General features: G+C 42.6%; 1 protein-coding gene across 1 annotated transcript; it reads left to right on the plus strand.

Annotated features, from left to right (window-relative positions):
• The first annotated feature begins 11711 nt into the window (after window positions 1–11711).
• Window positions 11712–49335, plus strand: SERTM2 (serine rich and transmembrane domain containing 2). Its single transcript, XM_040404864.1, has 2 exons — window positions 11712–12004; window positions 48178–49335. Exon 2 carries the CDS (start codon window positions 48554–48556, stop codon window positions 48833–48835), a length of 282 nt encoding a protein of 93 aa, XP_040260798.1. The 5' UTR covers window positions 11712–12004; window positions 48178–48553; the 3' UTR covers window positions 48836–49335.
• The last annotated feature ends 22754 nt before the right edge of the window (window positions 49336–72089 follow it).

Below are 72089 nucleotides of genomic sequence, written 5' to 3' on the forward strand. Positions count from 1 at the left end.
CGTGAACAAAAGCTATTGACCAGTCCTGTGGCTAAGCAATGGCATCAACACAAGGCACCACTGTCCTGCGGAGGCCGCACACATCTTTTTCCTGCTGCATTGAGGGAATAGCTCAGAGGCTGTGATTTTATCAGCAGTGAGACCTGCAATCCATCACAAAGTATTGCCTAAAATCCATCCTCACCAATGTCACCCCATATAGCATGCTCAGTGCATAATATATTGAGTCTGTCTGTGAAAGAGTTAAAGATGTAATGAACTATTTGGAAACAGATGGCTGAGAAATAATAAATTCCCAGCATCATCAGACCGTATGCAACCAAGACTCAATGACGTGTCCTCGTACAAAGGGAGCTGACATGCCTGCAGAACTCATTTCTATGGACTTACGATTAGCAGGTGGGGCCCGCATAGATCTGAGGCTGAGAGATAAGCAGGTAATCAAGGGAGAACTCAAACATCATATCATTTGCCTGAGGTGGCATTTCGAAAGCCAATATTTCCTATTTCTGTCATCTCCATTCTGCACTGAAACTAACTGCACCTGCTGCACAACGCAGAGTCAGGCACAATGGCAGAGGCAGCCCCGGTCACACAGAGCCGTTAGAGCAGTACGCAGTGGTATTATATATGAATAATAGTTATAAAATATATTCATCATATACAGGGATGACACCAAATGAACTATGGGGGTCATTTATCAATCGGGAAATATGCCTAAATTAGGCGTATTTTCAGGTGCAGATGGTGGCACAGCGGTTAGTTGCACCGCAATCTGTGACTTCTCCCCGCTCACGCCAGGTCTAAAGTTGTGGGTGTGGCGTGGGCGGAAAAAGGGGACTGGATGGTAGGCCTGTGTCATTTACCATTTTTCTCACCTGTTTTATGCATGGAAAAAGATCTGAATGTAAGACAGCTTGGAAACTCTCTTACATTAGGAATTGGCAGAGGATAGGCCAAAGTTATGAAGAGTCTAAAACGTTAATCTTATTAAATGTACCCCTATTTGTATATGTAAGAGAACTGCGTGTACAGGAAGTCTCCAATGTACTGTGTGCATAGGGAACGTATAAGGGACAGACAGGACTTCTCTTTTTTTCTTTAAAAAAAACTCCTGGCTTTGGCTACCAAAACTGCATCAAGAAACCTTGAGAAATTTATCTCAAGGGCCACACCCTTGAGACAAATTTTCCTTCATATACCGTAAAATCATGGACACATAGATGTAAAGCATAGGGCCATATCAGTCTTTGGGTTGGGTATTACAGACCATTAAGTATGGTACAGTCATCTGCATGGTCCCTAATGGTTCTCCTGATAATGGCTCATGACAGTGGCAAGTACAGCAAACTGCCCAGTATTTCCTTGCACTTCCATCAGCAGAATGCAAGCTGCCATTTATAGCAGTCTACATGGTGAGCCAAAAGTCACAAAAGACACCCTTTTATTTCAGAAACGGAAGGGAAAAGGAAATATCTGAATAACCCAGCAAGTAATGGTTGAGAGGGCCTATGTTTTAGGCTATGTCTGGAAATGGGCCACCATCTTGAAAGCTGCGATAATAGATCTAACTTTTCCATTGGGAAGGGGGTCATATAGCATATCAAAGAACACCAGAATTTTATCAAAAATCAATTGCTGCAATCAAATTTGCAATATCTCTTGGGGTTCAAGAGTTATCAACACAGAAATTTACAACAACAACTGGGAACGTTCCCTGTGATGCACAGCTATTTGACGTGTTCCCCTTCACTCATTACTTGCTATATATTCTGTGTGTACCAAACTATGCTATTGCTTGGAATTTTTATTTCTCCAACGATGCCCTACAATGTTATGTTAAATATATAATCCCTAATTCCGAATGATATTCCATAATAAACATGTAATTCCATTTTAGCTAAAGCTACAATCATCGTACACAAATTATTTATTTATTCCTCACCAACATACTCCACAGGGCTGGACAAAGATTCTCATCACTTGCTGAAGAAGCAGAAGAATTGTGACAATGTTTTACCAATCGAGGATATAGCCAACAATCCATCAAGATAGCTTATAAGAAAGTCATGTACCCGTTTTGGTTTACTGTACTCCCAAAAGGAAAGATTGGAGGATGATAAAGTACAGTTTGTTACCAATTACCACTTTAGATGGCAGGAGATGAGAGCTTGCCTTGAGAAATTTTGTCCTGCTTACAGATCCAGTGGTTGCGAAGTATGCCTAAACTGGACCTTCATTGGTTGCAAGAAGGTCTAAAAATCTGAGAGACCATTTAGTGAAGAGCCTTTATGTCAGACAGACTCCCCCAATTTTTCCTGAGGTTGGTAAACCAAGGTGGGGATTTTTTCCTTGTGGAAAATGCATGGCCTGCACCAATATGGTGAGGGCCATGGAATTTCATGATAGCACTGGCGAGAAAATATTTCGGATCACTCATCGCTTGACTTGTTCTAGCACTGCAGTTGTATATTATGCAAGCTGTCCCTGCTTAAAGATATACGTGGGTCTTACTACGAGAGAATTGAAAGTTCATGTAAGAGAGCATGTCCGTGACATCACATCTGACCTTGATGAGCAAGCTGAATCCCAATTGAAGCCAATTGCCAGGCACTTTAAGCTCCACTGAAATTGTGATTCTTCAGGCCTAAAAGTACGGGCCATTGACTGTATACCAAAGAATATCCGAGGTGGGGATACTTCTAGAAGACTTGCTCAATTAGCTAGACACACTATGTCCAAAGGGCATCAATGAATCTTCTGGTGTCTCGTATTTTCTGTAGATTGTGTCCCGGGTCTGCATACTCCGTGTTTTTCATTTTTTAAATAATTAAAATAATATTTTAATGGTATATATTATATACACTGCTCAAAAAAATAAAGGGAACACTTAAACAACACAATGTTACTCCAAGTCAATCACACTGTGAAATCAAACTGTCCACTTAGGAAGCAACACTGAGTGACAATCAATTTCACATGCTGTTATGCAAATGAGATAAACAACAAATGAAAATGATAGGCAATTAGCAAGACACCCCCAATAAAGGAGTAGTTCTGCAGATGATGACCACAGACCACTTCTCAGTTCCTATGCTTCCTGGCTGATGTTTTGGTCACTTTTGAATGCTGGCGGTGCTTTCACTCTAGTGGTAGCATGAGACGGAGTCTACAACCCACACAAGTGGCTCAGGTAGTGCAGCTTATCCAGGATGGCACATCAATGCGAGCTGTGACAAGAAGCTTTGCTGTGTCTGTCAGCGTAGTGTCCAGAGCATGGAGGCGCTACCAGGAGACAGGCCAGTACATCAGGAGATGTGGAGGAGGCTGTAGGAGGGCAACAACCCAGCAGCAGGACCGCTACCTCCGCCTTTGTGCAAGGAGGAACAGGAGGAGCACTGCCAGAGCCCTGCAAAATGACCTCTAGCAGGCCACTAATGTGCATGTGTCTGCTCAAATGGTCAGAAACAGTCTCCATGAGGGTGATATGAGGGCCCGACGTCCACAGGTGGGGGTTGTGCTTACAGCCCAACACCGTGCAGGATGTTTGGCATTTGCCAGAGAACACCAAGATTGGCAAATTGGCAAATGCCACTGGCGCCCTGTGCTCTTCACAGATGAAAGCAGGTTCACACTGAGCACATGTGACAGACGTGACAGAGTCTTGAGACGCCATGGAGAACGTTCTGCTGCCTGCAACATCCTCCAGCATGACCGGTTTGACATTGGGTCAGTAATGGTGTGGGGTGGCATTTCTTTGGAGGGCCGCACAGCCCTCCATGTGCTCGCCAGAGGTAGCCTGACTGCCATTAGGTACCGAGATGAGATCCTCAGACCCCTTGTGAGACCATATGCTCGTGCGGTTGGCCCTGGGTTCCTCCTAATGCAAGACAATGCTAGACCTCATGTGGCTGGAGTGTGTCAGCAGTTCCTGCAAGACGAAGGCATTGATGCTATGGACTGGCCCGCCCGTTCCCCAGACCTGAATCCAATTGAGCACATCTGGGACATCATGTCTCGCTCTATCCACCAACCACAGACCACAGACTGTCCAGGAGTTGGCAGATGCTTTAGTCCAGGTCTGGGAGGAGATCCCTCAGGAGACCGTCCGCCACCTCATCAGGAGCATGCACAGGCGTTGTAGGGAGGTCATACAGGAACGTGGAGGCCACACACACTACTGAGCCTCATTTTGACTTGTTTTAAGGACATTACATCAAAGTTGGATCAGCCTGTAGTGTGTTTTTCCACTTTAATTTTGAGTGTGACTCCAAATCCAGACCTTCATGGGTTGAAAAATTTGATTTCCATTTTTTTATCTTTGTGTGATTTTGTTGTCAGCACATTCAACTATGTAAAGAACAAAGTATTTCAGAAGAATATTTAATTAATTCAGATCTAGGATGTGTTATCTTTGTGTTCCCTTTATTTTTTGGAGCAGTGTATATGTGGCATTTTTGTATCACATTGGGGTGCAAGTCTCAGTTTGGCCGATCCCAAACATTTTGTTTTCCCTGTCCAGCTACATTTGTATTATTATAAGATATTTTATGCGGATCGAGTGTCAATTGATAGTGCGATAATTTAACTGGGCCTGACTGTCGGATAGTTTTTTTTATGTCAGAGAGATTATGTCCTAGTGCTAAAATACATAATGATATCACAATATATGGTTAGTATTGAATACGCTTCACATACCACTTATTTTTCATTTTTATTGAATCATTATATGGTTGTTTTCTACCAATTGTTTATGTAATTGTCACTTAATATTTTTTCACATATTGTCAAATAAAAATCACTGCAAAAAATGCACCAAAATGATATGCAACTGACAATACTAGCTATTTCCTCAAGCCGATGTTAAAAGCTGAGAACTTTGCCAATATCCTCCAGTCAGGAACATATCGGAGCCCCTCATGCACCACGTCACGATGTCTGAGCACGCATGGGGTCCTACCACTCAACTGCCCGTGGTGTGTGAACAGGGTCTGAAAGAACTCACAGCCAGGTTCTCACACGCCTCCATAGGGGTATCACCAATGCATTGTGAGGTAAAATAAAGCTGTGAGCCGCACCCACAACAGACCATGTGACACAGAAGCTACCAGGTGCAAAAGAATGTTACCAGCAAAATGAAGTGGCACATTCCATACACAAAGACAAAAAACTCCTAAACGGCTGGAAATGCTCCAAACCCAGACACTGTAGCGTGTCTATAACTGGGGGAGCAATTCCTCCGCATGCGGTCCGCAGAACGGCAATCCCCATCAAAAAATGCGTACAATGGAGGATGCCGGGTCGGACCACATGCACCACAAGGACATCTTACACAAAATAATACAATGTGCAGATGAAAAAATATATAAATACAAAAATCACTGCAAAAAATGCACCCCAAATTTTTTTTTTTACATATTGTCACATATTTTTTTTTTATATAGACTTATTTATTTTTAGATATATTATTTTTATATACACTGCTCAAAAAAAATAAAGGGAACACAAAAATAACACATCCTAGATCTGAGTTAATTAAATATTCTTCGGAAATACTTTGTTCTTTACATAGTTGAATGTGCTGACAACAAAATCACACAAAAATTTAAAAATGGAAATCAAATTTTTTAACCCATGGAGGTCTGGATTTGGAGTCACCCTCAAAATTTAAGTGGAAAAACACACTACAGGCTGATCCAACTTTGATGTAATGTCCTTAAAACAAGTCGAAATGAGGCTCAGTAGTGTGTTTGGCCTCCACGTGCCTGTATGACCTCCCTACAACGTCTGTGCATGCTCCTGATGAGGTGGCAGACGGTCTCCTGAGGGATCTCCTCCCAGACCTGGACTAAAGCATCTGCCAACTCCTGGACAGTCTGTGGTGCAACGTGACATTGGTGGATAGAGCGAGACGTGATGTCCCAGATGTGCTCAATTGGATTCAGGTCTGGGGAACGGGCGGGCCAGTCCATAGCATCAATGCCTTCGTCTTGCAGGAACTGCTGACACACTCCAGCCACATGAGGTCTAGCATTGTCTTGCATTAGGAGGAACCCAGGGCCAACCGCACCAGCATATGGTCTCTCAAGGGGTCTGAGGATCTCATCTCGGTACCTAATGGTAGTCAGGCTACCTCTGGCGAGCACATGGAGGGCTGTGCGGCCCTCCAAAGAAATGCCACCCCACACCATTACTGACCCAATGCCAAACCGGTCATGCTGGAGGATGTTGCAGGCAGCAGAACGTTCTCCACCGGCGTCTCCAGACTCTGTCACGTCTGTCACATGTGCTCAGTGTGAACCTGCTTTCATCTGTGAAGAGCACAGGGCGCCAGTGGCGAATTTGCCAATCTTGGTGTTTTCTGGCAAATGCCAAACGTCCTGCACGGTGTTGGGCTGTAAGCACAACCCCCACCTGTGGACGTCGGGCCCGCATATCACCCTCATGGAGTCTGTTTCTGACCGTTTGAGCAGACACATGCACATTTGTGGCCTGCTGGAGGTCATTTTGCAGGGCTCTGGCAGTGCTCCTCCTGTTCCTCCTTGCACAAAGGCGGAGGTAGCGGTCCTGCTGCTGGGTTGTTGCCCTCCTACGGCCTCCTCCACGTCTTCTAATGTACTGGCCTGTCTCCTGGTAGCGCCTCCATGCTCTGGACACTACGCTGACAGACAGAGCAAACCTTCTTGCCACAGCTCGCATTGATGTGCCATCCTGGATAAGCTGCACTACCTGAGCCACTTGTGTGGGTTGTAGACTCCGTCTCATGCTACCACTAGAGTGAAAGCACCGGCAGCATTCAAAAGTGACCAAAACATCAGCCAGGAAGCATAGGAACTGAGAAGTGGTCAGGTCACCACCTGCAGAACCACTTCTTTATTGGGGGTGTCTTGCTAATTGCCTATAATTTCCACCTGTTGTCTATCCCATTTGCACAACAGCATGTGAAATTGATTGTCACTCAGTGTTGCTTCCTAAGTGGACAGTTTGATTTCACAGAAGTGTGATTGACTTGGAGTTACATTGTGTTGTTTAAGTGTTCCCTTTATTTTTTTGAGCAGTGTATATATGTTTCATATACATTTTCACTCATTTAATCATGTGTGCTTATAAATCATGTCTTCACATTTTAATATGTATGTAATAATTCACTTGCACTTACTAACCATTATTCATTTGTTTTTAGGGCTTTCTTTAGTTTCTCTTCCCTCCTGCTCCTTCTCCCGTCCCTCCTCCTTCCTTCCCTCTTTTGCTGTTCTTTCATTATGCATGGGATTGTGTCCCTATAGCGATGTGTTGGGCCGACGCATGCGCTCATTTGTATCGGATATCATCGTTACTCCCCCGATCGAAGTATCGTGGGAGTGCCATGATCATCTGACAGACTATGTGTGGTAACATGATTTTCGTCGCGTGACCCCTCATGTGACTGTACACGTCAGCACCAATGAATCCGCTAATGGCGCCTGGGACACGGGTGTTTTCAATCACGCGGTTACTAGCTGGTGTTCGGGATTGGCCAATGAGGATATATAGTGTGTGCCCCTCCGTGATGACGCCACCCCCAGACGAAGGTTCGCCGAAACGCGCATTGGGACTGGCGCCATCCCAGAGGAAGCGCAGTATGGGTATTGTTTTTTTCTGCCGTAATTGTGATGTATTCTTTGCACTTGCACTTTAAACTGTTCATATATGGGCATTATATGTGGGCATTGTAATTTACACCCATTTCCCCTGTGTCTTCCTCCTGTGGAGGCCGCCTTTCCCTGCACTATTTTCTTTGTATGCTTTATTCTATGTTATTCTATTTATTAATAAAGTGAATTTATCTAGTATGTGGTCTGGTAGTTCTTTATTGGATTGCGTTTAACATTTCACCATAGGCATACCTTTTATACTACATGGTGACTGTATGTACGAGCATTGGTGCTCATAATATATGTAGCTTTGTTGGTTTACATTATTGGGAGTATTTTGTGGAAGCAAGTATATCAAACCCCTTAATCAGTATTTTGTGGAAGCAGGTATTTCGCAGCTCTCAATCAATATTTGGTGGAAACAGGTATATAAAACCCCTTAATCAGTATTTTGTGGAAGCAGGTATCTCGCAGGCCTCAATCAATATTTGGTGGAAACAGGTATATCAAACCCCTTAATCAGTATTTTGTGTAAGCAGGTATATCACACCCCTCAATTTTTTCTTTGGACACAACAGTTATATCACACCACCCCGTTTCTTTGGGGTAACAGGTATATCGCAGCCCTCAATGAGTATTTTGTGTAAGAAGGTATATCACACCCCTCAATCAGTTTTTTGGGAGTGTAGGGAGCCGTTGCATTTAGTTGTTCCAATAGCGTTTGTCCCTCTATATAGCTGCGGTATCACAGCAGAACCGCACACAACTGCTGCACAATACAAATGCACTATCATATACTTTCTATGTTAGAAAGTATATTATAAGTATATCACACCCCTCAGTATATCACACCTATCGATAGCACACCTATACCAGTCCTTAAAAGGACTTTTGTGGCCCTATTAGCTAGCGTTTGGTGTCCCTAACAGTCTGTCCCTGCGCCTCAAAGCAACCTCTCCCTACACTGGCAAAACACAGAATGTAAAATGGCTGCCAGATCGGGTTCATTGATAGGGTGTGGCGGGGTGTCCATGTGCTGATACGTCCACCTGATGGATGTGTCATGGGTCAAAGTTCGGCGCAATGCAAAAGAATATGGCACCGGCGGACATCGCCATATGTTCACATGTTCAGCGAACCGCAAATGTGCAAAGTTTGATGCGAAACGACCGCTGGGCGAACCGCAAGGTCACCTCTACACCTGCGCCTAGACGCAGGTGGCACGTTGACTTCAACGCAAGCACCTGAGAAGACGGGAACTCATCGCTGCTTCACTGACAGTGGTCAGGTATCTTTTGTTTTTTTCCTTGTGTGTTGGGCAACATAGGGTATTATAAGGTACGAGGGCACTATGGGAGGCAGTTATGGACTGGGGACAAAAGGGGGCTGTATAAGGCTGGGGACAGTTCAGGAGGCACTGTAAGGACTGCTGGCACTACAGGGGGCATTATAAGAACTGTGGCCACTACAGAGGGACATTATAAGGACTGTTGGCACTACAGGGGGCAGTTTAAGCTCTATAGGGGTGCCTTATTAATAAGAGGGGTGCTATACAGTTGCCTTATTACTACTGGGTACACTATGTTGGGCATTATTATTTGGCACAATAGAAACACTACAAATTGGCATTTGGGGAGCATAATTATAATTATTGGGGGCACTGTTGCTAATGAGGGCACTCTGGGAGAGAATTATTGTGATTGGTGCGACCTTTATATTACTATAGGGGAACTATCTTTATGGCAGTATAATTTTTGCACTATAGTATTTGGGGTCATTAAGGAGCACAGCAGGTACAGTATTGGGGGTAGCAGCAGGATGACACCATTGTTGCATTAGGGTCGGGAGAATTATGATAGAAATTTAAGGAACCTAAGATGTCTGTATGTGTCAAACTCTGCAGAGACAAGGGCCCCGGATCTTTTGAAACCCTAGCAACGCCCCTTCCTTTTGTGCTCTAGATGTCTATGAGAAATAAGAATATGAAATGCATCTTTTCTCTGACTTTTTTAAAGTATTTTTTATTTCTTCCTTTCCCCGCTTTATGACCTCTTTCACACAAGCAATATAGATTGCGTCTGGATCTGTTCAGGGAAAAACTGATGGTTTTTCAGGCAAGTTCGATTATTTTATCTGCCATTGCGCTCAGATTTTTAATTTTTTTTTATGCTTAACGCGCATGAATGGAAGAATAACAATTTACATTTCTGAATTACATCAGTGAAAAACGTATTGCATTCGGATTCCTTCCGTTTTTCCCACAAGCCACTTCACTTCTATTGAGCCAGAGCTACGTGAAAAACGCACAATATAGAACATGCTGAGATTTTTCCTAAACGCAAAGATGAAGAATAAAAAACATACCCATTGAAATTAATGGGTCAGGATTTGGTCCGGATGCAATGCGTTCGCTACACACATCGCATCTGGATGGAAAACTCACTCATCTAAAATTAGCATTAAGACCCCCTCAACACGTCTGTTGGTAAAAGGTGAATTGCGTTATGGATTTCGTTACCATGGACCATAGCGCAATTCTATGATGGAATGCATAACAGAATGCCTTTAGAGGCATTCCGTTATTCATTCCATCATAATAGAAGTCTATGGGCTGCAAAACGGATCCGTCCCGTTTCTGTTATGCAGGGGAGTCCTGGCAGCCATTTTTCACTGTCATGTAAATATAGCCTTAGGGCTCATGCACACTAACATATTTTTTGTCCTTATCCGTTCCTTTTTTTGCAGGCCCATATGCGGGACCATTTATTTCAATGGGGCCGGAAAAAAAACAACAAATGACTCCCTGTGCATTCTGTGTCCGTATGTCCGCATGTCCGTTCCGCAAAAAAATAGAACATGTCCTATTCTTGTCCGTTTTGCGGACAAGGACAGGCGTTGTTACAATGAATCTGCTAAAAAAAAAAGTTGCAACACGGACGTCACATGGATGTCATCCATTTTTTTTTGCCTATCCATGTTTTGCGGACCACAAAATACATACAGTCGTGTCCACGAGCCCTTATAGGGAAAAACACCTAAAAAAAAATGCAATTTAAACATGTTTTAACTCAAAAAGGGCCACTAAAAATGAGCATTTTTTAAGGGATTTTGTGGTAAAAAAAAATGTCAGAGAAATTTTTTTATGCTCATGTATTTTGCACTGGTGTTTTTAGCAGGAAAAAAAAACACGCCAGAATAACCCCCTTTTTTTTGCACATGCATTTTTTGGGGATTTTTTGTTTTTTAGCAAACCATTTTCTTCATGCGATTTTTTGTATTTTCTACTATGGAGGAGATGATGTGAAAAACCCCTGAAAACAATAAAAAAAAAACACACAATCTAATTAACAATTATGGCAGTAGAAAAAAAACACTTGTGTATCCTGCAATCCATATTCCCATAGACCTTCAGCAAAAAAGCAGGTGCAAAAACGCCACTAAAAGTACAAACGTGCAGAAAACCGTCAGCAATAATCTACGTGTGAAAGCCTGACTGAAGAGATAATGCAGAATCAAACCGGTCACACTAATAGGGTAGTAGCAGCAGATTGTTTTTTTATTGTTCTTATTATTATTAATAGGATTATAATGGATTTATAGAACATATATTTGTGTCCTCAACTGACTTTTTGTCTTCTTATGTTTAAAAATGTGACTCCAACACCAAAACGGTGGTAGGCTGACATCTGAAGAACAATAGCTGACATTCATTAACCTAAAGAATTGCAGTGACCTTCAAGGTCTATAGACCTTAGCTGTCAGATGCTGACTGCAGATTCTCCTGCCTTCCACAAGCTGTCTCATACGTTCAGCAGTGATGGAGACGTGCCTGCAGATACCTGCTGCAGATTATATAAAGGGTTAACTTCAAGCATTTGGGCAGGAAAATGAGACTATGTACGCTTGTTATTTGCAAGATCATTTCTTATTTTTTCTCTCTCTCACTTCTCCTCCTCCATATACTGCCTCCACCTCCTCCTCCCAGTTCTCTCAATGCTCCTGAGCATCCCTGTTCTCCTAATGAGGTGGAGCTAATGCTGGCACATTTCTCTCCTAAGACCAAAGAAAAGTGAACTTATTCGAAGCCATCCCTACTCCAGGAGGCAGGAGTCTGGGTTACACGCATCTCCAATCTCTTGGAAGGAAATACTTGGATCATATCAAGTCATATACAAAGAGACCTGCAAGGCTTGGGAGGTGGCTCCTACAATAAGAGGGAGTGCTGGTATTATTTCATATAGGAAGGATTCATGTCCGGTTATCCTGGAGCAAAAGTTATTTTCCATCATGGGGTTGGCGATCATGACTCTACTGGGCATCTACAAGGATGTAAAGAAGGAGCTCTCGGTGAACACATCATATCCTTAAAGGTAAATATTAACTGCAATTAGGAGCATGAATAATCTAGTCTATGAGCAATGGCATTGCATGTACTGCACCGCAGAATATGTGGCAGCAATACTGGATTTAAAAGTAGCCGGCACAATAGCACAAAAGACCAGAAATGTAGACTAGTTTGGATCATGCATTTTAAGCCAAAAACATATAGCAGATCTCTGATAGGTAGTCTATACAGTGTAGCTACAACCTTTGGAGTACCCATTCATAAAATTGTATGATATTGTATTCCGTGACAGAATATTTCACCATGGTATAGAACTAAGGAACCTCAGATGATATACAGATCTAAGTTGAATGTATTTGCTGTCTAAAACATTTCATGCTGGCAAGCACAGGGTTAACCTGCACATGCTAGCATATGGTTAAGGAGCGATTGCGCCCTAAGGTAGTCATGTTTTAACACTCGCTAATTGGAAGCAGAGCGTAATGATAAACTTCCCATCCTGTGTGATCAGCTACCTGCAATCTGTAATATGAGCTGCACTGTTCTGTATGATGATTGGTCAATTAGCTGGCATTTGTCATATTCGGCTCTGACTCAGGATCCCCTCAAGCATATTTCATATGCCATTCTATGGACTTGGTTAGTGTGTGGTAAGGGACAGGTTCCTTCCCTATCCCATTCTGGATCAGAACCATCACCATCAGGCCAGGAAGACTTCAGTTGAGATGGACATTGACTTCTGTGGGTAGCAGATGTCATAGTGTATACTAATTGCACTAGATATTTATAGTGCTTCGCTATATTTCTGCCACAAAATACCAGATCAAGGATGCCCAATGTGCTAGCCTACAATGTTTGCTGGAAATTGCACCCAATAGGGGTCCAATGCTCTGCTTGAAGGGAATGTTGGTCCTTCTTCCCTGCCCAGAATATAGGGCATTGCAGATACAACACACTAAATGTATGGATACAAATGGATACATTGTTACACATATTGTACTCATAATAAAACATCTAATTATGAATGTATACATAAGAGGGAATGAAAGCTAAGGAACTAACAAGGGGGAGATGTATTAGGGCATCTTCACATGTGGTGGATAGGCTTCCAATCTGCCATAGCGTATTTTCTTGTGGCTAATCCGGTGCATTGTACAGTACCAGCAAAGTGGATGAGACTGTAAGAAATCTTATCTACACATTGACCTGCGGATTTGCAATCTGCAATCTGTCAATTTATGTTGGGGCTCTCCACCGCACAGTTTGCCCTGTCCAATGGAGATGGTGGAATCCATGACCATGAGTAATATATAATGGTTTTGTCGTGGTTTTTCCGTCACATGAGGAGGTACTCTTAAGGTACTTTTATTCAAACCAATAATCAGGCCTATTATTGGGATGAGCCTTTGCATAAATGTTCATTCCCAATAATTGGCCTAATTGATGAATGAAGAAATGCTCGTTCATCGGGTGATCATTCTTTCTGCTGGCGCCAAAAACCATTGTTTCTGTGCAGCAGATGGTGCTGTCTAAACAGGGATCTGCTGTCCAGGAACTGTGATTTTCTATGGGGACTATTGATCGCTGTATCAATCGCTTGTCTCCATACAGCTGAAGTGATTGCTGCATGTAAACGCAGATCCCATTACCGCTGACGATCAGGCAATTATCATGAATCTCTGGTTCATTCCCGATAATTGTCTGACACATCGGTCTATGTAAAAGGACATTTAGTGATAGTGAAACATCCCATATAAGCCGAATACTAGCTTGATGCCAATAGGATGTTACATAGTATGTGCTGGCTTGATACGATGGCAGCTGCTTGATAACTGAACCCTATTTAAAGCTATTGTGTTACGCGCCGGAGAGATCTTGGGTGTTCAATCATCAGCTAAATCTGACAGCGAGAAATTCTAGAGGGCAGAAAGAACAAAGACTCTCATAACTCATAGGTAGCTTGAACAAGTTAACCTGATTTATGGGTGATGGTATATTAAGAAATACAAATGCTGCCTCTGACTATGCCAGGCCTGTCAAACGCTTTATTACATGTCAGCATTTTATTAACTTACCAGAAAACTTCAGAACATTGGTTCAACTAAAGATAGTATGTAATTTTTATATAGTAATCAATTATTATTAAACTGTGTATGTTGGTAAAATGATTTCAATGCAGAATTAAAATCTACATTCCCGTATGGAGGTTGCAGAAAATAGCTATTTTAACACAATAGCATAAAGATTCACTAAAAACAACTGCAATGCAAATAGATGCTAGAAACCACTGACAAGACAGAACACAGAGACGTGTTATTTCCTAATACAACTTTCATAATGGAAATGGTTCAGCCAACAAAATAGCTGCAGAAACTTGTAAATTGCCCAGTAAAATCAGACTGCAGGCTGCCATCTATGGAAGCCTGTAGTCCGATAATGGATTTGTAGATCTCAGATTGATTTTCTGACCTGACAATCATGGAATAGAGGAAAGGGGAAAAAATCACCAAATGGCGCCAAACTGCTACCAGATTATGTCTATAGGGAATATAGACTTGGAAAAAGCTATATATTAGAATATATAAAAAATATATAAAAAATATATAAATATATACAGTAAGGGGCTGTATAAACTTATTGATACAATCTAATGCCAATAGGTACCCCTTACAAATAAATAGTAGAACAATTAATATTCAGTATCCATATGGTTAAACCATCTAACATCCGATTCTGATGTCCGGTGCATAGTATCATAAGGAGAAACAGTGAGAGGTATTTAAAATACGTATAAAACGGGTGATATACACTACACTCACTTCACCAGGGAGGGGTGTTGTGGGATAAAGTTCAAGACACCCACAACAACCACCTCCCTCGCCTGGCTCTCTCGTAGAATTGCTGGAAGATACGGCAGTCCAACACTTTGTACTTCTGGTATAATCCTTTAATTAGATCAGTCAGGTAAGATCAACGCGTTTCGGGGGATAATAAACCCCTTCCTCAGGAGCAAGGTTCAGTGGAGACATTAACAATGTGACATGCACAATTTTTTTTTGCGGGGCAACGGAACGGACATACTGATGCGGACAGCACATGGTGTGCTGTCCGCGTTCTTTGCGGACCCATTGAAATTAATGGGTCCACATCCTATCCGCAAAAAAAACTGAACGGACACGGAAACAAACAACGTTCGTGTGCATGTAGCCAAAGGAGAATGGAATATCCCATATAATGCCTTTATGTAGCCCTGCATGCTCTAAGTCGTCAGTGCTAAAACTGAAGATATGCTCTCACCTATTGCATATTTATGGTTCAATTTCTTTTTATTTTCAAACAATTATGATATTACATGACAATATGCATAGATGATACAGTCAAAAAAGGTTCTTCAAGGAGGGATAACAAGAACAAAACTATTCTATAAACAGGTTAGAACTCAAAAATAAGTCCAACAAGAGGCGAATCGCCAACAGGGAACTATTGAAGGAAAACCCACAGACATAAAGAACCAGATAATGACAAAGGGGAAGACTGGGTATAAGGATGTGGGTGGTGGTAGGGGTATAGTGACCAGCTAAGCCACCTAGTTGGGGCATGTGCCATTGATCAACCAGTTTGTGAAGGCTAAGGATCTACGAAATTGGAACCAGGAGGTCCAAACCGTAGCATATGAATAAGCATGATTGTGGTCTTCCGCCCTGAGCTCTTCCATGAGAACCAGGACGTCTAATGCAGTTACCCATGTTAACCTCTGCCCCTATTGCATTTTTTATTAAATACCCAGTTATTTGTATTTGTAGCTTGTGAGATATAGGCTCACCGGAAGAATGGTGTACACATAGAGCATGTCATGTAAAGCACTTTAGGAAAAGGAACCTTGTGTAACTTCTAAATAAATAAACATAGGTCAGAACTGATACTTCAGTATGTTTCTGAGTAAATTGTAGGCAAGACTGATATATTACATGACCCCCTTTCCATTGAAGAAACCTGAGCTGAAATCAATACTACAGATTTCAAAATGGCAGACTAAAACTTTTTAACAATCAAATAATGCAGCCCTTGTCTCAAATAATATTTTCACATATTTGAAGTAAATTTTCTTCAAATTACACAGCTAAAAGGGCATGTCCAGACTTTTCCTGACTATATATATATATATATATATATATATATATATATATCTGTTAGACAGGCTAGCGGATGCAGTATAGAGGCAATTACAAAGTCTTTAACTTAAACAGTTCTGTGTTTATTCACACATAAGGAAAAACAAAATGACCGTTCACAGTCTTGGTGTTTGTTCACACCATGCATTGTCCATAGAACAAAATCGCCACCTGGTTAGCAGTTTTCCACCCTCAGTCCACAGCAGGCTTTAGGGGCCTGTTTCCCAGCATGCAGCTCTCAGCCCTTTAGCACGGCACAAATTCACAGGTCCCAAAACACAGAGACTCCCCAGCTTCTCTGTCAGATGGAGGATAAACCACACCCAGCTGAGACTGCTGGCTGGGTTTTATAATAGGCTAAAAACACCCGGCCTGGAGCGTGGGGAGCAGCCACCCACCCAGCACTTTGGCTGCTTCCAGTAAGAGCCGGCCCGGATCGGCTTTACAGCCATACTAACAAAAAACAGTGTCAGTCAGCACTAGCTGCCGCTGACACTTAAAACTACCGGCTCTTGCCTCACCGAGGCCAGGAATCTTGGTGACACATACCTTCCATCAATGACGGCCCCTTGCACCTTCCTAAAATATATACACTCACCTAAAGAATTATTAGGAACACCATACTAATACGGTGTTGGACCCCCTTTTGCCTTCAGAACTGCCTTAATTCTACGTGGCTCTTTTCAAGATGGCAGCGCGCATGGATGCAGCAGCCTGGAGCTCTCCATTTAGATGCCAATTTCTTATTTTTTACATAGTTATTACCTTAATTTTAAGCACAACGAGTATTCAGTTTGCTACAGCACACACAGCGTATAGTGTGCAAGAGCTACTGGACATCAGAATGAAAGGTCCTGTTCCACCACCACCACCCCCTAATATCCCGGATGAGATTCTAAGGACATCGGTGCCCGACTGGATGATTATACCGTCAAAGCGACGGCACAGAAGGAGACGGGAAAGGAAGCAGAAGCGGGGCAAGAGGGGCGGCATCAATACTCGATTAAAGAACCCCCCAAACAAGCAAGCACTACCCAGCCTGTTCGTCGCAAATACCCAGTCTATAGTGAACAAGATCGATGAGCTGAGACTGAGGATCTCATCTGATAGGATGAACACTTGCGCCTCATTTTTCACCGAAACCTGGCTAAATACTAACATCCCGGACGAGGCTATTGAACTTGCGGATCGGACTGTCTACCGAATGGATCGAACCGCTGAGTCCGGTAAGAATAAGGGAGGTGGAGTGTGTATTTATGTCCATAAGGCTTGGTGCACCTCCACAGTCATTGCTGAACAATATTGCTCTGCTGATTTAGAACTTATAACACTTAAATGCAGACCATTCTACTTACCGAGGGAATTCACAGTCGCGTATCTCACCGTAGTTTATATTCCTCCACAAGCAAATGTTAAGCTGGCACTGTCCAAATTGCATGATATTACGAACAGTCTGCAAAATATCCATCCAGATGGAGTGTTCATCTTAGCGGGTGATTTTAACCAAGCCAATTTTAAAACTGTGCTCCCCAAATTCTACCAGTTTGTTAAATTCCCAACTAGGGGGAGAAATACATTGGACCGTGTTTATTGCAACATAGCAAATGCTTATACAGCATCACCTGCCCCCCATCTTGGCAGGTCGGATCACATTTCTTTGTTTTTAGCTCCAGCATACAAACCTCTTATCACCATGATTAAGCCTACTTTGCATACAATCAGAGTTTGGCCTGAAGGAGCCACAATGAGACTACAGGATTGTTTTGAGGACACAGATTGGGATTTGTTTAAACAGGCAGCTACAAAGGAAAATCACACAGACTTAAACATATATGCCTCCTCTGTCCTATCCTATATTAAATTTTGCATGGACAATGTCACTGATACCAAAATCATTCGGACCTTCCCAAATAGGAAACCATGGATAAACAGAAATGTCCAAAACCTTTTGAAGGCATGTGTTATTGCTTTCCGAAAGGGAGACCCAGAGGAGTACAAAACAGCCAGGCTCATTTTACAAGCTCTGATTCCCGACGCATGTGGCAGGGTATCAAGTCCATTACGAATTATAAGAGCAACACCTGTTCTATCAACACCGGAAATTCTTTCTCTCCTGATGACCTAAATCATTTTTTTGCACGATTTGACAAAGACAATGAGCTGCCTATCATCAAATTAGCCCAGCAAGAGGCTCCATCATGTTCCCTGATGCTGAGAGCACATGAGGTAGAATGGGCCTTAAACCACATTAATCCCCACAAAGCAGCTGGCCCTGATGAAGTTCATGGAAAAGTCCTAAAAAACTGTGCTAAACAGCTGAAAACAGTGTTTACCAGTATGTTTAACAGCTCACTAGAGCAGGCCATTGTCCCCACTTGCCTGAAGTCCTCCACAATTGTCCCAATTCCAAAACAGGCAGGGGTGAAGACCTTAAGTGATTATCGCCCGGTGGCTCTCACTCCTATTGCTATGAAGTGCTTTGAACAACTTGTCCTCAGATACATGTAGAGCAAGATCTGCACCTCCATGGACCAATACCAGTTTGCTTACAGAGCACATAGGTCTGTCTCACTTACCCTTCACACTGCGCTGTCACACCTGGAGCAGAGAGACAGCTATGTGCGGCTGCTGTTCATTGATTACAGCTCGGCCTTTAACACCATCCCTCCCAACAAGTTGGCAACGAAACTGAACAACTTGGGTCTCAGCTCACACCTGTGCAACTGGATACTGGATTTTCTTACAAAAAGACCACAAGTCGTACGCATGGGCAAGCACTTCTCTTCATCCTTAACACTAAACACTGGGGTACCGCAAGGCTGTGTGTTTAGCCCTCTCCTTTACTCCCTCTTCACAAATGACTGTAAACCTATTCACAACACCAATACCATTATAAAATTTGCAGATGACACGACCGTGATAGGCCTAATCTCCAACAATGATGAAACAGCCTATAGGAAAGAGGTTGAGAACCTAGAGAGATGGAGTAAGAACAACAACCTCATACTCAATACCAAGAAAACAAAGGAGCTAATTCTGGATTTTAGGAAGAAGAAACTAAATGGACACCATCCCATTAGCATTAATGGTGGAAACGTGGAGATAGTTCAAAGTTTCAGATTCTTGGGAGTTCATATTAGTCAGGACCTGTCATGGATAAAAAACACAACAGAAATTACCAAAAAAGGACTTCAGAGGCTTTATTTTCTGAGGAGTCTGAAGAAAGCACAACTCCCAAAACAGCTGCTAGTCAATTTTTACAGGTGCACCATAGAATCTGTTATCACATACTGCATTACAGTGTGGTACTCCGGCTGCTCTTCTGAGGACAAGAAGACCCTCAAGCGCATCATCAGAATGGCTGGCAGAATCACTGGTACTCAGCTACCATCACTGGAGGACATCTTCACTGCTCGCTGCAGCAACAGGGCAAAAATTATCTGCGGGGATCCAACTCACCCCGGCCACAGCCTTTTCATTCCCCTACCCTCTGGTAGGCGTCTTAGAGCCCTACATGCCCGCACCACTAGGCTGAAGAACAGCTTTCACCCCAAAACAATCAGTCTCCTAAATGCTCAGAGACTATTGCCCCTTCCAAGGATAGAAACTACCACAGACTGAAAGTGACTGCTGCATTCATGAACCCATGATGATCTCTTGTCTGTAGTGGTGTCTGATCAGTGTGTATATATACTCATAAGCACTTCCTACCTTGCTCTTGCTATATATATGCTGTGAACTGTGAATAGTAATGCTTTTTAGTGCAATGTTTTGTTTTTTTTCTAGTGTAATACTTTAGTTTAAATGTCAGTTCTTGTTCCTCTGTCCATAGCATCTAGGATTGCTCCAAACAACATTTCATTGTATTGTACATTGTATGACATTGTATTGTACAGTGACAATAAAGGCATCTTATCTTATCATTGATTCAACAAGGTGCTGATAGCATTCTTTAGAAATGTTGGCCCATATTGATAGGATAGCATCTTGCAGTTGATGGAGATTTGAGGGATGCACATCCAGGGCACGAAGCTCCCGTTCCACCACATCCCAAAGATGCTCTATTGGGTTGAGATCTGGTGACTGTGGGGGCCATTTTAGTACAGTGAACTCATTGTCATGTTCAAGAAACCAATTTGAAATGATTCGAGCTTTGTGACATGGTGCATTATCTTGCTGGAAGTAGCCATCAGAGGATGGATATATGTTCTCATTCTGTTTACGCCAAATTCGGACTCTACCATTTGAATGTCTCAACAGAAATCGAGACTCATCAGACCAGGCAACATTTTTCCAGTCTTCAACAGTCCAATTTTGGTGAGCTTGTGCAAATTGTAGCCTCTTTTTCCTATTTGTAGTGGAGATGAGTGGTACCCGGTGGGGTCTTCTGCTGTTGTAGCCCATCCGCCTCAAGGTTGTGCGTGTTGTGGCTTCACAAATGCTTTGCTGCATACCTCGGTTGTAACGAGTGGTTATTTCAGTCAACGTTGCTCTTCTATCAGCTTGAATCAGTCGGCCCATTCTCCTCTGACCTCTAGCATCCACAAGGCATTTTCGCCCACAGGACTGCCGCATACTGGATGTTTTTCCCTTTTCACACCATTCTTTGTAAACCCTAGAAATGGTTGTGCGTGAAAATCCCAGTAACTGAGCAGATTGTGAAATACTCAGACCGGCCCGTCTGGCACCAACAACCATGCCACGCTCAAAATTGCTTAAATCACCTTTCTTTCCCATTCTGACATTCAGTTTGGAGTTCAGGAGATTGTCTTGACCAGGAGCACACCCCTAAATGCATTGAAGAAACTGCCATGTGATTGGTTGACTAGATAATTGCATTAATGAGAAATGGAACAGGTGTTCCTAATAATTCTTTAGGTGAGTGTATATGACTTAAAGGGGTTGTTCCATATCACCGTTTCCACAGTGAGATAGGACTAAGTGCTGGTCCCAGGTGGCCAGGCTTACAGAAACAGCCAAGCAGGCAGGCAGGTGCTCCACTGTTTCTGTAACTCCCATTATAGTGAAAGGGAGCTATGCAAACAGCATAGCAGAACAAGCTGCACTTCTTCCGTAACTTCCGGGGTGTGCCTTTAGTCCCATTTTGCTGTGGAAATAGTGATAGGGTACAACCTTTTTTATTTTATTTTTTTATAAATATTTTTATTGTATTTTGAAGATACAACAAAGGTTTTGCAAAGCATAAGACCCAGAAATTACAGCGTCAATGAAGATTACAAAAATAAACAATAGAACATCTCCCGACAGTAGGGTTTACAATCAAGTCACTTAGGTGTGATATATCACAGTATCTTGGTCAACACAGGCACAAGTATTGGAAATGTAGCTAAGACAAAAGGCAACTATACATTACAGTAGTGGCATTAGATAACTTATGTTTATACTCCATGTGTCTCTCTGTATTCTTTCCATGGGCTCCAAAACTTATCAAATCTGTTGTGCTTCCTAGCTGCCCAGCTAACTAGCTCCTCCATTCTATAAATCTGTCTAATCTTGTCAAACCATTGGTCCATTGTTGGAGGGTCTGTTTTAAGCCAATTAGGAGGAATTAGTAAACGGGCTATTTGCAGGGTACAACCTCTTTAAACTACTTTATTCACTGTGAATGAAAATTTTCCGTAGTTATACTCAAGTATTACATTGCATTTCTACACGTAAGGTCAAGTGGTTGATTTTTTCCAGGCCAGGAATAGTGTCGGTCACATATCAAAAGTTCCTCTTCCCCCAGTGGTGTCAGTAGCCAGGTGAACACACTCCTCCCAGGGTGGGAATAAATTAAATATGACAATTGGAAAACAATATACCGTAGAACATACAAAATACGCCAAAATTCTATCGTAATTTTTGCCAAAGAATGTACTCAATAGCATCTGCCAAATGTTTTACATATTTTAGACACTTTCTCTATCCAAGTCTGACGACTACATTGTGTATGGAGCTGTGCTGTTCCAGAGACTGGATCCAGGGCACTGCAGCTCCTGCAAACAGCAACTCAGTGGTGGGAGCCATAAGTCAGACCCCAGTTGATAAAGTCCAGATGATATCTTGGAGACCTTCTTTAATAATTTTAGTAAAATTCTGGGGGTAAATGTATGGAAGACATGAGATGGCATGAAGAAGATAGGTCTGGCATGCCTAATTGTGCCAACATTATGATTCCACATGTGCCATTCTGATTATTTTGGGGCAATTTAAAGGGGTTATTCAAGATTAATGCAGACCTCCCAGAGTGGCTGACCCACAGTGGTAATCATACTTACGTTCGGTGTCTGTGGCTCCCAGGCCACCTCTTTCTCTCCCTGCTGCTCTGAAAACAACATCTATCGTTGGGGGACACGTGACCGCTGCAGCCAATAAAAGGCCATAGTGGTGACCTGATCCTCTTGTGTCACGACAACTGGTCACATGATGTAAGGGGCCACTCTGGAAGGTCTTTAAGTAATTTCTGCCTTCTATAAGTTGACACAGTATTGACACGTGTCTGCCATTGTCCCATAAGCCGTACATAAATAAGCTACTGTATAAGGCTTTTATACATCTTAACTCTTGAAGTCTCTTTAATGTTCATTAAGCTCATTCATTGGCATCCTGCTGGTATTCTTCAGGGGGGCATTCTGAAATTACTGGAGACTTCCTATGATTACCTCCTACAATCTTATTAATCAGCAATTTGATTTTTTTTATTGATTCTCTGTGAATTATAATATCAGAAGTCTAATGCTTTTCTTTCTCCTTTTGTTCAACAAAAATTTGAAAATGTTCATTACTTGGGTTGTCCAGTTCGGAAAATCCCTTCTTGATAGATTAGTCTCTCAAAAATAAGCTGATCACAGGGGATCCATAGTAATCAAATTTCTGGACTAATCTCCTTCATGAGGGATCGATCTCTTCTCACTTATACTGACAGTCACTGATATTGAGGAGTGTGTGATTTCTCTCCTCTGCAGAGTTTCAGGTGGGCCCTCTGCTTTCTGTCTATACTTGTAAAGAGTCTATGTGTCTTCCCCCCTGCACACTACCTTGTGTATTCTTTCATCCCTTCCTGCAGCCTGTGTGAGCTGCCCTACTTGTATTCTTCCCCTCTCTCCACCCTCTGCTCTGCCACGTCTAACCCCCCCCCCCCTCCCCTTCCTTGCTGCTATCTCTAACACTGAGAGAAGGGAGGAGGAGAGCCGAGAGTTAAGGTGGATTTAAAGAAACCAATAATCGTCCAGATTATCGTGAACGTTCCTGAGAACGCTCATTCCAGATAATCTGGCCATCTAAATGTGCTGCTGATCACCTGATGAATGAGCAAAATGCTCATTCATCGGGAGATCCTGTGATTCATTTCTGGGCAGGAGATCGTGCGGCCTAAACAGTGATCTGCTGCCCAGAAACAATGATTCTGTATGGGGAGGAGCGATCGCTATATCGCTCCTTCGTCCTCATACTGTGAAGGAGATCACTGCATGTAAATACAGCGGTCTCATTCACTGAGCGAGCAGCCCACTGTTGGGAAGGAATACTTCCTTCGCGAAAATCGGCCAATCCATCGACCAGTCTAAACCCGCCTTTAAGCAGGAACAAAGCCCTGAAAGATTTATTTCTCATTCAGCAACACCAGTAGCTAGATGAGGAAGGATTTTTTTAAAATAAAAATTATTTACAAAGCTGCTTAATTATGCATTTAAAAAACAAATTGGCAATGAAAATGTGTTAAACATTTTAGTACAGGACATGTTTGTCTTAGTTATATTAAATATTTGAATAATACTTCAGAGTCTTGTTGATTGTAGATATATGAGATAGATAGATAGATATGAGATAGATATATAGGTATTAGATACATAGATATTAGATAGATACATAGAAAGATAGATAGGTATTAGATAGAAAGATAGATATATAGGTATTAGATAGATAGATAGATAGATAGATAGATAGATAGATAGATAGATAGATAGATATTAGATCAGGAATCAGCCACCTTCGGCACTCCAGCTGCGGGTATAGATGCACCACTGCATGTGGGATTGAGCACTTCCTGCTTTTCATCACCATGCCAATTTGTAGTTTACATATAGAATTGTTTGGAGGTGTAAAAACTCCTAGTCTGAATGTGCTTTTATTTCTATCCACAGGCAACATTCTGGTGCACATGTGAGGCCTGGGCTATATCAGCCAGTCTTGGGTGGGGCTCAGAGCTCTCTCCCTCCTCCCATTGTAAGCATGGCTGCATGCTGGAGGTAACTGGGAGTTTGCTGTGAGTCAGACCTTGCCCTCCTGTAATTTGCCCACTGGCTCCTGGTATTGCCCATACGCAGGGCTTTTTTTCGCAGAGAAAAGGTGGTGGAACTCACCCCTCCCCTCCCTTAGGACCGCCCCCTTAAACCGCCCCTTTAGAGAACAGGGATGCAAGTAAAATTTGGGGGGGGGGCTATAAAAGTAAATGTATGGAATTAAATAATAGATGATTTAAATAGATGATCTGAAAATATAGATGAAAACGAACTAACAACGAAGGTAATGGCTTCGTATATTGTAAAGCACTAAGTTGTCAGGTCATATGAATAAACTAAAGAAGGTTATGTAGTTCTGAGAAATCCTCAGTTCCTGTTCTTCTGGTAACTCCACACAGTAATGCGAGGCTTTCTCCATGGTGTGGAGAAAGCCTCCTGAGGGGGCGAGCAGGAGTGTCAGGACGCCCACTAACACACAGCTCCTTTCTCTATCTGCAAATCTCCATCTCCATCCACACCATGGAGAAAGTCTTGCATTACTGTGTGGAGTTACAGGAAGTGAGGATTTCTCAGAAGAAATAAGGACATTTAAACTGCCAGCCATATGCAGCCTGCACCAGGAGGCTGCCAGTCCATGCTGAGCCTTGTAGTTCTACATTTCAACAACTTGTACAGCAAGTAGATTGTACGCAAAAGAAATATTTACCAGAAGTGGTATGCCACGACACTAAACTGCCGCCCGTGCCTCCAGCAGCCGCCCTGCCTGCTGGGCAGGCCTGTCAGTGAAGCCGGAGGCAGGGGGTTCCCGGGTCTAGGGGCCGCAGACAGCAATAGAGTCGGCCTGGGGGCGGGGTTTGGGGCCACAGAATCGGCGTCTCCTCTCTCACTCTCTCCGCCGCTGTCTGTGGTGGGCGGGAGCTGGGCGGGCCAGTGGAGAGCCGGAGGTGCCGGAGGTGCCGGAGGCTGCAGGGACTGAGCATTGCTGTAAGTAAGCAGCCTAAGCAGCGGGCCGGCTGGGCCCAGTAACTAAAGGGGGGCGGGGTGAGTCGGCAGAAAATAGGTGTCGGAACGCTGTTCCGGGGCGTTCCGCCAGAAAAAAAGGCCTGCCCATGCGGCACAGGTAGGTTTAGCGTTAGGTCCCGGGCTACTTGAGAAACCTTAGCACAGTGCTTGGGCTCAGACATGTCCTCCAAGCAGGATATGTTGGCTAATCTCTCAATTTGACATCAGTATGAGGGTTTAGTAAGATTGCAGAGTGCACCTGTCTTTGTATAGGTTATTGTTATCTTGAGTTGTAGTTTCAGAACAGCTGGTGCCGAAGGTTGCTGATCCCTGTATTAGATAGATAGATAGATAGATAGATAGATAGATAGATAGATAGATAAAGCAACACTTACTTTTACCGCGCTGAATCTCCGATTGAAATGAATAGGAAGCATAAAAAATGCTTCATACATGTTTAAGAGTTTATTTGCGTTTTCTGCGTGGTTTGGTGCGGATCCATGCCAAAAACCGTGAGCTAAAAAAGCAGCTTTGTATTGAAGTAAACACCCACTGATTAAAAAAGTGTTAAAAAACTGCATCAAAAACACACTGAAAACAGACTGAAAAAATACCTGCAGATTTTGGATTTTGTAAGCAGTTTTTCAAAGTCTGTCGTGCGAACATATCCTTATAGAAGGCATCTGCAGTATGCACTTATTTCTTATACCAATGAGTCTTTAAACCATATATCGCTAATACACAGCCCTTTTAAATATACAATGTACCATTTGACTAAGGGTCTATTCACACATCCGCAAGTGTTTTGCGGATCCGCAAAACATGCACACCAGCCATGTGCGTTCCGCATTTTGCGGACCACACATGGCCGGCACTTTAAATAGAAATGCCTTTTCTTGTCCGCGTCTGTGGACAAGAATAGGACATGTTCTATATATTTGTGGAACGGAAGTGCAGATGCGGACAGCACACTGTGTGCTGTCTGCATCTTTTGCGGCCCCATTGAAAATCCGGACCCGGATCCGGACCCATTTTGCGGATGTGTGAATGGACCCTAACTGAGCCTAATAAAGAATCCCCCATCTCTCCCCACCAGCTACCTGCATGTACACATAGCAGCCATCAATCCCTGGGGTCGGAAAGGACATATTTCTTTCTCTGTGGCAGATTGGTCTATGCCACTCATAGGATCAACTGAAACTAATAAAGTAGCTGAAATGCGGAAAAGATTAAATTTCACGGTCTTACTTAAATGGATACATGTGACAGGACTACTAGGAAACATCAAATAATGTAACAGCCGGAATTACAGCCACTTGAACGTTTATCTGTCTTGTATTCTCCTTAGAGTGCACTGTCCTCATATACCGCCATCCGATATATGTAATCAATATCTTAGTTGCTAGGGCTTTATTGTATGTGAAGTAATACAGTTTTCTATTAATATAATCATGAGGGTGGTCAAATACAATTTATCATTTAGACGGGTTCAATAAAAAGCTAGTGTATAGGCAGCAAACAGAATAGTGAGCAGTTTTCGACCATGTAACCCATCCGTCCTGATTCTGTCCTCCATAGCACATACAGAGAACAGGTAATATGGGAAATATAGTTTGCCATGCTAAATTACTATGGCAGGATGTGTCTGTACACGAGTAAAATGCCTTGGAGAACACTATTTACTTTAATGGGTAGAACACTGCCCTTTGCAAAAGGATTTACAATTAGCGTATGCATTCTGTCTGAGGCAAAACTTCATGTAAAGTTCACCCTCAAAGGGAACCTGTCATCAACTTTATGCTGACCTCACTGAGGAGAGAGGAGAGAATTGCCAATCATCAGCAGATGAGCAGGAGATTATGAATATCCAGGACTCTTCTCAGGTAGATTTGACTCTTTTCAAGCCCTGGGCTGCAATGATTATGATACTGGTTCTCGGCAACCACTTACTTTTAGCTGATGTGTGACACACCGCTGAAATCAGCATTTCTTTTACTACTTTATACTGCCCTCAGTGAGGTCAGCATAAAGTTGATGACAGGTTCCCTTTAAAGGGAACCTGTCATCAACGTTATGCTGCCCATACTAATGGCAGCATGAAGTAGAGACAGGCGAGTTGATTTCAGTGGTCTGTCATTTAAAAGTTAAAAATAAGTGGTTGCCGAGAACCAACATCAAAATCATTGCAGGCTGGGCCTGGAAAAGAGTCACGGCCTCCTGAGAAGAGTCATGGTTATCCATGAATTCCTGCTCTCCCTGCCCACCTGCTGATGATTGACAGTCTTCTACCTAGTTTTCTCCCTTTCTCTCCAGGAGAGAACTGCCATTCATCAGCTGATGGGCGGGGAGTGCAGGAGAGTATTGTGACGAAACCACCTTCGTCACTGGGAGTTGGAGAGGCCAGCTTGCCAGCCTCTTGCCCTGTGACTATAGGTCCTGGGACACTATTTGGGCATATTGGATTTCAAAGGCTCGGTTTCTGCCCCGTGGACTTTTTACTGGAACTATTTGGGGCATGTGACCATGTGCACGGTGGGGCAAAAATAAGACTTCCAGGAAGTTCCTGAACCCCTGAACCAATCTGGGTGATTTTTGGATAGGTTGTTCACCCAGATCGAGGCTATCAGGAGATGTGACTTTTATGGGGATATGTGGTGTTTTGGGGTGTTTTCTGTGGTTGGGAAAAATGTGTATTTTATACCTGTGAGTAATTAAGTCCATTGTGTTTGTTAAGTATATCACAGGCAGAGTCCATTGTGTTTGTTAATTATGTCACAGACAATGCCTATTCTGTTATTGATTGCGTCACAGGCAATGCCATTGTGTTTGTTGAATGTATAGTTTTTGTGTTTAAACTGTAAAACTGTAAATGATTGGCTGCTATGTTATGTCCTCAGTTCCCAACCAGGTCCACGGGGGTGGTACCCTTGTTGGAAAATGTGTATAAAAGGCAATGCTTGTGTGGTCAATAAAGAGTTCCTGTTTTACATTCAACGTAGAGCCTCGTCTCATGTGTGTGGGGATTGCTATACGCTGTATACTCCCCTGGCTATAACCCCTAGCTCTTGTAAGAGCTGTTCCTTGTTCCTGTGGTGGTTACGGTGTCGAGCGGAGTGCTTGGGGCCTTCGGGAAGCACTAGGAGCATCCATCAACAGAGGTACCCAGTCAGGGTGCCAGGAGATCCGTTACAAGTATGAATAACCATGACTCTTCTCAAGTAGATTTGACTCTTTTCAAGGCCTGGGCTGCAATGATTATGATGTTGGTTCTCGGCAACCACTTACTTTTAGCTCATGAGTGACTCACCGCTGAAATCAGCATTTCTGTCACTATTTTATGCTGCCCTCAGTGAGATCAGCAGAAAGTTGATAACAGGTTATCTTTAAAGGCTATGAGCACCTTAGGGGGCAATTCATTTTTTTCATTGCATTTTATTCAGTTGGTCTGTTTAACAGTTTTTGTTCTACAGCCTTCACTTCAAGTATATCTGCCGACTAATTCTTTCTCTTTTACACTGAATCTGTCAGGAAGCTGCTCTTATGTCTTGACGTGTAGCTCTTATTACTGAACTTCTGACAGCTCATAAACACTCATTATAGTCATTTCTTAACAGACGGATAAGCATACAGCTTCAATGAGTGTTTATGAGCTGTCAGGAGTTCAGAGATAAGGGTTATACATTGAGCCATCCGAGCAACTCCCTGACAGATTTGCTGTAAAGCAGAAATAAATAGTCTGCAGCTATATTAAAAGTCTTGACTGTAGAATATAAAAAAAAAATGGTTGAAAAATATTAATATCTTCCACGTATATCTTCTCATTTTACATTAAACCCCCATAATTATCACAACTATGACATCATTTATCTGGCATTCCCTAGAGAAACAAGTTTTGCATTTTTTTAAATGACCAAATCTTATTATCCAAGTTTATTTTCATCATTTTTTTTTATCATGATTTAGCACAGAGCTGTGTATATGAAGGCCAGCTCAGGAAATCAGATTACATGGCTAACACATAATTAAATTAGCCCACAAACAATACTCATTCAGCAAGATACTTGAGTTTGAAACCTGGATCTAAATCAGGCAAAGGCCAAGAACCAAATAAAGCATACATATCTCTGTGCAATATGTCTCAAAGTATATGGACCCTTCACATCTTCATGAGCTTGTTCGACATCCCATTCCAAAACCATGGATGTGAATGTGGAGTTGGGTCACTTTCTTTGGCTGAATTTCGGTGGCTGTCCAGCGTTTCTGGAACGGCTGAGGTATGTCCTCCTCTCAGCTGCCTCTGCACCCATAGGATACAGAGACAGTTGCTTGTAATGGTGAATCATGGAGCCATCTGCTCCCTGCTTCACCATTCAGCTCAGCTGCTGGCACTCCGCAGGAGGCACGATACGGTCATAACTCTGCTGAGCTGTATAGGAGGAGAGGGAGAGGTGCAGGCCAGGTAATCAGCCTCTGCTCCTCCTACACAGCCCAGCGGCGCGATGTGTGACAACAACCTTCCTGCTGCTGGGGAGCACAGGGTGAAAAGTGATGATAATCAGAGGAACTTGGTAAAAATACAGCCGAAGCCGAAGCACTAAGAAGCACTTCAGCAGGCTTTCATATCTGTGCCTCCAGACCGCAAAAGATAGGACGTGTCCTGTCTTTTGCCATACCTTGAGGATTGAGGAGCCACTGAAATCAAAGGGTCAACATCTACACTACTGAGTGCACACAGCAGGTGCCCGTGCATTGTGGACTGCTATTTGCAGTCCACAGCATGGGCACGGAGCCCTTGCGTTCGTCTGAATGAGCCCTTGTAGGGTCGCTGTGGATGTCACTGTTATGGGAACACTGTGGATGTCACTCTTATGGGGGTACTTTTGGATCTCACTGTTGTAGCTACTGTTTTCTCTGTGGATATCACTATGGGGCCCTGTGGATGTCACTGTTATGGGGGCACTGTGCATGTCACTGTTATGGGGGCACTGTGCATGTCACTGTTATGGGGGCACTGTGCATGTCACTGTTATGGGGAATACATGAATGTCACTGTATTGAGGTCACTGTGGATGTCATTGACTGTTATGGGGGTGCTGTGTATGTCACTGTTATGAGGAACTGTGGATGTCACTGTTATGGGAGCACTGTGGATGTCACTGTTATGGGGGCACTGTGGGTGTCACTGTTATGGGGGCACTGTGGGTGTCACTGTTATGGGGGCACTGTGGGTGTCACTGTTGTGGGGGCACTGTGGGTGTCACTGTTGTGGGGGCACTGTGGGTGTCACTGTTGTGGGGGCACTGTGGGTGTCACTGTTGTGGGGGCACTGTGGGTGTCACTGTTGTGGGGGCACTGTGGGTGTCACTGTTGTGGGGGCACTGTGGGTGTCACTGTTGTGGGGGCACTGTGGGTGTCACTGTTGTGGGGGCACTGTGGGTGTCACTGTTGTGGGGGCACTGTGGGTGTCACTGTTGTGGGGGCACTGTGGGTGTCACTGTTGTGGGGGCACTGTGGGTGTCACTGTTGTGGGGGCACTGTGGGTGTCACTGTTGTGGGGGCACTGTGGGTGTCACTGTTGTGGGGGCACTGTGGGTGTCACTGTTGTGGGGGCACTGTGGGTGTCACTGTTGTGGGGGCACTGTGGGTGTCACTGTTGTGGGGGCACTGTGGGTGTCACTGTTGTGGGGGCACTGTGGGTGTCACTGTTGTGGGGGCACTGTGGGTGTCACTGTTGTGGGGGCACTGTGGGTGTCACTGTTGTGGGGGCACTGTGGGTGTCACTGTTGTGGGGGCACTGTGGGTGTCACTGTTGTGGGGGCACTGTGGGTGTCACTGTTGTGGGGGCACTGTGGGTGTCACTGTTGTGGGGGCACTGTGGGTGTCACTGTTGTGGGGGCACTGTGGGTGTCACTGTTGTGGGGGCACTGTGGGTGTCACTGTTGTGGGGGCACTGTGGGTGTCACTGTTGTGGGGGCACTGTGGGTGTCACTGTTGTGGGGGCACTGTGGGTGTCACTGTTGTGGGGGCACTGTGGGTGTCACTGTTGTGGGGGCACTGTGGGTGTCACTGTTGTGGGGGCACTGTGGGTGTCACTGTTGTGGGGGCACTGTGGGTGTCACTGTTGTGGGGGCACTGTGGGTGTCACTGTTGTGGGGGCACTGTGGGTGTCACTGTTGTGGGGGCACTGTGGGTGTCACTGTTGTGGGGGCACTGTGGGTGTCACTGTTGTGGGGGCACTGTGGGTGTCACTGTTGTGGGGGCACTGTGGGTGTCACTGTTGTGGGGGCACTGTGGGTGTCACTGTTGTGGGGGCACTGTGGGTGTCACTGTTATGGGGGCACTGTGGGTGTCAATGTTTATTAACTACACACATAAACAACAAATGAAATAGATGCATACAAAGCCGGATCATTCTGCTAGTAAATATATACATTTTCTGCCTTACATGAGTTTATATAATGGACCAGATGAAGTGATGAAGCACAGTGATCATATAGATGGGTTAAGTCAGGACACACCGCTGTTTTATGTCATCATTCAATCTGACAGAAGGAATTATGTCATCACTTCTGGGATGATGACCTGACTTTCCTTAGTGGTGAAGCCCAAATTTACATCATCCTTTCATCACCTCAGACACAACTGTTTTACTGGATTGGAATGAGATATGTCTTCTATGGCAAAAATGTGCTGCACCCCACCCATAATTCAGCCTTCCTCATCCCAGTACTGGGCTTGCTTTCCATTCTTTCTGAAGTCTACACGCCATGACAGGCTTCATCAATGCTTGTACGGTGTACTGTCATCTTAGTATATATATATTTTGCTTTGTTGCTCATCTTTGGAGTTGCAGCTTCATACGCAGTCAATAGCTGAGGCACAAAGCTTCAAAGAGCTCTCGGCTTCTGATGAGATTCTCTCTGTCTTGCCTGTAAACTCTGCCCTCTAATCACACACACAGTCCCCGAATCCAAGCTGCAACGTGCTTAGAGTCATTGATTTACTCACAATCCCCAAGTGACTCCTGAAGTTATTCTGTGAAGAATATTAAATGAGAGCTTGGAACAAACACAGCTTCTCAGATCAACGGGAAAGCCAATAGCAAAGAGACACTGGGAAGACAAGATGTCTGTAGAAGGAGAAACGCATAGTGGTCTACAAGGAAAAAATGCATCTTTCATCCTCATGCACACGGTTGAATCCGATTTTCGGTTTGCCCAAAAATGGATCTTTCATCTTACTCACTTCAATAGAAAGAACTATTTTTTAACCGTCATTAAAGCCAGGATACGACTTGTGCTGAGATTAGCAAATCGGTCACACCGATCCGTGAGCAAAAAAATGGATGTGTGCGCGACCCCATAGAAATGGGGTGTGCTATCTAGGTAGCATGATGATGAAAAATATGGTCATGTGTAAGTGATGAGCAAATCTGATCTGGACAAATCGATGGGTAATTTGATTTGGGTCCAAGTAAATTCCCTGAAAAATTGTGGATGACATTCTGGGGTCTCCTATGACTCTATGGAACTCACTTCAAAGTCAAACACCAAGCCATTAGTAACGGCAGGTTTACATCGGGGGCGAACATTCCAACGAATGAACTACGTTCATACAATTTACCTGTCTAAAGGTGTGGCCGATTACCCGATGAACAAGCAAAACTCTCATCGGGTGAAATGTTTCTGCAGCAACTAATTAATCATTTCTGGGCAGCAGATCATGCTTTCCAAACAGCGATCTGCTACCCAGAAAGAATGCAGCTGTATGAGGACGAGCGATAGCAGTTGTGATCATTCGTTCTCATAATCTGAAGGAGATTGCTGCATGTAAATGTAATGGTCACCTACACTGAATGAGCAGCCAATTGTTGGGAAGGACTGCTTCCTTACCGATAATCTCCTGATTCTCGGCCCATGTAAACCAACCATAAGATTAATTAAAGTTAAATAAAAAAATGGTCTGAAAAATGTTCACTTCTTGGTGTTTAGTGCTAACAGTACATATATATATATATATATATATATATACCTACACATACACACCACCTGGGGTCATCTCTTGATCCTCCTTCTCCTGTCTTCTTATCTAAAAGAAAGGGATGATGCAATTTAGAGAAAATTGCTTGAATCGATTTGCCAAAAAAAATCTGATTCAGAATTTACCAGAATTAAAAATCTTAAAAGTAAAGCAAATATTAATAAAAAAAAGTAATACAGTACACGATAAATTGCAAGTATAGATAACATAAAAAAGTCTTTCTATTATAGTAAACTTGCCAACCTCAACATCTTGACCTATTTTAACTTTACATATAGAAGCAGTTGTATTAGGCCAGCTTCACAAAGACTGATGGTGGTGCAATATTACATTATTATAATTTTGTGACCCTCCCCCTCACTTATAAACTATATACTTTTGTGACCCTCCCCCACTTATAATTGTACATTGCTGGCACAGTGAAATAAATGTTAAAACACACTGTGGAAATCAATGGCAGTCGACAATATTTCCTGTAGACATCTCTACGCAAAATGTAACTGCGGCAATGGTGACTTCACCTTGGACATCGTTGGCAGCCATGGGTAGGTTACATGAGGTGGCAGTGGACAACACGTGATTCTGTAGTGCAGGATCCTGGTAAAATAGGTCAGGATAGGTCATCAATATCAAATCACTGGGGTACGACACCTGGGACCCCCACCAATCAGCTATTTGAAGAGGTAGCAGAGCCAGTGCGGGTGCTGCTTCCTCTTTAAAATTACCTGTGTGCCATTTCCTTTGAGGCGGCAGCACATTGTAATTACAACTGCTCATACCAGTTACTTAAATGGAACAAGCAGCTGTAATTACACTGCACCGATTCTACGAAGGAGATGACACGCAGGTAATTTTGAAGAAGAAGCAGCGCTCACATGAGTGCCGATACCTCTTTAAACAGCTGATCGGCCAGGGTGCTGGAAGTCAGATCCCCACCGATCTGATATTGATGACCTATCCAGCAGTACAATCCTCAAAGATCCCCTAATAACTATTATTATTATTATTATTATTATTATTATTTGGCATTTCAGGGAAGTTATTTATCTTTTTCATAAATATCAAAAAATGTATTAAAAAAAAATAGATGGCAATAAATAAAAATGTAGATCAAGATAAAAAGCAAGAAGTGCTCTCCACTAAGGGACAGGTGGGAATCTCTTCAGCTGCTCGAAATCCACTCCTCTGAGGGTCAGACTAATATATTGTACATGGATCAAAGGTACTTGAGGGTGTTCTTCCGGTGCCCTCAACTAGATCAGACAAACACCATGGAAGGCTTAGTGCTGTATAACTTGAATTAATCCTCTTTTCAGGTCCCATGACAGAGACTTAAAGCTAAGATGATGAATATTATTATTTTTTTTTTAAATAAACACCAGGGAATGATTGGGATGATGGTGCCAAAAATTGCTCAAAAAATTAAAGGGGCATTTCCATCTTGATATTTATAGCATATCCACTGATATTGCATAAAGGTCCAATAGGGACCTATCTTAAGAACAGGACCTTCTCTTGCAGCTACTGTGAATGTAGGGGCGGCCACGCATGTGCATCTCTCTCCATTCTCTCAGAAAATAGCATGATAAGACATGCTCAGCTACTTTTAGAAGTCCCACAGAAGAGAATGGAATGAGTTGTGCATTTGTGGTCACCTCTACAGGGAGTGCAGAATTATTAGGCAAGTTGTATTTTTGAGGATTAATTTTATTATTGAACAACAACCATGTTCTCAATGAACCCAAAAAACTCATTAATATCAAAGCTGAATATTTTTGGAAGTAGTTTTTAGTTTGTTTTTAGTTTTAGCTATTTTAGGGGGATATCTGTGTGTGCAGGTGACTATTAATGTGCATAATTATTAGGCAACTTAACAAAAAACAAATATATACCTATTTCAATTATTTATTTTTACCAGTGAAACCAATATAACATCTCAACATTCACAAATATACATTTCTGACATTCAAAAACAAAACAAAAACAAATCAGTGACCAATATAGCCACCTTTCTTTGCAAGGACACTCAAAAGCCTGCCATCCATGGATTCTGTCAGTGTTTTGATCTGTTCACCATCAACATTGCGTGCAGCAGCAACCACAGCCCCCCAGACACTGTTCAGAGAGGTGTACTGTTTTCCCTCCTTGTAAATCTCACATTTGATGATGGACCACAGGTTCTCAATGGGGTTCAGATCAGGTGAACAAGGAGGCCATGTCATTAGATTTTCTTCTTTTATACCCTTTCTTGCCAGCCACGCTGTGGAGTACTTGGATGCGTGTGATGGAGCATTGTCCTGCATGAAAATCATGTTTTTCTTGAAGGATGCAGACTTCTTCCTGTACCACTGCTTGAAGAAGGTGTCTTCCAGAAACTGGCAGTAGGACTGGGAGTTGAGCTTGACTCCATCCTCAACCCGAAAAGGCCCCACAAGCTCATCTTTGATGATACCAGCCCAAACCAGTACTCCACCTCCACCTTGCTGGCATCTGAGTCGGACTGGAGCTCTCTGCCCTTTACCAATCCAGCCACAGCCCATCCATCTGGCCCATCAAGACTCACTCTCATTTCATCAGTCCATAAAACCTTAGAAAAATCAGTCTTGAGATATTTCTTGACCCAGTCTTGACGTTTCAGCTTGTGTGTCTTGTTCAGTGGTGGTCGTCTTTCAGCCTTTCTTACCTTGGCCATGTCTCTGAGTATTGCACACCTTGTGCTTTTGGGCACTCCAGTGATGTTGCAGCTCTGAAATATGGCCAAACTGGTGGCAAGTGGCATCTTGGCAGCTGCACGCTTGACTTTTCTCAGTTCATGGGCAGTTATTTTGCGCCTTGGTTTTTCCACACGCTTCTTGCGACCCTGTTGACTATTTTGAATGAAACGCTTGATTGTTCGATGATCACGCTTCAGAAACTTTGCAATTTTAAGAGTGCTGCATCCCTCTGCAAGATATCTCACTATTTTTGACTTTTCTGAGCCTGTCAAGTCCTTCTTTTGACCCATTTTGCCAAAGGAAAGGAAGTTGCCTAATAATTATGCACACCTAATATAGGGTGTTGATGTCATTAGACCACACCCCTTCTCATTACAGAGATGCACATCACCTAATATGCTTAATTGGTAGTAGGCTTTCGAGCCTATACAGCTTGGAGTAAGACAACATGCATAAAGAGGATGATGTGGTCAAAATACTCATTTGCCTAATAATTCTGCACTCCCTGTATATTCACAACAGCTGCAAGATAGGGCCCCATTCTCAAGATAGATCTCAGAGGTTAGGTATTCTATAAATGTTAAGATGGTTACCCCTTTAAATTGGTTGCCTAGCTTGGACTTTGTCAACGTCTGGGACCACTTATGCCATGTCTAAGGGCAAGACACATCTTCTGTCCGAAATGCGTTGGATGTCATTTGCTATTGTACAAGATGCTTTTAATTGATCTTAAATAAAGGGATATGTTTAATTGGAGTGCTGGGGAAATGGATATTTTATTTCTACATGTTCACTTGAAGCCTGCATGCACTCCAGGTTTTTGTCTGGGCAAGGTAGAGGAGATGGAGACAAGGGTGAGCTGACAGTGACTGTTTTACTTTGTCTGTGACTACTTTGTCTATGAAATCAATGGGCCATCCGTGTAATGTACAAATGGGCCAGATAATGCAACGTGAGAGACATTTTTTTATGGCAGATGGGGGTCCCGTCCTGTATTACATCCATTTATTTTAAAAGGGCATTCATAGGAATTGCCAGCCTCTTTAAAATGTTAATGCTTTGAAATTACGGTTCGAGTTTTATAATGATGGAGGCAAAACCAGCATTTTTTTCAAACAGCTATCAGAGAATGGGAAGTAAGACGTATGTTCGATTTAATGGAAGGAGAAGTCAAGGCAGGCATTATATGGGAGCGAGCAGAATCCTAAATAAATGAACTGGAGAGTGAGGAGGTTGTGCTGTGAAGCTAAGGTACAATTGACCCATAGCATCTTGGTCTATAACATGCACGCAATCAAACACATATAATAGATGCACTGCAAAGCTGCAGGCCAGGAGAGATACTGGAATGAGCTGAGAAAATGAAAAAAGGATTTGGACTTGTTTGGAATGATCCATAGTATATCAATAAAGAAAGGGTCTTGTGCTCATTACTGTTGGACTGCAGCGCTTCTCAGCAGAGCGTGCATCATCTTCTGGTCTCAGATATTAAAGTACAGTCATTAAAACCAAATAGAAATACCTCAATACCTCTTTGAAATATATATTGCATATGTATGTGTGGGCATAGAGGTTTATGATTGTCTGCGTAAAGCCTGCTGATTATGTTCTTCATTTTTTTGCTTAGTTTCTATTACATTATGGATTTTACTAAGGTAGTCCTGTTTTATGTACATTGAAATATCACGCTTTTTTTTTTTTTTTTTTAAATCAGAGCTATTATATACTCTAATGTATATGGTTTCTTCTGTATATTTTGAAAACCAACAAACATATTGAAATAGAAAAATATCAAATAGTACTATAAATATACAATATGAGAAGATAGCTCAACCCAATAACATACATATTAATAAAATAACTCAAAAATGGAGACCAGAATAATATTTACTGATTACTGATTTACTGAGATAATTAAAGGGGGCTTTCTGGTGGTATATATTGATGACCTATTCACAGGATAGGTCATCAATATCTGGTGTTGGTCCTACACCCGGCACCCCCGCCAATCAGCTGTTTGAAGAGACCTCCTTGTAGCTTACCAAGCACACGTCCTTCCATTGAATAGCGGCTGTGCTTGGTATTGCAGCTCAGCCCTATTCACTTGAATGGGACTGAGCTGTGCTTAGGTCATGTGACCAGTGAACGTGATGTCACTGGCCTATGAAAAAGCTGCAGCGCTCACAGGAGTGCCACTGCCTCTTCAATCAGCTGATCGGCGAAGTGTCGGAAGTCAGACCCCCACAGATCAGGTATTAATGACCTATTCAGGAAACACCTGGAAAACCCTTTAAAAATCAAGCATGAGCCCTCCAGCAGCCTAAAATAAAAAAATGTCTTGCACTCACCAGTTCTTCCATGGGGCTGATACAGTCTTCCAGTAGCTGCTTGTCTGCAAAGCGCAGCAGCAACTTAGTTTACAAGGAGCAGCGGGGACTGTATGCAGCACATGACCACTGCAGCCAATCACTGCCCTTAGCAATCAACCCACAACTGCTGCACAATAATTCGCTATTACAGTTACCCCACAGCAAACTAAAATGCTAATGTAATGTACAGGGTGGGCCATTTATATGGATACACCTTAATAAAATGAGAATGGTTGGTGATATTAACTTCCTGTTTGTGGCACATTTGTATATGTGAGGGGGGAAACTTTTCAAGATGGGTGGTGACCATGGCGGCCATTTTGAAGTTGGCCATTTTGAATCCAACTTTTGTTTTTTCAATAGGAAGAGGGTCATGTGACACATCAAACTTATTGGGAATTTTCACAGCATAGACGATTGCCTTCAGATGATACGAGATGTGCAGCACCTGAAACTACGGATACTGGAAGCCTGTGCTAGCATTTCTCCTGCGGTGTTGCTATCAGTGTGTGAAGAGTGGGAGAAGAGGGTTGCATTGACAATCCAACACAATGGGCAGCACATTGAACACATTTTATAAGTGATCAGAAACTTGTAAATAACTCATGAAAGAATAAAGTTACGTTAAAACCAAGCACACCATTGTTTTTCTTGTGAAATTCCCAATAAGTTTGATGTGTCACATGACCCTTTTTTTAGTTTGATAAATGTCAGGAATTGAATGCATACAGATAAATGCGGAATACTCTAACCTCACTATACATTTTATTAGAAACCACCAGAGAGTGGTCATCTCATGCAGAGCACACTAGTCCATATGGATTTTTAATATTAACATTTTAATTTACAGTAAGGGGATATTATTACTTTATATCATATAAGCCTCATATGATAGGAGTGAAGTTGCTTTTATAAAGTTTTTTTCATATTCACCTGTGACGAGTGGTCAGGGTCACTTTTTCTACTGGTTCTGGTGGATAAGGTGTCAGCTGATTGATTTCATTATTTCAAATGAGCCACAAGAAAGAGCTGAAATGACTCACATTATAAGGTTAGGAGGTAAGCAAGAGGTACAGCCCTTGTACAGATGTTATGGGCTACACTGGTGATCAGATGCCTCCATCTCCCTTCTATATTGAGCTGCAAAATCACATATTAGACATATGGCACTGGATATAATAGCTGCTGCCAGAGCTGCACTGTTATGGCCTCTGATGTGTATCCCTTCCATGTGTCTCTTGCCACCCATCCTTGAATTAGGTAGCAAGGGGCCATTCAAGATGTTGGAAAATAGCGGGCTTGCATTTAAAGGGCACCTGTCAGCAGATTTGTACCTATTACTGACCATGCTGTGCTATATGGTACTCTGTACCTCATACATAGTAATATTATAGCACTTACACTTTATTATTTTATCTTACTTATAAATATGGTTCCAGTCAGGGAGATACATATATGTTTCTCTTATTTCTCTTATTCATACTTTATACTTCAGTTTAGCTCTTTATAGTATTTATTTTCAATCATGTATAGATTTACATTGATATATTATTTTAGTATATTCTACACTTATACATATAATTCTTATTGCTGTTCATCAGTGTATCCACCCTATATTGGGTAATGGTCCCTAATTGTAATGTTTTTTCATTGATTTTATGGGATTGGGTTTATTGTCTCAGTACCGTTTAATAAAGGTACATTTACAATAAAGATGTTACTGTTTATATATATATATAGATATATTTATATTGAATATGCCAAAAAATATATGTGTTTGGTTATTAGTCCGGGTTCTTTGTTATTATAGATTTTTAAGGTGTAGGGTAAAAAATATACATAAACCTCTTAAATGTATGTATACTAATGCCAGAAGCCTGACTAATAAAACTGGTGAACTGGTATTAGTGATGTGTGAGGAGGACTATGACATAGTGGGAATAACTGAGACATGGCTGGATGATAGCTATGACTGGGCAGTTAATGTACAGTCTGTTTAGAAAGGATGGTCAAAACCGGAGAGGGGGAGGGGTCTGCCTTTATGTAAAGTCCTGTCTAAAGCCCACAGTCCGGGAAGATATAAGTGAGGGACATGAACACGTGGAGTCACTTTGGGTAGAAATACATAGAGGCAAAAATCATAATAAATTCCTAATAGGAGTTTATTATAAACCACCTAATATACCAGAGTCCACAGAAAATCTACTCCCAAACGAGATAGACAAGGTGGCAAATTATAATGAGGTGGTTATTATGGGGAACTTCAACTACCCAGATATAGACTGGGAAACTGAAAGCTGTACATCTCATAAAGGAAACAGGTTCTTGGCAATAACCAAAGACAATTACCTTCCCCAACTGGTTCAGAACCCGAGAGACGGCCATACTGGACTTAGTATTAACCAATAGACCTGACAGAACAACAGATGTGCAGGTTGGGGGACACCCGGGAAATAGTGACCATAAAGTAATAACTTTCCAATTATCCTTCAAACGAGCGTTTCTACAGGGAGAAACAATAATACCAAACTTCAAAAAAGCAAACTAAGAGAGGCCTTAGGCGTAACTAACTGGGACAAAATCCTCAAAAATAAAAAATACTGCTACAAAATCGGATATTTTTAAAAGCATCCTAAAATCTAATTGTGAGAGGTACATACCTTAAAGCAATAAAGGGTTAAAGAACAAGAAGAAACCAATGTGGATAAATAGAACTGTAAAGAGAGCAATAAATGACAAAAAGAAAGCATTTAAATCACTAAAACAGGAGGATTGCGAGAAAGCACTGAAAAACGATAAGAAAAAAAAATAAAAAAATTTGTAAAAAACAAATAAAAGCCGCCAAACTAGAGACCGAGAGATTTATTGCCAAAATGAGCAAAACTAACCCTAAAATGTTTTTCAATTATATAAATGGTAAAAAGTATAAATCTGAAGGTGTCGGCCCTCTTCAGAGTAATGAGGGGGGAATTGCAGACAGCGACGAGGAGAAAGCAAAGCTATTAAATATTTTTTTCTCCACTGTATTCACTGATGTCAGATGCAATGCAGAATGTAAAAGTAAATTCCCCATTAAAAGTGCCCTGTCTGACCCAGGAAGAAGTACAACAGCGACTTAAAAAGATTAAAATAGACAAATCACCAGAACCAGATGGCATACACCCCCGTATCCTAAGAGAATTAAGTAATGTCATAGCCAGGACCTTATTTCTGATATTTACTGACTCTATACTGACAGGGAGTGTTCCACAGGATTGGTGCATAACAAATGTGGTGCCAATATTTAAAAAGGGTGCAAAAAACAGACCCCGGAAACTATAGGCCAGTAACATCTGTTGTGGGTAACCTGTTTAAAGGTTTTCTAAGAGATGCTATCTTGGAGGATCTCAATAAAAATAAGCAAATAACACGATATTAGCATGGCTTTATGAGGGATCGGTTATGTCAAACTAATTTAATCAGTTTCTATGAGGAGGTAAGTTTTAGACTTGACAGTGGTGAATCAATGGATGTCATATATATGGACTTCTCCAAAGCATTTGACACTGTACCACATAAAATGTTAGTATATAAAATGAGAATGCTCGGACTGGGAGAAAACGTCTGTATGTGGGTAAGTGGCTGAATGATAGAAAACAGAGGGTGGTTATTAATGGTACATACTCAGATTGGGTCACTGTCACTAGCAAAGTACCTCAGGGGTCAGTATTGGGCCCTATTCTCTTCAATATATTTATTAATGATCTTGTAGAAGTCTTGCACAGTAAAAACACTGAAGACAGAGGACAATATACAGCAACAGATGGATCTGGATAGATTAGAGGCTTCGGCAGAGAAGTGGCAGATGAGGTTTAACACTGACAAATGTAAGGTTATGCACATGGGAATGAATAATGCAAATCACTCGTACATACTAAATGGTAAAACACTTGGTAACACTGACATGGAAAAGGACCTAGGAATTCTAATAAACAGTAAACTAAGCAAAAAAATAAAAATGTCAGGCAGCTGCTGCCAATGCCAATAAGATAATAGGTTGAATCAAAAGGGGCATAGATGCCAGTGATGAGAACATATTCCTACCACTTTACAAATCACTAGTCCGACCACACATGGAGTACTGTGTACAGTTCTGGGCTCCTGTGAACAAGGCAGACATAGCAGAGCTGGAGGGGGTTCAGAGGAGGGCAACTAAAGTAATAACTGGAATGGGGAAACTACAATACCCTGAAAGATTATCAACATTAGGGTTATTCACTTTAGAAAAAAGACGACTGAGGGGAGATCTAATGACTATGTATAAATATATCAGGGGGCAGTACAGAGATCTCTCCCATCATCTATTTATCCCCAGAACTGTGACTGTGACGAGGGGACATCCTCTGCGTCTGGAGGAAAGAAGGTTTGTACACAAACATAGAAAATGATTCTTTACGGTAAGAGCAGTGAGACTATGGAACTCTCCGCCTGAGGAGGTGGTGATGGTGAGTACAATAAAGGAATTCAAGAGGGGGTTGGATGTATTTCTGGAGTGTAATAATATTACAGGTTATAGCTATAGAGAGGGGTCGTTGATCCAGGGAGTTATTCTGATTGCCTGATTGGAGTTGGAAAGGAATTTTTCCCCCCTTAACCCCTTAAGGACACAGGGCGTACAGGTACGCCCTGATGTCCCGGTACTTAAGGACACATGGCGTACTGGTACGTCCTGTGTATTTCCGATCACTGCTGCACGGCCGGCAGTGATCAGAACGGGGTGCCTGTTGAAATCATTCAGCAGGCACCCTGTGACAATTCCTACGGGGGTCCTGTGACCCCCCCCCCCCCCGCATTGCCGATCGCTACAAACCACAGGTCAATTCAGACCTGCGGTTTGTAGCGATTATGCAAGTTTCTGATACCTGCGGCCATGACCGCAGGGATCAGAAACCTCAAAGTGCCTGTATTTCAAAGTTAACACCACCCCCCCCCCCCATTTGCCGCCCGCCCCCCATTTATTCTCAGGATGACCGAGCGGTTGAATCAGAGTGTCCATAGGGACCGCTGTATGGAAGAGGTTAACAGGGAGGGAGCTCCCTCCCTCTCATCGGGGGGCTGCTGTGCCTTTGCAGCCCCCGGACAGGATAGGGTCATAGAGGGGGGGAGCCCCCCTCCCTCCCCTTCCCCGTCTGCTCAGTTACAGTGTACTTTACTGTATTATACAGACATCAGACCCACTAGATCTTCAAGAACCAAGTGGGTCTGGGTAAAAAAAAAAGTTAAAAATTAAATGAAAACTATGATGAAATTGAAATTTTGCCCACCTTACTTCCCAAAAAAGGTAATAAAAGTGATCAAAAAAGTCGTATGTACCCCAAAAATAGTACCATTCAAACCGCCGCCTCATCCCGCAAAAAATTAGCCCCTACATGAGACAATGGCCCAAAAAATAAAAAAAAATATGGCTCTCAGACTATGGAGACACTAAAGCAAGTTTTTTTTTGTTTCAAAAATGATATTATTGTGTAAAACCTTAATAAATAAAAAAAGGTATACATATTAGGTATTGCCGTGTCCGTAAGAACCTGCTCTAAAAAATATCACATGATCTAACCTCTCAGGTGAACAACGTAAAAATAAAAAATAAAAATGGTGTCAAAAAATACATAATTTTGTCACCTTACATCACAAAAAGTGTAATAGCAAGTGATCAAAAAGGTATACGCACCCTAAAATCATACCATCAAAACAGTCATCTCATCCTGCAAAAAATGAGACCCTAACTAAGACAATCTCCCAAAAAATAAAAAAAACTATGGCTCTCAGACTATGGAGACACTAAAATGATTTTATTTGTTTCAAAAATGATATTATTGTGTAAAACTTAAATAAATTTTAAACAAGTAAACTTATTAGGTATCCCTGCATCCATAACAACTTGCTCTATAAAAAGTACAATAGCCTGCTCTCACTACATTCATTGGAAGCTGTCTGGGACAAGGAAATGTATAGAGTGGGCTCGGCATGCATGTTGGTACCTGCATCCCTTGTAATGGAGGCCATTATGGCACCAAAAATTGTAAAAAGCAGATTGGATCCAGCATGCATGTGGATCCAACACTCCCTGAACTTTATGGCGGCCATTATGGCGCATAACAGGTAGTATTTAGTGTTAGGACCCGTCTAACAGAGATCGCCTTGACGTACGGCAGACTGGCTCAGATGGTTTTGTACAAAATGCATTGGCCAAGCATCTCACTTTATAAATAAGACTAGTATTAGCACCATAATTTTTGGCATTATTGTACTTTATCTGATTTGCAGGGTGCTGCTGCATTGTCTCTTTTTTCCCTCTAGGTCTTTGCCATGGCGGCGTGCACCTGCGCACTAGGAGGTGCTGATTAACCCCTTTTTTTTCCATTTTACCAGTGTCATGAAGTACAATATGTGACGAAAAAAAAATCTCAGAATGGCCTGTATAAGTAAAAGCGTTTTAAAGTTATCACCACATAAAGTGACACTGGTCAGATTTGCAAAAAATGGCCTGGTCCTTAACCCCTTCACGTCTGCAATCTGTATATATACGTGATAGCTGCACATGCCCCGTGCAGCTACCACGTATATAAACGTTCTGGCAGCTCTTTAATCCAAGCGCTGCAAAGCGCTTGGATTTAAGCTTCTGCCCCTGCCCTGCTGCTGTCACGGACAGCATACAGTCTAGTAATGCCGGCAAGGGGCCAATCAGAGTGGCCCCTTGCCGGCAATCGATCCGATTGGTTAGTCTGTGCAGACTAACCAATCGGATCGCGGCAGTGTTAAAGTGCCGGTTTCAGGCTCTGATCTGCGCTCTGCAGATCAAAGCCTGAAAGCAGATAGTGTAACTCATGCCCCCCGATCTGTGCCCCTCCAAGCCCTTAATGCCGATCTGTGCCCCCCCATCTGTGCTCTGCTGATCTGTGCCCCTCTCCTGCTCGGATGGCATGCGGTCCGCTCCCTCCCCGCCCCCTGCATTAATTTTCAAGCCGCCCCTCCTGCCCCAGCCTCCCTCGATATCCTCGATATTGTGGGCAGCCTCCCGACCCCCCCCCCCCCCCCTTTCCAGCACTGCCCCCCCCCCCCGATCCCCCTGCTGTGTGCGATGGCGGCGGCTCAATTACTGAGCCGCCGCCATCAGCAGAGAGTGTCAGCTCTATGCTGACACTCTCCTGTAACCCCTATAGATGCCGCGGTTGCGGCATCCATGGGGTTAACAGAGGGAGGGAGCTCCCTCTCTCCACCATCGGGGCTGCAGCGCTGTGATTGCAGCACCCGATGGTTGCCATGGCAAAGGCAAAGCGTCCGGTTGCCATGGCAAAGGCGTCCAGTGCTGCCACCTACAGGCAATCTGGAAGTACTATACTTTGGAATGCAAGAGCATTGCAAAGTATAGTACAACTATCAGCCCCACTGGATCTTCAAGATCCAAGAGGGAACTAATAAAAAAAATAGTGAAAATAATAAAAGTAAAAATAAATAAATAAATAAAAATGTAAATTAGAAAAAAGAAATTGCCTTTTCCTATAAAAAAAATGAAAAAATAAAATAAAATACACATATTAGGTGTCGCCGCGTCCGTAACGACCATCTCTATAAATATATCACATGATAGACCCCGTCAGATAAACACCATAAAAATAAAATAAAAAAAACAGTGCCAAAAAAGATATTTTTGTCACCTTACATCACAAAAAGTGCAACAGCAAGCGATCAAAAAGGCTTATGACCCCCAAAATAGTACCAATCAAACCATCACCTCGTCCCGCAAAAAATGATAACCTATTTAAGACAATCGCCCAAAAAATAAAAAAAGCTATGGCTCTCAGACTATAGAGACACTAAAACATCATTTTTTGGGTTTCAAAAATGCTATTATTGTGTAAAACTTAAATAAATAAGAAAAAATATACATATTAGGTATTGCCACGTCCGTAACGATCTTCTCTATAAAACTATCACATGACCTAACTTTTCAGATGAACACTGTAAAAATAAATAAAGGAAAACTGTTCCAAAACAGCCAATTTTTGGGTCACCTTGCCCCATAAAGTGTAATAATGAATGATCAAAAAATCCTATGTACCCAAAAATGGTACCAATAAAAACCTCAACACTTTCTGCAAAAAACGAGCCCCTGCACAAGACGATCGGCACAAAAATAAAAAACATATGGCGTTCAGAAAACCAATCCAGCAAAATCTGCCTTCCAAAAACCGTATGGCATTCCTTTCCTTCTGCGCCCTGCCGTGTGCCCGTACAGCAGTTTACGACCACATGTGGGGTGTTTCTGTAAACCGCGGAATCAGGGTAATAAATTATGAGTTTTGTTTGGCTGTTAACTCTCAATGTGTTAAAGAAAAAAAAATTATAAAAATGGAAAATCTGCCAAAAGTGTGAAATTTTGAAATTTCATCTCCATTTTCCTTTAATTCTTGTGGAACGCCTAAAGGGTTAACAAAGTTTTTAAAATCAGTTTTGAGTAATTTGAGGGGTGTAGTTTCTACAATGGGGTCATTTATGGGGGTTTCCACTATGTAAGCCCCATAAAGTGACTTCAGACCTGAACTGGTCCTTAAAAGGTGGGTTTTGGAAATTTTCTTAAAAATTGTAAGAATTGCTTCTAAACTTCTAAGCCTTCTAACGTCCTAAAATAATAAAATGACATTTCCAAAATGATGCCAACATAAAGTAGACATATGGGGAATGTTAAGTAATAAATATTTTATTAGGTATGACTTTCTGTTTTAGAAGCAGAGAAATTGAAATTTGGAAAATTGTGAATTTTTCCAAATTTTTGGTAAATTTGGGATTTTTTCATAAATAAAGGTGAAATATATTGACTCAAATATATGACTGTCATGAAGTACAATGTGTTACGAGAAAACAATCTCAGAATGGCATGGATAAGTAAAAGTGTTCCAAAGCTATTACCACATAAAGTGACGCATGTCAGATTTGAAAATTTTGACCTGGACATTGGGGCATCAATGACCCTTGGTCATGAAAGGGTTAAGGTGAAATAAGGCTGTGTCCTTAAGGGGTTAAGTGGGGAAAATTGGCTTCTACCTCACAGTTTTTTTTTTTGCCTTCCTCTGGATCAACTTGTAGGATAACAGGCCGAACTGGATTGACAAATGTCTTTTTTCGGCCTTATATGCTATGTTACTATGTTACTAATCCATGTTCATTTGCACCCACATTACTGAGAAAAACATTAAAAAGTTTTAATATATACAAATGAGTCTCTATGAGCAACGAGGGCATTGCCGTTACACCTAGAGGCTCCACTTTCTCTGCAGCGACTACTACCTCTGCACTTTGATCGACAGGGTCAGGTAGTGAAAACATAATCAGGTAATGAAAACATAATCACCCCTGGCCCTGTCGATCAAAGTGAAAAGGGTGTGGCAGTGGCAGAGAGAGCAGAGCCCCCATTGCTACTAGAGGCTCATTTGCATATAGTAAAACATCATTTTTCTCAGCAATGCGGACACATATGAACATAGGACCAACACAGATGTCTTCACCTACCTAGTGCACATGTAACAGGTCAGCCAGTTTCATAGGTACAAATCTGCTGACAGATGTCCTTTAAGTATATACTGGTACATAAGTATAATATTTTTATGTTATATCATTACAGAATATCTGTAAAGCAACTCATGAAATAAGACTGTGCATCATCAAGATCAACTCTCCAATGACCAAAGAGACATCTTTTGAATTGTGGCCTGTTAGCTCCAAAAAAATGTGCAATTTACTAAATAATCAATAATTTCCATATATTGGCATAATGACAAAGTGGATTACCGGGGCTGGCTATTTTTGGAATACAGATATTTTGAAACTGATAAAATCATGAACTTATTCTGCATCTCAGGAACATGGAAACAGAAATATATGAGTAACATGGACATCTTTACGAAACACAGCAGACACAATTAATTCGACGTCTCCATTATTTTGTACTGGAATACTACCGCAGTACCACTTGTATTGACACAATAGTATCTCAAGCTATGACTGAAGTCTATTTAAAATTCCGTGGAAACCGAACTATCTACGTCCAGCAGTTCCCAACAGTGGCCACAGAAGCAACTGCTACCACCACGGATAAATACTCCAACCTGTACATGTATGTGGGATTGTTCCTTGGCCTGCTCGCCGTGCTCCTGGTCTTGCTGTTCACAATGCTCTTACGTCTCAAACACGTAATCTCTCCCATTACCACTAACACGGAAAGTACGGACACGCCACAATTCACTGATGTGGAAATGCAAGGGAGGTCGCAAAGTGCCTAAAGGACTTACAGTAATACAGACAATCATGCATTTGGGCGCTGTTGATCCTACAACTGCTGCACCGCCCTGCAGGGGCTTAGCAAATGCCTCTGTGTTGGACAGAAATATCCTATTCTGCTCAGCTACTGAACATTTCTTTTATAGAATTAAGATTTTAGGATGACAGCATATACTGTGGACATTCCTGTCGTTTTTATGTATTATAGATGTTGATACAGCACAAATATCCCTTATTGCAAAGGACCAAGTTTATGTTAGTTGCCAATCTGCTTTGGCCAATGTCTAGGTTGTCAGTAATGAAAGTCAACTGTTCTAATCACGTGACCGAGTTTCTTAATATAGAAATGTATTCATTCAAATATTTTATTTTTTACTGCCTTAAAGTAAAAATGATTTGCTAATATCAAATTATGATGAATGCACCTACCTGTTTGGCAATACACATGATAGATCTCTATGGGTATGACTATGATATTGAGCACTTGCTAACATCTCTGGAACATAGTTAAGGATATGTCCACTAATTAGTTATTTTTCTAAATGACTGCTTTTATGTGTACATTACGTCATCAGTGAGTCACGATGAGCAAGGAACTTCAGGTCTTTCTTTATTAACTGTGTTATGCCATTATTACATGAGTATGTATAGGACTATAAACACACGTGCATCTAGATCGGTTAAAGACCACCTATTGAAGCTATAAGAGAATATTTGATTATTTGCACCTTTAAAGTCTAGTGGGGGAAAGGAGGCAGAGTGTTTTTTTTTTTTTTCAGGGAACCACTAAACCTGAAAAACCACCCTTTCCAAAAATCTATTCATGCCCTTCCTCCTCCTCTTCACTGTCCTATGATAAGCTGTAAGACAAGTGGCTGGAGCAGGACCCTCCCTGCTGTGTTCTTAAAGTTTGTTAAGTGGCGGAAATTTTCTAATGTGCTCACCTTGCATTAGTTCCGATGTCAAATGTATTAAGCTTGTATAGATGGACGGCGCTCCTCTCTTGTCACTTATGCACTGCCAGCATATCAATGCAAAGATTTTCTGTGACAATCAGACTGTCTTGGGAAGAAGTGGAACACACCAAAGTCCACTGTTGGAAGCATAGCATCCACAGCAATAAGTGTGACACATACAAAATGCCTCTACATATATTCATGACATTGTCTGTGGTCTTTTGAAGGGAAGCTAACAATACTGGTTTTGTCATATCATTTTAAATGTGTGAAATAAGTGACATGTAATGCAACATATTAGAAAATAAATATAATAGTTCTATTCTTTATAAGAACAGTGCTTGAAAAATGTGCTTATTGGGATGTAGGTGACAATGTATGATTTTAACATTCTGTCCATGGCAAATAATCAGGGTTCACAGAGTCTTCCATAAACCTCGGATAGGTACAGCTTCTAACTCCCATAGACTTGACTGGAGGAAGGTGCGCATCACTTACTCCTGACTGCACAGAGGCCAGGGAATACCCGTGGGGTCCTAGAAGTGAGACCCCAATCTATTAGGCATTTATAGCATATCCTTTGAATATGCAATAAATGACTAAGATGGGAAAAGCGTTTTAAAGGGACTCTGTCGGCAGTTTTGCATCAACTTGTCTTGTTCGCAAGTGCACCGGAAGTGCACCATAGCTGCAGGGCTGCAATGCTTCAGGCTTAAAGCATGAGCCACTTCACAGATCTTCCCTCTGCTGTGATTGACAGCTGTAGCAGTCTCCTGATTGGACACAACAGCTGTCACTCACAGCAGAGGGGAGGGGTGGTGGAGCTGTCCATATGCTGCTGAGCCCGGAGCACTGTGAGCCCACCCGTGGTGCACTTCTAGTACACTTGCAAAAGCAGCATCCACATGATTCAAAGTTCATTTTTATCAATTTCAAGGTAATTAAAAGCAGGGAAAGAGGTATGTATTACCTCCTGTCCCCTGCCCCTACCCATGTCTGGCAGCAGTTTTGCATTGACAAAACTGCTATCAGATTCCATTTCAGAAAAAAGGTAATCCTACCCTAGTAATGTATAGGTTAACTGTTTATTTCTTACTCATTAGTGTATCAATAAAGAAAAGTTACTTATAGGTTTCAAAACATGAATTTACAAAACATTTTTATTATTTGTCAAATACGACAACAATTTAAGCAATAGACCACTTTTCGGATAGAAGGTCCATCACAAGCAGCAGCAAGGTTACTCCTTACAGAGGTTTTGGAACAGGTTGCCAGTAATGCTGTGGATAGCTAGAGGGTTTAGCTGATGAGAGATATTACAAACTGAAAGCCCCCAAAAAATCAAAAAAATGTCTAGACCTGCTAATAGTTTTGCACTATGTGAAGACAGAACCCCTCTGCCTTTCAGAGGAATCTTTAGAAGGGGTTAGGTTTCTACCTCAAATTATTCCTCCAAAATGTAAATCTGAATGAGGCACAAACGACAGGATCACCCAATGAACAAGAATTCTGCTAATTCATCGAGTGATTGACAGCACGTTTAGACGGTCAGATTGTCCGGAACGAGTGTTTGCAGGAATGTTTGTTCTCGATAATCTGCCGACAATCGGGCAGTGTAAACCCACCCTTAATTTCATCACTTTTCTCAGACAGCTGCCGTGTTCTGCTGTTCCTTACTCTGTAGCTCTGTTTGTTCAGATAGGCTGCTGTGTACTAGCACAAGCCCAACCTAAGCTGACCAGGAAGTCAATACATGTAGTTCTCTGCTACAGGCAGCTAAACCGCTAGTAAGAATATGATTGTCAGGCTGCTGTTACACATAGGAGTCTCAGACAAACCCCATGAAAGCACTCAAGTGAATAGGTCCGCATCCGTGGACCCATACGTGTGCGTGAGGCTTGATAGTGCACGGTGAATGCTGCACAAAAAACAAACAAACTGAATTACAATTTAAGAGTTGCTGTTTTATTATTCATCCCGATTCCCTATAAATTGACAAAAAATTTAACAAAATTTAATATGTACTCAAGGGGGGTATCATTAAAAAACTACAATTGTTTCATAAAAAATAAGCCCTTATATTACTCCACTGACAGAAAAAAAAAAAATGTATGGCTTTCAGAATATGGTGCACAAAAGCAAATTATTTTTTAAAAGTGGTTTTACTGTGCAAAAAGTAGTAAAACATAAATAACTGTATAAATTTGGTGTCTCCATTAGGGCTCATGCACACAAACGTATTTTCTTTCCGCTTCCGTTCCGTTTTTTTTGCGGACCGTATGCGGAACCATTCACTTCAATGGGTCCGCAAAAACAATGGAAGGTACTCTAGGTGCATTCCATTTCCGTATTTCCGTTCCGCAAAAAGTAGTGCATGTCCTATTATTGTCCGCAAATCACAGTCCGAGGCCCCATTCAAGTCAATGGGTCCGCAGAAAATACGGAACGCACACGGAACACATCCATATGTCATCCGTATTTGGCGGATCTATACTGTAGAAATGCTATGCCCAGCCCATATTGCTCATGTGTTTGGTGATTAATAAGTTACTGTTTCCATTTCTGATCCACAATAAACGGATCGCATACGGAAACCATACAGATATGTTTTGAGGAATAACGGAACGGAAGAGGACTTAAATCAGAGAAAAAAATAACTCAGATACAGAACAACGGATCCGTGAAAAACGGACCGCAAAGCAACAACGTGTGCATGAGCCCTTATTGTGAAGTTAAAGGGAATTTAATTTTAAATCAATGGGACAATTTTTAAGGATTGCACCCATCTAATGGCTGTTAAAAATGGTTTCTCTAGTTCAATATGGACTTTTATGGGTTAAAAAAATCACTCACCTCATCCACTTGCACGCACAGAGGCAGTCGCTCCTCTCTTGATTCTGAAAGACCTACCAAAGGATGTCCGCTCAAGCGTCATGACGTCACCTCACAATCATGCTGGGTGAGCGTGGTGATGTCATCACGTTTGAGCGCAGGTCCTTCGGCAGGTCCTTCAGAATCAAGAGGGGAGCGGCTGCCTTTGTGCATGCAAGTGGATAAGGTGAATGATTTTTTTTTTTTTACAGCTGAGGACCACTATGGGAATAAGAGCAAATGACAGGTGAAAGCGTTCAATGGTTGTCAGCCTTTTCTGTATGCACACGCACACAATCACAGGGCCAGTGAGATAGGTTGGTGCCCTGTGCCACATCTTTTATTGACACCCACCTAATGTGGTGCACAAATAATACAACCATACAAATGCCAAAACAACTTTGCCTTAGGGCTCATGTACACAAATGTTTTTTCTTTCCGTGTCCGTTGAACCATTAATTTCAAAGGGTCCGCAAAAAAAGGAAGTTACTCTGTGTGCATTCCGTTTCCGTATGTCCATTCCGCAAAGGGATAGAACATGTCCTACTATTGTCTTGGATGGGACTGTTCTATTTGGGGACAGCTGTTCCGGAATTCATACAGACGTCATCCGTATTTTTTGCAGATCCTTGTTTTGCGGACTGCAAAATACATACGGTCGTTTGCATGAGTAAATTCTGGCAGCTTGATCCACATGCAGTTTGCACCAAATTGCTGGGTGGCACCGCACTTCTGGGCTACACCTGTACACATGCTATTTGTTTCCACTGAGACCCGCAATTAGCAGTGATCCACATCTGGATTCCATTGCCAGACCGCATTGTTTGTAGGCAGCCCAAATAATGCTGCCAGACAATAAATAAAGGTATATTGCTGCATTCTCTACAGCTGCCTTTCTATAGGTTTCGGCATCCAGTGTGGGATCAGTGGTTCTAGCCTTGGACGTCTAGATGATCAGTGCCAAAAGAGCCCTATTCAGTAGTAACAGATGATGCAGACAATGCAGACACAGGAGTGACTCCAGACACGTAAAAACAGTATGAGTAGGGAGTTGATGAATATTGAATGGATTTCTATTTAAACCATGCATCCTTCAGATCAGTACCAGAGGGATAGTTTGACCTGCGCTCAAACGTGATGACATCACCACGCGCACCCAGCATGATTGTGAGGTGACGTCATCACGCTTGAGCGGACATCCTTTGGTAGGTCTTTCAGAATCAAGAGAGGAGCGACTGCCTCTGTGGGCCCCACAGTGAAAGTCAGAATTGAGACCACATGGCTGGAACAAGGAGCAGACCCTCAGTCCCTTTAATTCACCCCACACACACACATATACACACAAAGTGCACAAAAAGGAACACAGTGAGTGACTATATACAGTTATGGTGGACATAAGCATTCCATACCTGTCAGCCAAAATGCGGATATTAATTGTTCCTGACCCGCTCCCCTCTCCAGCTCCCCCCACATATGCCCGTTTGGCTCAGCAGAATGTGATGTAGCTATGTGATATGCCTGCATTGAAGATAGACCATTGACCAATGCTTTCCCTCCTCTAACATATACTGCCCTCAGATACACCATATCAGAGCTGATAGATCTACTTTAACGGAAGGCTCACATGGAGTTTTTTGGAGGAGGTTCAGAGGCAGATTTTCCAGAAGGTTTTTCAAGAATATCACAACAGCAAATTACAAAGTGAGAAATGTGCAGACCTGATCTATCTTCTCCATCACAAGGGTGCAGAACTAAAACTGGAGCAGACCTTATAAACTGGGCAGTCAGCTAACGAAGGCAATTTTCTATCATTCTTTTTAGTGATTAGAATACAATTTTAGCTCATACAACAAAAGAACATTTGACAGCAATTTCTCCCAAACGAGTAACTGCTGCCTGTGTCGGGACATGCCACCGAGATCTCTATTGCATCTCCTGCTTTTCAGAGTAAGTGAAACCGACAAGCCCTCAATAGCCTATTTAAATATAGCACGGCCATAGGGCTCAGGGGAAATTCCTCCAGTTAATGGTGTACTTTTTTGTGCTGTATTAACTCAAAGATGGCATTGTGGTGTACATGGAGAGCATAAAGCACCTCGATAGTGCACATTTACTATATTTACAGCAGATATACGGTAATTTACTGAATCAAGTAGAAATAAGGTAAATTGGAACAATTCTTCACATGTACAAATACATACATGTAGCTCCCAACTTTTTGGACTGTCAAAGATGGACAATTTTGGTTCATTGTGTGAAAATCAATTTTTCCAGCATATTTATAGACTAGTTTTGTTAGCGCACAATAGCACAAACATCTGAATATAAACATTTCTCAAATCTAAATTGCATCAAATAATGAAATAATATACAAGGTGGGGTCAAATATACAGAGAGGAACCAGACAAACACTTTCGGGATCAATATTGTAAATGTAAAAATGCAAATCTATACCTCACAAAAAGAGGGACATTTAAGGAGAAAAGAGGAACAGAGGGACTTGGATCAAAAATAGGGACTGTCCCTCCAAAAGATGGACACTTGAGCAGATGGTTCTGGGCCTGAAAGTTAAACAGATGCCGAGCTTGGTCCTTATCATGACCACATATGCATGTGGGTGAAGTTTTTATAGAGTTACTCACCTGAACCCAGTGGTACAGGCTACCTGAGCTCTCCAATACGTGGTACAAACAAATAGTAATGACATCCACTTACTGCCGCCATGGACAGCTCCTGCACTGAGGTGTGAATAATTCCTTACCCAAAAAGTTAAAAAAATAAATCACTGCAGGGACACAATAGGACCTCCTTAAACCTGAACCCGACAAAAAGATTTAGGTAGAGGAGAAAGAGATCATCACTTAATCGCCCTCAACTCCTTAACCTGGATATGGACCTTACCTTCATCACCGGTCAAGTGTGAAGAGTCGCAGTAATCATGTTCAGAAAGAAGAGGAGAAGGTCATCACCCACTTACCTCTAACCTACAGCATATTATCTATGCATGATTACCTCAAACTATTCCTTCTCCAATAATAATTTAAAAAAACTGCAGAGGTGTAGATGGAGACCATTAAGCTTCAACCATATCACTGGTCAATGCAAAACACCCTGAAGGAACCCAGAATTTATATTTAGGATGAAGAGGAGGGCACCTTCAAATCAGCTCTAATGAACTATGCAGTTTTTGCAGGAATGTTACCATAAAAATGAATGAGTTAAAAAGAATATCAAATAACAAATTGTACAATATCAAATCTCCCAAAGAGTGTGGATAGAACTAGATGAAGAAGGGTTAAAAAAGTGTAAGCATTGATGGAAAATAAAATGGAAATAGGGACTTCGAAGGCAAAACAGTCCCCTGCCTATTATCTGTCTTGGTATCTTAAGAGGCAGAAAGGACTTTTGAGGACTCCTGTTACCTCTGCACCCTCTAAAGCAGGGATTAGCAACCTCAGGTACTCCAGCTGTTCTGAAACTACTTGTGCATGATGAGAGTTGTAGTTTCGCAGAAGCTGGAGTGCCAAAGGTTGCTGTTCCCAGCTCTAAAGCTATGACCCTTGTTCGAATATTGCAATAAATTGGAAACCTCTGACCTACTTAGGTATTGAATCACACCTCCAGTCCCAACTCACCCCCCCATCCCCAGACCATGTTATCTTTATAGAAAGAAACCTGATCCTTGACTTTGATTACAGAGGGATACAGTTCTTTATACACAGTAGGGCAGATTTAGTAATAAAAAAAAATCCCCAAAATTCTGTCTCAAAATGAGCCAGACTGTTGACGCTCATGCCATGCGCCATAATTGTTAAGTTGTTCAACAAGGGAGCATGGGTTTGGTGTGGCTTCATAGCAAAGGGGCATGGCCCAAGATACAAAACTGTTTAACCAAAATTGCAACTGAATTTTGGTGCACAATTCTGCCACAAAGCAAGCCAACAAATAGGTGGTCTAAAGATGAAGCAAATTTGTCATGCAGCATGAGCCAGAGTGATAAATCTGGCACATCTCTAGACCTGAGGCAGACTGGGAACTTAAAATGGAACTGGAAAAAAATCCTAAACGTGGCCCCATGTTATAGGAGGTTCCAAATTGACAGAAGGCAGGGCAACACAAATAGGAAGGGTCAGCAATACCATAGCGCAAAATACCTCCCCACCAGAACCATATACCACTGTCCTCTGTGGTGTACATCAATAGCTGCTATTTTCTGTTCTCCTCCTCCAGTTCTCTCTGATTAAGATATGGAGCAGGGGGCTTAAAGAGGTCACATGTGGGGCACAGCCACGGCCGGCGCTACCATAAGGCAGACCAAGCGACTGCCTTAGGGTGCACCCTGGGGGAGGGCGGAAAAATGAACCTTCTTTTTTTCTTTTTTTTAAATCACTTACTTGTGAGTTGCGCCGCAGCACCGCTGGCCGGCTGCCCACCCCAGCCTGCGTGCGCCGTGCGGCCCCGACCCTCACTCACAGAGTGGCACGGGCCTGGCAGCACGGCAACATGGTCACGGGGTCAGGGCAGGGGGGTGTGACTGGCGAGTGGCACAGCGGCGGAGGGCAGCAGCAGAGACTGGAGCTGACTGTGTCTGTGAGTCTGACTCACACACGGCCAGATTGCCGTAGCAGCAGGACAGGTGGGTAGGTGATCACTGATGAGCACACTAACGCCAGAGTGCACGGCATAAATGTGTTTTAAAAAAATTATTACACAAACAACAATCATAAATGGAGGGGGGATGGTGACCGTGACATGATGGGAGGGGGGACAATGTCTGTAGTCTGTGACATGGGGATGGGGCCAGGACTGGCTGGGGGGGATAATGTGCCATGGGGGGGGACTGAAATGTGACACAATAGGGGGTAATGATGTGATCATGATGTGACACGAAGGGGGTGATGTGACATGGTTTGGAGGGGGAGAAATGTGACAAGGAGGGGGAGAAATGTGACATGGCAGGAGAAATGTGACATGGAGGGGGAGAAATTTGACATGAAGGGGGCGAAATGTGACATGGAAGGGGAGAAATTTGACATGGAGGGGGAGAAATGTGACATGGGGAGAAATGTGACATGGAGGGGGAGAAATGTGACAAGGAGGGGGAGAAATGTGACAAGGAGGGGGAGAAATCTGACATGAGGGGAGAAATGTGACATGGAGGGGGAGAAATTTGACATGGAGGGGGAGAAATTTGACATGGAGGGGAAGAAATGTGACATGAGGGGGAGAAATTTGACATGAAGGGGAGAAATTTGACATGGAAGGGGAGAAATTTGACATGGAGGAGGAGAAATGTGACATGGGGGAGAAATGTGACATGGAGGGGGAGAAATGCGACAAGGAGGGGGAGAAATGTGACAAGGAGGGGGAGAAATCTGACATGAGGGGAGAAATGTGACATGGAGGGGGAGAAATTTGACATGGAGGGGGAGAAATTTGACATGGAGGGGGAGAAATGTGACATGGAGGGGGAGAAATGTGACATGGAGGGGGTGAAATGTGACAAAATGTAGCTTCGCTTGTGTTGGCAAAAATCCTTGCACCGGCCCTGGGCACAGCAGTTGAATTCAGGAGGGCATGTAGGTTGTGGAAGAGAGGAGGGCTTGGGAGGCCCCTGCTCTAGACTCTATAGTCTAAAGCTGGATTTACACGGGCAGACTGAGCGTCCGATTGTTGGGGAGGAAGTGTTCCTTCCCGACAGTCGGCTGCTCATTCAGTGAAGGAGACCGCTGCATTTATATGCACTCTTCTTCACTGTATGAGAATGAGGGATTGATATAGCATGATTTCTGAGCAGAAGAAGCTGTTTAGATCATACGATCTGCTGCCCAGAAGCCATGATCGGTGGTGCCTGCATGAACGACGGGATCACCTGATGAACAAGCGTTTCGCTCGTCCATTAGGTGATCGGCAGCACATTTACATGGCCAGACTTTCCAGAAAGTCCGTTCGCAGGAACGGTCGTTGCTAACAATCTGCTCGATTTTCGGGCCGTGTAAATGCATCTTAAAGGTAGGTTCACATCTTTGCTAAAGGTAATCTGGTAGTCTGCTCTTCTGCTGGGACAGAGTTACCATATCGCCATAACTGGATACCATCACACACCTCTGGATCCTCATTGACTATAATGGGGATCTGGCAACTTTAGGGCATAAATGTCAGCTTTCTACTGCATCACAGAACTCTCTAATTATATTATAACTATTTGCTGGGGCATATTTTCTTAGAACTCTTTTTTTGTGCTGTTCCTCTGTTATTCATCCTGGAAATATATAAATACAGGGACAGATGGGTGCTACCTTTACACATGTTTTTCTAATACAGAGCTCCATAGGGAAATTAGAGAGATAAATGATCAAACCGGGTTCACCTGCAACCACCACTAGGAAAAATTACTGCATACTGTTTATACAGTGAACCAGGGCTAGGCTGCCCATCTGACAATTCTTGCAAATGCCAGATGAGCCAGTGTCAGCGGTGGGCTTGTAAGTGGGTGAACTGTGGTGCCCTACACTTGGCCCATTACAAAATTGCATTGTTATGTTTTGTGCTGTAAAGTACTGTTATTGATGTTGTTATACTGTTTAACTCCCTGGAAACTGCACCCGTAACTATTTTTTATATTACAGAGCTGTGTGAAGGCTTGTATTTTGCTTTATGGCATTCACCGAGTAGGATAAATACTTTTACATTTGAATAATTTTTGGACATTTTCTGACACAACATTGTTAATTTACTTGCCGTCGTGTCCATGTTCTGGTCCCTGGAGGGTCTACATACGGTGCTGCATGGGTATAGTTACATGCTCTGCTGCAGTGGTGACAAGGTCACAAGCAGCATGCCACTGCTGAAGCCAGCCATTGGCTGCAGCGGAGCAGGTAGCCATGTTCATGCAATGACAGATGTCAACACTGTGGAGTTCAGAACATGGACACAGCAGAGGCAGCAGGGAGGACAGGAGCAGCGGGGGGCAGGTAAGTAAGCAGGTAAGTATGCTCCCCAACAGAAAAATAAAAAGATTAAAGCTCTTGGAATGTGATTATCAAAAAATTAAAAACAACATTCTTGGTCACTAAGGTCCCAAATGCATCCAGGGGAAGGCGTTAAAAATTTAAAACGCTGTGATTTGAATTTTTAATACTTTTTGTTTTACTTAAAAAAAATATACATTTTTTTAAATCTTTTTTACTTTTATTTTTTAATCCCCATAGCGGACTTAAAATTGTTCAATTACTCATAACATAGACTGTAAAGCTATAGTATTGCAGACTTTGGTGATTGTGACATATGCCTACTATGTCCTACCAAAAGCAGGGCTTAATAGGAAGATTACAATGACAGACCTGGGAGCAGTGGCATTCCTTCAATGGAGGAAGACCAGAGGGGGGCCCAGCACTGAACTGCTTCTCCTCTTTCCCACATTTTCATGCAGTTGACACTAGAGGGAGCTCAGTGCAAAAAGATTATTCGAGTAATTGTATGAATTCCCATGCACCGAGCTCCCCCTAGTGGTGGCTACAAGCAGCTAGCTTTGTAATATATAATGTTACAACGTTTTGATGGAGATTTATCAATATATTTATGCCAGTTGTCTGGTGTAAATACGTTGAGAAATATGATGGTTAGAATGAGTGCCAAATTTTTTAAATACCTGCTTCACTTTTTCTGACATAGATGTCTGATATGGGTGAGGCCATGGGAGACATTTTAGCGTAACTTTTTTTAATATTAAAATTTCTTCTGCTCAATAAAAAAGTACATTTGTTAGAAATCTAGGGCATTGCGCTTTGTGTTCTGCCTGTGTTTTGGACCCACTCTTGTTTTTGGCTGGCAGATGCAGAATAGTGACCAGGTTTTATATCTTTATGGCAGTACTGATAAAATCCCCTTTTTTTTCCTATATCAGCCTTTTCTTTACCTTCACACATTATTTGCTACTATTGAGGCCCCATGCACACGACTGCATCCATTTTGCGGTTCGCAAATCATGGATCCGCAAAATACAGATGCATTCCATTTGCTGTCCACATTTTATTTTCAGACCCATTGTTTTCAATGAGTTTGTGGTTCACATTTTCTGTAAATAGTATGTATTTTTGCGGAACAGACATACAGAGGCGGAAAGATAGAACATGTCATATACTTGCCCGCAAAATGTGGACGGTGGACCCATTAAAGTCAATGGGTCCACAAAAATGCAGATGCAATCCGTATTTTGTGGATTGGCAATTTTCAGAAGCAAAACGGATTCGGTCATGTGCATGAGACCTAATTGTATGTTCACATAGAGTTTCTTTTACATGGATTTTAGAGTGGATTCTGCTTGTAAAATCCACACAGAATAGACACGCAATCAATCTTCCATTGATTTCAATGGGAAATCAGAGTGGTAATTAACACAGAATTTTTAAAGTTCTTTTAAAAAAAAAAGCACTGTGTGGAAGTGGAAGAAAGAAGTAACGTGTTCATCTAAATAAAAAAACATGGATTCCAAATCATTTTTTTTTAGCACAGTAACAACTCCATGTGTACATACCCTAATGCTTCTTGTACATGGCCATGTCTGTATATCGGTCGACAAACAACGGATCCGCAAAATACAGATACCTTCCATATGCACACCATGTTTTTCTCACTCTCATCAATAGAAATGGCTATTGTCATCACACAATATGGACCAGAATAGGACAGGTTCTATAATTTACAGCAGTGGTGCCCAACCTTTTTTCGTCTGAGGGCCGCACTAGACTTGGTATAAATTTTGCGGGCCAGAACCAGGTAGCTTTGCCAGAAAGAAATGCAAACGCTGTGAGGGGGCACGTGTGAGCATTACTACTGTGAAGAGGGCACATATCTGGCATAACTACTGTGAGGGGGCACATATCTGGGCATAACTACTGTGAGGGGGCACATATCTGGGCATAACCACTGTGAGGTGGGCACATATCAGGGCATAACCACTGTGAAGAGGGCACATATCTGGCCATAACCACTGTGAGGGGGCACATATCTGGGCATAACTACTGTGAGGGGGCACATATCAGGGCATAACCACTGTGAGGAGGGCACATATCAGGGCATAACCACTGTGAAGAGGGCACATACCTGGGCATAACTACTGTGAGGGGGCATGTGCGAGCATTACATCTGTAAAGAGGGAACATATCTTGGCATTAATACTGTGAGGGCCCACATATCTGGGCATAACTACTGTGAGGGGGCCTGTATGAGCATTACATCTGTGAAGAGGGCACATATCTTGGCATTATTAATGTGAGGGGTCACATATCTGGGCATAACTACTGTGAGGGGGCATGTGTGAGCATTATGTCTGTGAAGAGGGCACATATCTTGGCATTATTACTGTGAGGGGGCACATATCTGGGCATAAATACTGTGAGGGGGCATGTGTGAGCATTACTACTGTGAAGAGGGCACATATCTTGGCATTATTACTGTGAGGGGGCATGTGATGTATACATGTGTGTAATGTATGTAGTGCAGTATGTGATGACCACACACTGCACTACATACATTACACACATGTATACATCACATACTGCGCTGTCACCTTCTTCTGCAGGTCTACCTTGATGTCTGGTCTTTAGGCTTCATTCAGATCCTCCACCGCCATGCTTGCGCCGTGTGCCCGACACCACCAGGAGCTGGCCCCTCCTCCTTTCAACTCCCGCTGGCTTCTCCTACAGCAGGGTGCTCTATCGCTCCAGTGCCCGCCCAATCTTACCAATCAGGGGCGTAGCTAGAAATGACTGGGCCCCATAGAAAAAAATGTATGCCCCCCCCCCCCCCCCGGATCTCCCACCCCCACATACCTATCGGACCTCCCACCCCTTCCACAGCTCCCACCCAAACACCCCTCCAGGACCTCCCACCCCAACATCCCCACACCCCTCCCTAGATCCCCCTCAGTGTCATCCACACATCCCCCCCCTCAGTGTCATCCACAGATCCCCCCCCTCAGTGTCATCCACAGATATCCCCCCTCAGTGTCATCCACAGATATCCCCCCTCAGTGTCATCCACAGATCCCCCCCCTCAGTGTCATCCACAGATCCCCCCCCCTCAGTGTCATCCACAGATCCCCCCCCCCCTCAGTGTCATCCACAGATCCCCCCCAGTGTCATCCACAGATCCCCCCCAGTGTCATCCACAGATCCCCCCCAGTGTCATCCACAGATCCCCCCCAGTGTCATCCACAGATATCCCCCCCCCCAGTGTCATCCACAGATATCCCCCCTCAGTGTCATCCACAGATATCCCCCCCACCCAGAGCCGCTTCCTAGCTAATTTATTCACTGCACTGTAATCTTGCACAGGCGCACTGGCAGAGGCCAGGAAGACGGTGCATGCGCACTTCGATGCCTCTGCCAGTGCGCCTGTGCAAGATTACGGCGCTTCTCTTTAATTTCACAGAGGCAAGTGCAGTGAATAAATTAGCTAGGAGGCGGCGCTGGGCGGGGAGATTGCAGGCACAGGAAGCATCGCTTTGCTGCCTGTGCTGTTTGCAGCGCGCCCTGCGCTAGTGTGCTGATAAAGTCCTGTTACTGCGCGGGCCGCATGACACGGATTCACGGGCCGCATTTGGCCCGTGGGCCGTAGGTTGGGCATCACTGATTTACAGAATAACCACACGCATCCTCAATAAAATACAGATATGTCCTGGCCCCATATAAATGAGCGAGCTAGTGTGCTATGGACATGGTTGAGTGCATGAGGCCTAATTCGCATCAAATTAGTATTGACTTGCTTACTAACATCACAATAGTCTAATGAAATTGAATTTCTTTCTTTCTGAGGATAATTTTCTACTGTCTATGCACATGAACGTATTTTCTTTCCTCTTCCGTTCAGTTTTTTTTGCGGACCGTATGCGGAACCATTCACTTCAATGGGTCCACAAAAACAACGGAAGGTACTCTGTGTTTCCATATTTCCGTATTTCCGCCCAGCCCATATTGCTCATGTGTTTGGTGATTAATAAGTTACTGTTTCCGTTTCTGATCGGCAAAAAACGGATCGCATACGGAAACAATATGGATATGTTTTGTGGAATAACGGATTGGAAGAGGACTTAAATCAGAGAAAAAAAACTCTGATACGGAACAACAGATCCGTGAAAAACGGACCGCAAAACAACAACGGTCGTGTTAATGAGCCCTAACACAATAAATCATACCCTTGTTTCCTCTCATATGATTAGAAATTATATTTTCTGACTCTCAACAATAACTATATTATAAATAATGTTAAATTCTGCTGTTCATTTGATGGAAGCATAAGGGTTCTTCAAGATCTTCTAGGCCCTCATATGATTCCCAATAGGCCTCCTGCACACAAACGTTTTTATTTCCGTTTACGTTCTGTTTTTTGCGTTCCATATATGGACTGTATGCGGAACCATTATTTCAATGGATCCGCAAAAAAAACTGAAGGTACTCCGTATGTCCTATTATTGCCCACAAATAACGATCCGTGGCTCCATTCAAGTCAATGGGTCCACAAAAAAAATGGAATGCATACAGAATGCATCCATATGTCTTCCGTATCCGTTCCATTTTTTCGGAACCATCTATTGAAAATGTTATGTACTGTTTAAACATTATTGTATGCTTCCATTTCCATTTGCGATCTGCAAAAAACGGATCACAAATGGAAACCAAACGTAAAAACGGAACGGCCAAACAGAACGGAAACGGAAACACTACTGAAACAAAAAACTTTTAAAACGGACTGCAAAACCATACGGTCATGTGCAGGAGGCCTTACGCATATATGATTACAATATTATAGTTATGGCAAGTCTGTCAGCGCATTTGACCCCTCAAAACAGGCAGAGCTATGTAAGCAAAGGTAAGAGCAGTGTACACATACCTATGTGCTTCTTGAATAACTGAGAAAGCCAAGTCTTTTCTCTGGGATCTCAAGTGCCCAAAAGGCAGTGTTCAAGGATCTCTGTAGTAAACGCTTTTCAGTTCCTTCACTCTGCTTCTGAGTGTCGTCATAGGGTCTCAATGCCGGAGAAAAACGCTTCCGTTTTGTCCCCATTCATTGTCAAGAGGGACAAAACTTAACTGAACAGAACAGAATGCTCCAAAATGCATTCTGTTCTGTTTGGTTGCATTCCCGTACCGGCGAGCAAACCGCTGTTTTCTTTGTGTCATGGGATGCGGAGCAAAACGAATCCGTCATGACCCACAATGCAAATCAATGGGGACAGATCCGTTTGACACAATAGAAAACGGATCCGTCCCCCATTGACTTTCAATGAAGTTCATGACGGATCCGTCTTGGCTATTTAAAGATAATACAACCGGATCCATTCATAACGGATGCAGATGGTTGTATTATCAGTAACGGAAGCGTTTTTGCTGAGCCCTTCTGGATCCAGCAAAAACGCTAGTGTCAAAGTAGCCTCAGGCTCAGAAAGTTCCGGAGACTAAGGCCTAGTTCACACGATCGTTTTTTTTGCGAGTGTACAGGCTGTTTTTTTGTGTTCCGTATACGGTCGGTATACGGAACCATTCATTTTAATGGTTCCGCATTAAAAACGGAATGTACCCAGTATGCATTCCGTTTCCGTATTACAGTTTTTCCGTTCCGTTGAAAGATAGAACATGTCCTATTATTGCCCGCAAATCACGTTCCGTGGCTCCATTCAAGTGAATGGGTCCGCAAAAAAAACGGAACACATACGGAAATGCATCCGTATGTCTTCCGTATCCATTCCGTTTTTGCGGAACCATCTATTGAAAATGTTATGCCCAGCCCAATTTTTTCTATGTGATTACTGTATACTGTATATGCCATACGGAAAAACGGAACTGAAAAACAGAACGGAAACACAATGGAACTCAAAAACGGAACGGATCCGTAAAAAACGGACCGCAAAAAACTATAAAATCCATACATTCGTGTGAACTAGGCCTAACAGATCTCTGTGTGAATTACTGCAAGATCTACAGAAAGAGAGAGATAAGGAAGGAAAACGTCAAAGGACAGAACTAGAGAACTTTGAATCTGCATGGCCAAGCATAGGAGTAAGCAAGGTAATATACGACTACAGCGATTCAGACTTTGCTGCTGTGGGGGACACTGTTAAGACACCCTTCCCACTTGGACACATCCAGGCTAGATGTGCTTTCAAAACCCAGTATCCCGCAGTGGACACTACAGCAAGAGTACTATTGCCTGCCATAGATTCTATTGAGAGAGACTTTAGCAAAACAGTGTACAAAGAGGGACATAACTCCTCTTCTGTTTCCTCTCCCAACCCCTCCCTCTCCTTCTTGATTGACAGGGTTAGGTGAGATGACTATGAAGGAACCTGCTCCTGTCAATCAAGTATATCAATGCATTGATTACCTAAAGTATTGGAGACCTCAAACTTGTGACACCACTAGGAATATAGACAATACGTGACTATGAGGCAGCAGTGTCTGGCTAAAGGACCCTTTACACAGGCTGATGATAGGGAAATTATCACAAAGAAACCATTTGTTCCTGATAATTGTCTGCTTGTCAGCAGAGGTGAGAGCTGCACTTATATGCAGCAGTTACCTCCGCTGTATGGTGATAAGAGATTACTACAGCGATTGCTCTCCCCCATACAGATTCATTGTTTATGGGAAGCTGCTTACATAGGACCTGCTGCCCAGAAATGGTGATTTAAGTGACAGCATCAGCAATGCTTGTACATAACAAACAAGCATCATCTTTACACAAGACAATTTTTGGGAACAAGTATTCCTAGGAACGTTCCTTCCCAAAAACTGCTCCGATTGTCACCCCTTGTAATGGGGCCTGGCAAAGTAGTGATTTATGATTCTTGCTCCTGTAATATGTACCCTATAATATGGCCTCAAGAAACTGGCCTAAGGGCTCATGCACATGAACATATTTTCTTTCTGTTTGTATGCGGAACCATTCAATTCAATGGATCCGCAATAAACGGAAGTTATTTCGTGTGCATTCTGTTTCCGTATGTCCGTTCCGTAAGACAATAGAACATGTTCTATTATTGTCCACATTAAGGACAAAGATAGGACTGTTCTATTAGGGGCCAAAATACGGAATGCACACGGACGTCATCCTTATTTTTGGCGGATCCATGTTTTGTGGACTGCTAAATACATGCGGTCACATGCATGAGCCCTAACAGTAAGAAATAGAGAACAATCTAAATTTAATTTCATAGTTAATGATGAATCACCAACTTTCAACAGTCTTTATTGTTACTGAAAGGTGTGGGACCCTTGAGATTATTATACATGTCTGGATAAAATGTAAAGCAGTTGCACAGCTAAATGAATTTGAAGGCTAAGGAAAATTTGAATGATTATGTCAAACACATAAAATTATTTAAAGATAGAAAGCTAACCCTTTGAATGGAAACTGTCATCTTTTGCACCTCTGTATTCTGCAAAAAAAGTGAGCTGATCTGTGTCATCTCCTGGTTTATAAATGAAGCACACTTACGCAGAAGGAAAAGTGACATAAATGTGATCTAAAAAGAAAGCATTATAAATATAGTAGTATACAGCAGTGGTGTGATAGTGTTATCACATGACTTGTAGAGGAAGTCTCTCAAGCTAAGAATCTGACCGACCCATTCACCCATATACTTAATTAAAAGAAAGTGGATGGAATTTTTCTGTTTAGCCATTTAAAGTATGCAGACCAGTTTAGATGATAGGAAATAAAATAAGTGACAAAAACAACAGAAGCATGCTACAGTATACAGATTGCTGACAAGCCTTGCGAACAAAGGTTAAGATTTAATTTCCTCTGCTTCCTGAAGCACTTTAATCCTTTTGTAATTGGGACATTCAGAGCAATAGCTATTCACGTAGGGCAAAGGTTCAGTTTACTGCACTAGTCCTGTACCTTAGGCTGTGTCCACATCTCCAGCACAAACTCCCGTTGTCTGTTCTGGCAGAGGAACAGACTACCAGAGTTTATTGTTTTCGGCATAGCCAGACTGTAATGGGATCTAACGGCTTTCAGCATAAATGCTAGCTTTCAGACGGGCAACTACAGCAGTATCTGGGGTTGTTGTGGGGGATTTCCAGTGTCTGGTAAATGCCCCCAGTAGATGCCCACAGATGTACCAGCATAAATGCCCCAGCAGATTCCCCCTTAGTGTCCCCCATGATGTGCCTAAATAGCTTTGTAGCTATCAGAAGCTATTAGAATCTATTGACCACTAATCTATGTCTGGGAGTGACTTCCTCCATCCCTATCAATAGTAGAGTTAGGGAGGGAGATAAGGTAATTTGTTTACAGGTGAGAATATGCCATCCTAATGTATAGTACATTTTTCCTCATCATTATGCGCTCACTACCCCATTATGACAAAGTGAAAACGGAAACACATTTGGCAGTGATTACAGCCTCCAGTCTTCTTGCGTATGATACCACAAGGTTTGCAAACCTACATTTGGGGATTTTCTGCCATTGTTCCCTGCAGATCCTCTCAAGCTATGACAGGTTGGATAGAGACCATCGGTAGACAGCAATTTTCAGGTCTTTATGAAGATGTTCGATTGGGTTCAAGTCAGGGCTCTGGTTGGACCGCTCAAGGACCTTCACAGAGTTGACCCTAAGCCACTCCTGTGTTATCTTGCTTAGGGTCATTTTCTTTGTGAAAGGAAAACCTTTGGCCCAGTCTGAGGTTGGGAGCACTGTGGATCAGGTTTTCTGTATGTATGAAAACTGTACGCCTGTACTTTTCTACATTTAGCTTTCCCTCAACTATGACCTGTCCCTGTGGGGATGGTACTGGGCAGGTAATGAGCAGTGCCTGGTTTCCTCCAGAAATTACTTTTAGAATTGAGGCCAAAAATGTAAATCTTGGTTTCATCAGAGCAGAGAATCTTGTTTTTCAGTCTGAGTTGTTTATGGGCTTTTTTGCAAACTTTTATGTTTTTTGCTGTGAGAGGCTTCTTTCTGGCCACTCTGCCATATAGCACAGATTGCCGCTGTGATGTTGACCTACTGGAAGTTTCTCCTATCTGCATCCAGGATCTTTTGAGCTCAGTCAGAGTGACCATTGGGTTCTTGGTCACCTCTCTTACCAAGGACTTTTTCCCTTAATGAGTTAGTTTGGTGGGAAGGCCAGCTCTAGGAAATGTCCCAGTTGTTCCAAACTTTCATTTCAGTAGAATTTTTTGTACCCTTCTACAGATCTGTGCCTCCACACAATCCTGTCTCTGAGATCTGCAGCAGTTCTTTGCTCCTCATGTCTTGGTTTTTGCGCTGATATGCATTATCAGCTGTCCAGGGCAATCAACTCAGTTTTTCACAGATGACTCCAATAAAGGTGTAGAAACATCTGAAATATGATCAAGAAAAAATAGGAGACCCCAGAGCTAAAATTCAAGTTTCATATTAAAGGATCTGAATACTTTTTTTGTCCATGCAAAATTTAAATTTTTCCTCTTTAAAAAATGTGCAAACATTTCTAAAATTCTCTTTTCACTTTCTCATTATGGGGTATTCTGTGCAGACTGATGGGGGAAAACTTTTTATATTTTTTATTTTAGCACAAGGCCACAACATAACAAAACTTCTAGCTGCCAGCCTTGATCTTAGCTTGTTTCTCAGATTGCCCCACTGTTGCCTGCCCAGACCTTGGACTTGTCTCAATGAATACCCTGTATGTTGTCTACCCTGACTTTAACCTGTCATCAGACTACGCATATGGCGTGACTTCTGGGTGCTTCTCACTGGTGTCCCTGACCCCGGTGGGTCAGATGCCAACTACACTAGGACTATCTCAAGTGGTAGCTTCCCTACACTGAAGTTCAGATCCCTGTACAGGAATAGGGTTAATGGATGAATACTGGTGGACTGCCAGGATAACGCCCTCAGGCCAGACACACACAAGCAAGTTCAATGAGAGAAATTCAATGTGTCTGTCAGTATAGGAGTTCCCGTTCTAACCCCCATTCCTCTGATAGGATCGCACAACTTTATTATGATTTATAAGGCTGTGTTTCCAGTGGCGTAGCTATCGGAGAAGAAGGGGAAGCGACTGGTTCGGGGTCCGAGCTCAGTAGGGGCCCGGGAGCAGTAGCAGGAGTGTGGCTAGCAGGGCCATATTTCTGATAATGAAATTTTTTTTCATTTATATTTTATTACATTTCCTGTCTCTCCCTGCCTGAAGAAGGGGCATTGTGACGCTGCTCAATGAAACAAGATGAGAGGAGCGGGGAGAGAGGGATTCTCCTACCTCTGCGCTGCTGCACTGTGTTATCCGATTGGTGAAGCAGCAGTGAGTGGAGTGACAGACTGAGTAAAAAAAAAAACACTATTCTTGTTACTATCACTCCTCTCCTCTGGGTTCACTGCATAAAGTTTGATTTCTCCATTCAATAAGGAAACAGGTCTAGAATTGGCAGGGGTGTTCTGGGGTTTAGGTCTCATGCACACGAACATGTGCTGGCTGTTCCGTGCATTGGGCTGTTCCTTGCAATTCGTGGTCCCAAATGTACAGGCACCATCCGTGCGGTTTCTGTAGATGGATACAGACCCATTCATCTTAAATGGGTCCGTGATCCGTCCGTTCTGCGAAAAAATAGAACGTTATATTTTTTTGAGGTGCAGAGGCACGCAGAGAAACCCCATAGAAGCACTCCGTAGTGCTTCCGTGGGGCTCTGTGCCTCCGTTCTGCACTGCTCCTTCCAGATTGCAGACCCATTCAAATGAATGGGTCCGCATCCGTGATACAGTGTGCATATGGCCTGTTCCCGTATGTTGTGGACCCGCTGTTTGTGGGCCACAATACAGGCACAGCCGGGCAATGGACGCATGCATGAGGCCTTAGGGATTGAAATTATCAAGGAAGCTAACATTTCTGGGGAAATGCACCTGGGGGGCTGCCAGATGAAAGACTGATTGTAAATGAGGAAGAAGGAGATGGAAGAGTCTCCTGTAATAGTCATAGGCAAAGCCATCAAGCCCTGGTGCCTTATGTAATGCAGTTGAGTGGATAGCCTTAAAGGGAACCTGTCACCAGGATTTTGGGTATAGAGCTGAGGACATGGGTTGCTAGATGGCCATTAGCACATCCGCAATACCCAGTCCGCATAGCTCTGTGTGCTTTTATTGTGTAAAAAAAACGATTTGATACATATGCAAATTAACATAAAAGACTCATTTCTTACTTGTGTGAACAGAGAAGAGTCATATTTTCAAGCTCTGACTCATCTCAGGTTAATTTTACACAATAAAAGCACACAGAGCTATGGGGACTGGGTATTGCGGATGTGCTAGCGGCCATCTAGCAACCCATGTCCTCAGCTCTATACACAAAATCCCTGTGACAGGTTCCCTTTAAGTATTTCAGCAGTGAAGATAGTTAAGCATTGATTCGTTTTGGTAATTATATTTTTGACAGTAAGGAGTTAATTTGGGATTGTGTAGGCGAAGTAAATACAAGATCCTTTACAATATTATATAGATCTTGATAGTATGCTTTGAAAGCATTTGCTATCTCTCTGGGTAATAGAGCAGGCTAGATGAATTGGGGTCATCTAAGTAGGGTTTTTCTAGTTTTTAAGGATCTGGTTTTAAGATTTTTGGCCAAAAAAGGACCTGGTTTATAATACTGAGAGTAGAAATGGGATTTAGCCAGTTTTAGAGAATGTTCATACTTGTCCCATAATAAGTTACGTAAATGTAGCCATGACAGGAACTTTTCCAGTGTATATGGTAATTGGAGACAAAAAGCGGAATATTAACGCAGACTTAAATGTGACTGTAAACCTTTATAGAGGCTTATGGCAATGTAGCTGTGGTGGTAAATGTGGTTGTATGGTTCAGTTGTAAAGTTCTTATTTTAAAAAAACATCAATGAAAGGTCACTGAAAATTTTAACTTATGGCATTAAAGAGGTTCATCCTTAAAAGGAAGTCTATGGCAGAGAGAACTCTTAAGGTCCTTTTATAAAGAGCAATGATCTGGCAGATTATCAGGGATGAGCATTTATATAAACACTAGTCCCAAATAATTCGCCTGTGTGAACGGTGCCGGTGATCACCCCGATGAAGAAGCAAACACTTGTTCATTGGGTGATCCTGTCGTTCTGCCGGCACCAAAAATCATCGTTTCTGTGGAGCAGATGGTGCTGTCTACACAGAGATCTGCTGCCAAGGAACAATAAATTTCTATGGGGACAATCGTACAGCCGAGGTGATTGCTGCATGCAAATGGAGCTCAAGATCAGGCAATTATCGGGACCGTCTGCTTCTTTCAAGATAATCTGCCTGATCCATAGTCCATGTAAAAGGACCTGTAGCCAAGATATTTGCCTAAGGAAGAAACTTTATATATTTTTTTTACTGGGAGCTTTTATGAGAGACAGGCAATATCTTTAGATTGTCACACACCTATCTATAGATGGCTGAC

This window comes from Bufo bufo, chromosome 8 (genome assembly GCF_905171765.1).
Source record: "Bufo bufo chromosome 8, aBufBuf1.1, whole genome shotgun sequence".
In the NCBI taxonomy this organism is placed as follows: domain Eukaryota; kingdom Metazoa; phylum Chordata; class Amphibia; order Anura; family Bufonidae; genus Bufo; species Bufo bufo.

Bases quoted from the DNA above. Each gene is read 5' to 3' on its own strand.
- SERTM2 (XM_040404864.1), top strand. From the start codon at position 48,554: ATGACTGAAGTCTATTTAAAATTCCGTGGAAACCGAACTATCTACGTC.